The sequence below is a fragment of the Apium graveolens genome, chromosome 10 (genome assembly GCF_009905375.1).
Source record: "Apium graveolens cultivar Ventura chromosome 10, ASM990537v1, whole genome shotgun sequence".
NCBI lineage: Eukaryota > Viridiplantae > Streptophyta > Magnoliopsida > Apiales > Apiaceae > Apium > Apium graveolens.
Genome location: NC_133656.1, coordinates 225,778,978 through 225,851,066, shown reverse-complemented (window position 1 = coordinate 225,851,066; position 72,089 = coordinate 225,778,978). Strand labels below are relative to the sequence as shown.

Here is a 72,089-nt window from a genome sequence, read left to right as displayed (position 1 = left end):
AGAACTTACTGGAGTCAGAACTTATATCAGAACTTAAGGACGTCAGGATTTATATCAGGACTTAAGTGCGGGTACTTCAGATAAGGAATGCAGCTGATTTACAGGAAATGATCTGGACTAAAACAAAAGAAGATATACATGAAGAGTTGGACATCTATAGGACTACAGAAGATAATATCTGATTGATATATTTTAGGAGACATAATTATATTCCATGTCAATTAGAAGATATCTTGTAATTGTGTATTATATAAACACAACTTAGGGTTTATACTATATGTGTTATCAATCGGAGAAATATTATTCATTGTAACCTAGCAGTTCTTAGTGATATTGTTCATCACTGAGAGAGTAGTTTAATCTACTTTGTAACAGAGCTTATTATATTGAATAAACTTGATTACTGTTACATACTTGTGTTCTAAATCGATTTGATTGTATCAACACTATATTCAACCCCCTTCTATAGTGTTGTGTGACCTAACAAGTGGTATCAGAGCCTCTCTGTTGATATATAAACAGTGAGATCCAGTTTACAATCATGTCTGATGAAACACAAACTCCACCTAAGCCCACCAAAACTCAAGATACTCAAAACAATCAAACCCACAATCGATATGAGAGTATTAGGGTTCCCATACTGAGAATATCTGAGTATCCTATATGAAAGGTAAGATGGCTATATTTCTGGAAGCCACTGATCCAGAATACCTTGATAGAATTAATGATGGACCATATAAGCCTGCCAAGCTTTCTGTTGCAGTTGCTGATCAACCAGCAATGATGATACCAAAGGAGAAAGGTGATTACACACCTGAAGATATCTCATCTATTGCCAATGATACAAGGGTAAGGCATTTACTTCATAGTGCAATTGACAATATCATGTCAAACAGGGTAATTGGATGCAAGACTGCAAAGGAAATATATGGGATGCTTTGGAGACAAGATGCTAGGGAACTAAAGCCATCAAAGAGAACATGAAGACTATACTCACACAAGAGTATGAGCACTTTGACTCAAAAAGTGATGAGTCATTAACTGATTTATATGACAGGTTTGCCAAACTCTTGAATGATCTGTCACTGGTGGACAAGGAATATGATCTTGAAGATTCAAATCTAAAATTCCTTTTAGCTCTTCCTGAAAATTGGGATTTGAAGTCTACTACCATAAGAGATAACTATGACCTTGCTGAAACTACTCTTGATGAAATTTATGGTATGCTCAAGACTCATGAACTTGAGATGGATCAAAGGAGCAAAAGGCATGGAAGAAAGTCAAAGACAGTTGCACTTAAAGCTGAGGAGGAATCTCCTAAAGTGGTTGTCTCAAAGAGGTGAAAGGAAAGGCTCTCATCATACAGTCTGATTCAGAGTCATCATATTCTGATGATGATGATTCAGAATCTGAAAATTTATCTGAGGTGGATGTTGATGCAGAGATGATGCAACCGTGTGCTCTTATAGTGAAGGGTATCACAAAGATAGCCTACAAGAAATTCAGAAAGGGTAAGAAGTTTTCCAGGAAATGTGGAAGTTCTGAAAAGAAAGGGTTCAGAAAGTCTGAAGGAAAATGAGAAAAGTCTGACAGAGAAGACAACTCAAATGTCAAATGCTACAATTATGGTGAAAGAGGCCACATCTCTCCTGACTGTAAGAAAGGAAAAAGTGATAAAGGCCAGACACTTATCACAAAGAAGAAAAACTGGGCAGACACTTCAGATTCTGAAGAAGAGGTGAACTATGCCTTGATGGCAAATGCTGATAGTAGTTCTGGAACTGCTGAATTGAAGGTACCTCATTTAACTCTTGCTTTTCATTTTGATGATATTTATGAGCTAAAATTATATCTTAAAACCATGTTCATTAGTTTTAGAGATCAGACTTTAGAAAATGAAAGAATAAAATCTGAAAGTCTTGCTCTTAAAAACAAAAATGACTACTTAGAAAAAGAGTTAGTTATATTCCATCAAACTCAGAAAGAAAGAGATGAGGCTTTGTATGTTAGAGATGAACTGCTAAAATTGAATAAATCTCTCAAATCTGAACTGGAAAAGGAAAAAGGAGATAATCAAAACTTGGACTAACTCAGGAAGAACAACTCAGAAAATCTTAGAAAATGGAAATCGGAAAGAAGGACTAGGTTATCTAGATGATAAAGAACAAAAGGAAACTATGTCATCTAAACCAAACTTTACCAAGAAAGCTGAAAAGCCTAAAGTTAATCCTGTCAAGTTTGTGTCAAAATCTGACAAGTCAAAATATGAAAAGGAAGTTAAGGACAAATTAACATCTGACAAACTAAGACAAGATAAACCAATTATGGTAAATGTTGGCTTAATGACAAAGAAGCAGCTTAAGTATAAGCTGAAAGACATTAAAAATATGAACAAGGTCAAGAAAGCTAGGAAAAATAGGAATGGAAAGGAAGGTGTGAATAAAAGTAATAATTATATGCTTGTTCCTAATGCTCTCAGAAAGAAATGCTATAATTGTGGAAACTTTAACCATCTTGCTTCTTTTTACAAGAAAAATAAAGTTATAAACTCTGTACCTCTTAGATTAGGAGTTAAGAGTCAGTTTGTTAGGTTTAAACCACAAAATCCTTGTTTTCATTGTGGTAGTTTATGGCATTCTATTTATACTTGTAAGGAAAATTATAGTTTGTACTATGATTATTATCAAATAAAACCTTCTTTAAAGAAAGTTAGTGTAATTCCTTATAATGTAAATTCTGATGCAAAGTCTGATATAAAGTCTGATAAAAGTATGTTAACATAAACTCTGAAACTAAATCCGCTGCAAATGCTAACAAACTTAAAAAGGCCACAGGATCCAAGCAAGTCTGGGTCCTTAAAACTAACCAATAGTGGTCTTTGTGATTGCAGGGCAACAGGAAAAACATCCTAGTTCTGGACAGTGGATGTTCAGGACATATGACTGGAAATAAAGCCCTGCTATCAGACTTTGTGGAGAACGCTGGCCCAGGAGTTTCTTATGGAGATGGAAACATGGGAAAGACTATGGGATATGGCAATATCAATCTTGGGAATGTCATAATTGAATCAATAGCTCTTGTCTCAGGACTTAAACACAATCTGCTAAGTGTGAGTCAAATCTGCGACAGAGGTTATCATGTGGATTTCTTTGAAGAACACTGTGAAGTTGTAAGTAATTCTACAGGCAAAGTGGTTCTAAAAGGTTACATACGTGGTAACATATATGAAGCCAGACTTTCAACAAATTTTGATGGTTCGGCAATCTGTCTGTTAAGTAGAGCATCAATTGAAGAAAGCTGGAATTAGCACAAGAGACTCTCTCATTTAAATTTCAACAACATAAATGAGCTAGTAAAGAAAGATCTTGTGAGAGGACTTCCAAAATTAATATTTGCTCCTGATGGCCTTTGTGACTCATGTCAAAAGGAAAAACAAAGAAAATCTTCATTCAAGAGCAAAACTGAATCCTCAATTCTTGAGCCTTATCACTTACTGTATGTTGATCTTTTTGGTTCAGTCAATGTCGTGCCCATTGCAAAAAAGAAATGTGTTATGGTTATAGTGGATGATTTCACAAGATATACTTGGGTGTATTTCTTGCACAAGAAGAATGAAACTGCATATACTCTAACTGATTATGTCAGACAGCTGGATAAGTTGGTCAAAGATTCTGTTCAAAAATTCAATCATGGAAGAATTCTACAAAGAGCATGAAATAAAGCAGGAATTTTCTGCACCTGGAACTCCACAGCAGAATGGAGTTGTAGAAAGAAAGAACATGACTCTTATTGAAGCTGCACAAACTATGCTTGATGAAGCAAATCTACCAACCTATTTTTGGGCTGAAGCTGTGCAGACTGCTTGTTTTACACAGAATGCTACACTCATAAACAAGCATGGAAAAACACCATATGAGATGGTGAAGAAAAAAAAAGCCAAATCTGAAATACTTTCATGTATTTGGATGCAAGTGTTTTATTCTTAAGACTCATCCTGAACAGCTGTCAAAATTTGATCTAAAAGCCGATGAAGGAATTTTTGTTGAATATCCACTTTCCACAAAAGCCTTCAGAGTCTACAATTTAAGAACGAGGGTTTTCATGGAATCTATCAATGTATCTTTGGATGATAAAAAGATTACTGGAATTGAAGATTTCAATGATCATGATCAGCTGAGATTTGAAAATGAAGATGTAAATTCTGATTTTGTAAATTCTGATGACCTAAATCTGATCCTGTAAGTTCTGACGGGTTAAATTCCGATGTCATTGAAATTGTGGTAACTGCTTCAAAGGAAAATGCACTTGTTCTGGGGGAGCAAGCTAATGATCCTACCACATCTCAAGACTCTCAAGAAGCATTGAAACCAGTCACTGGCTCTTCAAGTTCTGATTTATCAAATTCTGATGAGCCAAAATCTGATAATTCTGAAAACTCTAATTCTTCAATTCCTGAAGGATCCAACTCAAATTCTGAAATTTCAGAGAGCATAACTTCAGGGGGAGCATCAGAAAATGCTGATAGAGACAACATAGATCATGGGGGAGGATCCAGTTCTAGAGATCAACTTCCAATTGCAAGGAAGTGGACTAAATCACATACACCTGACTTAATAATTGGAGATCCTGAAGCAGGTGTCAGAACTAGAATAACAACATCAAATGAATGTCTCTATCATTCCTTTTTATCTTAGACTGAACCAAAAAAAGTGGAAGAAGCTCTTCAAGATGCTAATTGGGTGCAAGCAATGCAGGAAGAGTTAAATGAATTTGAAAGAAATAAAGTTTGGACCCTAGTGCCAAGACCAAAGAACATATCAATTGTTGGTACAAAATGGGTGTTCAGAAACAAGACTGACAGTGATGGCATAATTACAAGAAACAAAGCAAGGATGGTTGCTAAAGGTTACTCTCAACAGGAGGGTATTGACTATGATGAAACATTTTCTCTAGTTGCTAGATTGGAAGCCATACGAATCTTTTTGGCTTATGCTGCTCACAAGAAGTTTAAAGTCTTTCAAATGGATGTGAAAAGTGTTTTTCTCAATGGAGAATTGGAAGTAGAGGTATATGTTGAACAACCTCCGGGCTTTGTAGATCCAAAATTTCCAAATCATGTCTACAGGCTTAACATAGTACTTTATGGCCTTAAGCAAGCTCCAAGAGCATGGTATGAGACTTTAGCTCAATTCCTTCTGGAAAGTGGATTTACCAGAGGCACAATTGATAAAACTTTGTTCTACCTCAACCATGGAAATGACTTACTTTTGGTACATATATATGTTGATAATATCATCTTTGGTTCTACAAATGCCAAACTCTGTGAAAGGTTTGCAAAGCTAATGCAGTCAAGATATCAAATGAGATGATGGGAGAACTTAGCTATTTTCTGGGACTCCAAGTCAAGCAAAATGAAGAAGGTACTTTCATAAATCAATCCAAGTACACCAGAAATTTACTCAAGAAATTTGGAATGCAAGACTGTTCAACTGCATCCACTCCCATGACCACTGCAACCAAGTTAGATAAAGATACTGGAGCATCAGTAGATATTACTAACTACAGAGGTATGATTGGCTCTTTACTCTATCTAACTGCAAGTAGACCTGATATCATGTATGCTACCTGTCTTTGTGCAAGATTTCAGGCTGATCCAAGAGAACCTCATCTAATAGCTCTGAAAAGAATTTTCAAGTACCTCAAGGGTACAAATGATCTAGGATTGTGGTATTCTAGGTAATCAGATTTTAAGCTAATAGGTTACTCAGATGCAGATTTTGCAGGATGTAAAATAGACAGGAAAAATACTAGTGGAAGCTGCCAATTTCTTGGAGGAAGATTGGTTTCTTGGTTTAGCAAGAAATATAAATCAATTTCCACATCAACTGCAGAAGCAGAATATATTGTTACAGGAAGCTGTTTTGCACAGATTCTTTAGATGAAGGATCAGTTACTGGACTATGGGTTAGAATTTTCTAAAATACCCATTTAGTGTGATAATCAAAGTGCTATTGCCATGACATGTAATTCAGTTCAACACTCAATGACAAAGCACATCAGCATTAGTTACCATTTCATAAGGGAACATGTGATGGAAGGTACAGTAGAATTGTATTTTGTCCCAACAGATCAACAACTAGCAGATATCTTCACAAAACCACTATGTGAAGCTACTTTTACAAGACTGGTAAATGAACTTGAAATGGTTTCAGGTTTTTTCTCAAAATCTGTTTAGTTTTTGTTCTCATGCATCAGACTTTATGATCAGTGTTTACAGATTGTCTTATCTCAATGTAATCTGTGCTTAAAATGTATCATATTAAATACTAATTGTTATCTGATGTGATTCTATATACTCTGATAGTGTTTTGAATGTTCTGTGACTATTCAATCCAATGAGGATTACTTTGCTAGATGCTGACTTAGTAGTCTTTAACAAACTATGTATCCCATGTTTGAATTAGTTGTTTATGTGGAAATCCATAACACAAGCAAACTCTGATTTTGATCTTAGTCAAGTTTACTTCTTGTATCTTATTACTAAGTCACAAACTAGATTATTGTTTCTTCTCTGTCAAATTCTGATGTTAGTAACTCTTAAGGATGAACTACATTCTTGATAAGCCTCACTTACCTGAAGAAAATAAAAGAAAAGAAAAATTGAAATCAGGTACTCCTTTGAGATCTAGAGTAAGTATGTGAAAGGGAAGACCCAAGTGCATTGATGGTATTAAGTAATATGCATTAGAAAAGTAAATAAATTTTTCTTGGTGACTTTTCACATTCTCTGATTACTGGAGAAATATTCTGATAACAACATAAATTCTGATAGCAGTTGTGACTCATTTACACTGAGAAGCCACTGTAAAAAGAATGTCAAAAGATGCATAAAATGAGCACAAACAGTTGAGGTGGACTCTTGTATAAATTTATTCTATAGTAGACTTCAAAATTAAAGATAGATTTTAAGCATTTTTCTTAGTTTGCCTTATTTCTAAGATATCTGAAGTTTATCAGACTTTAACCTTTATCTGATCATTTGCAAATGCACACACTCTCACTCCATGCGAATGATGAAAATTACTGTGGTGATTAAGTTATTTCTGATAAACAGTTAAGTATTATTTGCATAAATTTTAAGGACAAGTTCTAATTATGTTCTGATGATTAAACTCTGAAGAAAACAGTCAGTATTTGTGTGAAGAAACACAGGAACAGACATTCACTTTTTGAGTACAGAAGTCATGTTCTAATGACCATTAAATTCTGATAATAGTCAAGTTCTGATGCAAATCATGATGGAAACTCTGATGCTTATGTGGCATTATTTAATTACTTGACTTATTTTTGGTATTTACTGTAACGGTCATTTTTATCAGAAAATGATTAAGTGAGATAACAACAGTGATAATCATTTGGTTTATGGGTTGCGTGTTTGTTTTGAAAAACAGCATGTGAGCAATAATTACTGCACATTTCCAGTTCCCACTAACCACTGTTTTGACTATTTACTGCGTGATATGTGTCAAATGTCTGTTTTACTTCCAAAAAGAGCCGTTGAGTGGAAAGAGTATATATATTAGAGTTAAAAGATTTTACAATCTTTTATCTACTCTTACTTTATCTCTTATTTCTTTTACTCTCTCTCTCTCTCTCTCTCTCTTTTTCTCTCTATTTTCTGAAGTACTCTCTTACAAGCATTTTATCAAACACCTTTCGTACACACAACTTTTCACTTAATTTCTTACAGAAATGGCACCAAAGGACATTATCTTTAATGGAGCCAAGTTCGTCCCCAACAATTATATGGTTATTCTCAGCAAGGACGAAGCTCCATCAGATCTTCACTTCTTCCAAGACTTTCTTACTCGCAGTGAGACTGGGTATGCTTTGACCCAACCATAATTACTCTCAGGAACACAGATACTGGAGTTTTGGACGAGTGGAGTTTATGATGATGGTGGTGAAACTGGATCCCCAAGAATTTTTTCACAACAGGGGAAGATGAGCATCTGGTTATTTTGTCTACTGTTCGACAAGCTCTACATCTGCCAGAAAATTGCAATTTTAATGCTCAGATTGAAGATCCACTACTACAGAGTATGATGGCCAATCTTGGCTATGAGAAAAGTTTGTCCAAGCTGGGACCACTGAAGAGACCCTACATAAGAAGGGAGTGGAGCTTTTTCTTTGACTGCATCACCAGAGCTTTTGCCAACAAATGCTCAAATTTTGATGCTATTTCAATTCTGAGTCACCAAATAGGGTATGCACTTCTTAATCAAACTTAGTTTGATTATGCTATTGCTATTTTGGGTTTTATTGGGGATAGGAAGAAGGAGGACCCAAATACTGTTTATTTTGTTAGATTTTGGCAACTCATTTATAGTTTTTGTTGTTCTGATAAGCCCCAAAACTTTAGTGAGTCAATTCAACCTTTTAAACTTGCTAAAAGGGCTTTCACAAACTTGTTATCTACTGATAATAAGAAAGAGATACTAAGACCCCTTCAAATTCCTACATCATTAAAATAGTTCTTAGTAAACTCTGACCTCAACACATATACAACCCAATTTCCTGATATTGCACAATCTTCTCAGCCACAACCATCAACACCTACTACCAAACCAACCTCTGGTACTTCCCAAAAGGTGCCAGTTGTAAAATCTTCAAGAGCAAAATATGTTCCTCAATCTCCACCAAGGAGAAGAAGAAAGATAATTCTGAGGGATGAATCAGATGAAGATAAGCAATTCCAGGTTCATGCATCAAAACCTGTGACAATAACAGCTGAAGAATCACTTCTTCAGAAGGAGATAGTGAAGAGGTAACTCTTCAGAAAAATAATGAAGCTGAGGGTTCTAGTCATCAGAAAAGTAAAAGGTCTTTAAACTCTGATACAGATAATGTATATCCTATATCTAAGAAATCAAGATCAAAGAAGAAGAGAAAAGGCGTGATAATAACACAAGCTCAATATGAAGAAGCTGAGGAAGGGGATCAGGAATCTCTGATCTCATCAGAACCAATAGTGATTGAAGCTCTACCTCAACCTGAAGCACTGTTCCAGACACAGTGATCACACCTACCTCCTATCTCTCCACTCAGAGAAACAACTACAGTTGAAGATTCAGGATTAAGTCCTGAAATTGACATTCATAGGCTGAACATTCCATCTGTCTTGTTTCTGAAAGCACCACAAGGACAAGTGACAACTCCACTTGTTTCTCCATTAAATGCTGAAATACCAACTACTCCAATTCTGGATGTGGAAACATATGAAGTTGTACCAGAATCTCCTACAGCCACACACACTCTTGTGTTGTCAGAAGATGATGAGCTTATAGCAAGTTCTGGAGAGTCAGCTCCAGTAAACACTCCAGCTCCAATTCTTGGAAAGGAGGCACTGCTTAAATTTGTTGAAGAAGATGCTCATGTTCCTTGGGAGGAAACTCACAGAGGAGTTGAATGGACCAAGAAGTGGAATGAATCTGACTTTATTCCAAGCTCAAATGTTCTGAAAGATCATATTTCAAAAGCTGATGAGTTGCTGACAAATTCTGATTTTAAGACACAACTTAAAGTCACTACTCTCAGTGCTAAATCTCTTCAAGGTCTACACTCCACAACTCAAGCAAAGGTTGATAAACTTCAAGAATCAACTGATAAGCTAGACATGGAGATCAAACTAGACAAAAAGAGGTTTATCAGACCAATTCATGAGAAAGTGGAAGCTATTGAGAAAGTTCAAGAAAAGCAGCATGCCCAACTGGATAAGGTCTTGCAAAATCAAGCTGCTCAACAAATTCAATTAACTGAAATCCAATCTTCAGTGGAACTTCCTCTCTCACTACTCCTGACAGATGATGCCAAAAAGGGGGAGAAGGTAGTTAAGTCCAAATGCTCAACTAGCCAAACTCTGAAGAAAAAGAATGATTCTGAAGATGACCAGGGAAACCCTAGCAAGGGCAAAGGTCAAGGCAAGCAAAACAACAAAGTTTCTTCACAAAAACTAATTTCTGATTCTAGTAAATCTTCTACACAGAAAAATTCAACATCTGAAGCTGTAAATGCTCAAACTCTGATAGCAAGTTCTGATAATCAAAATCTAATATCAAGTTCTGATGTTCTCATTCAGTATGGAAGTCAAGACTCTCAGAAGTTTTTATAAACTCTGAAGCTTAAGGGAAGGGAGACTACTGTCTACTATAAGGATCCCAAGATTTAGATACTTGATGAAGAAATTGCTAAAAGATTGTTTCTCAAACATAATCCTGGAATGGATTTAGAGACTTTAAAGGAGGAAGAAGCTAGATTTGCAGCTGAGAAGACAAATCCCAAGTCTAAAGCTTCTAATGCAAAGAAACCTCCTAGGCCTAAGGAAAAAGGCATTGTGATCAAGGAAAAATCAACTTCTGAGGCTTCAAAGCCCAAGATAAGATCACAAGTTGAGATTGATCCCAAAGCAAAAGGGAAAGAAAAGGTTGATGAACCAACAAAGATTCAGAAGAAGAAAATTTCTTCAGTTCTAATAGATCCTGCCTATCAAGCTACAATGCATGATGATGATACTCTGATAGAAGAGGAAGTTGAATCTTTGAAGAGAAGGAAGAAACTAAAAGAAACAGAGTTAACTATTGATAATGCTCAAACTACTCAAACTCTAGAAGCTCAGAGTTTATCAAATTCTGAGAAGCTATCTGCTCAAGAAGATAATGAAACAGCAAATCCTGATCAAGTCATCAAGACATCAACCTCTGACAGAGCTCAAGTTGATTTGAACAAGATGACAATTGCTGATAAGAAGAAGCTGCTATGGAATAAAGCTACTCCAGTGGAACCTAAGTCCAATCTAATGATTAATCAACTTGCAACGTTTGGGTTAAGACCAAGCAACCTAGAGATAGAGCTGGATTAGGTTCTGATGAAGAAAAGATACAAACAGGAGTAGAAGTTACTCTCAGAGATCCTTTCATGTTGACAGACAAACCATATGAACAAATCAAACAAAAGCATCTTGACAAAGTGTTGTCTGCTCAAATTGTGATGGATGCCCATGATAAAGATGATCTAAAAGAGAAATTGATCTTATTTCTCAATGATGGCAGAACTTACAGACTAGCTGATACTGATGTGCTAAAGAAGTCTGTCAAAGAGCTTCAATATATTCACTACCTTCTGGAAGTAAAATCTGATGTTACAAGAAGATGGTCAGAATATATTTTGAAGGCTATAAGAGATCTTCTCAGAATCTCTGGTACAAAGGCTTCTCAGTACATTCCAAAAATAACTGAAGATGATGGAAAATAAATTCCTATGAGGAAGAACTCTGCTAAGGTGGAAGTTATTCTGAAAGGAAAGTTTTTATGATACAATGAAGACTCTTCACATCCTAATGTTATCAGACTTGGAGATGGTCTTGAAAGAACATCTATTCCAGCACTCAGAACAACCATTTATCAGATTGGTGATAATGAAGATGAAGAGCTGATGAAGTCAAAGCACAGTTAGTCGAAGTTCTGAGAAAAGCTGAAGACAAGCTGGTAAAAGTCTTTACAAGGAATCACTTTGGATTCAGATTGATCCAGTGATATTGGTAAAGCTACATGTACTGTAAGTTGTAGTTAGTTGTCTAAATAAACTCTCATTGCATTTGTACTTAAATGTTTTTGACATCATCAAATCTATTAACTTGTATATTTTTCATAATTTACAAGTTGGGGGAGATTGTTAGATATATTTGTGATGTCATGTCTAATCTGTTGTGTTTAGTTTCAGAACTTAATATCAGGACTTACTGGAAATCAGAACTTACTGAAGTCAGAACTTATATCAGAACTTAAGGACGTTAGGATTTATATCAGGACTTAAGTGCGGGTACTTCAGATAAGGAATGCAGCTGATTTACAGGAGAGGATCTGGAATAAAACAAAAGATGACATGCATGAAGAGTTGGACAGCTATAGGACTACAGAAGATAATATCTGATTGATATATTTTAGGAGACAGAGTTATATTCCATATCAATTAGAAAATATCTTGTAACTGTGTACTATATAAACACAGCTTAGGGTTTACACTATATGTGTTATCAATCACGAGAACATTATTCATTGTAACCTAGCAGCTCTTAGTGATATTGTTCATCCCTGAGAGAGTAGTTTAACCTACTTTGTAACGGAGCTTATTATATTGAATACACTTGATTACTGTTACATACTTGTGTTCTAAATCGATTTGATTGTATCAACACTATATTCAACCCCCTTCCATAGTGTTGTGTGACCTAACATAATAGGCTTCAAAAAGAACATTCACATGCATACAATACGAGATAAGCATAGACTAAATCTTGTAATCAAAAGAAATTTCATTAATATACCAGAAGAGTATATTTCATGAAATTTGTAGATTACATGTAAAAAGATTACAAGATAATCCTAGTCTAAGATGATGTCGATTAGTTCCTCCTACTATTGACAACTAGCATAGCAAGACGGATGATCTGTTAGATGCCAAGTTACCAACAAGTTTTTGGGAAGAGGCTGTTAACACTGCATGTTATACTCAAAACATATATCTCATTAACAAGGCATATGACAAATCACCATACTCAATCATGTCTAAGAGAATGCCCATTGTAAAACATCTTCATGCGTTTGGAAGCAAGTGTTATATTTTGAAAGACAACTCTGAATGTGTGGGAAAAATTGACTCAAAAGTCTTTGAAGCAATTTTTCTGGAATATTCATTGGAGAGAACTGCCTACAAAGTCTATGTGATAGATCAAAAGAAGATTATGGAAAGCACATATGTGACTTTTGATGATGACAAGTGTCCAGGCTTGGAATGTCTTGATGAAAATGAAGCTGAAGCCCTTGAATTTGAAAACCTCAACATTGATAGTGATTCTGATGGAGAAGAGGAAGTTGATGCACAACAGATGATAAATGAAGAGACTACTCAACAGGAAAATCATGGGAATGGAAGCTCATCTCAAACACCTGAATTTGATAGCACAAACTCAGGGGGAGAAAAAGAAGAAGGATCTAGCAGTCATACCAATAATGAAGAAAATGATGAAGGCACAATTCAACAAACTCATACAAGGAAGTGAGATAGAAGTCACACTAGAGAAGCAATTATTGGTGATCCTACTGCTGGTGTGAGGACTAAAAGTGTAACTGCTATTGAATGCCTACATGCATGCTTTCTGTCTCAAATAGAACCCAAGAAAACTGAAGAAGCTCTAATGGATCCTGATTGGATATCTGCAATACAAGAGGAGCTTAATCATTTTAAAAGGAACAAAATTTGGGAGTTAGTTCATGCACCAAAGAATAGAAGCATTATTCGAACAAAATGGGTGTTCAAGAACAAGATGGATGAAAATGGTATAGTTACCAGAAACAAGGCAAGGTTGGTGGCAAAAGGCTACTCACAAGAAGAAGAAATTGGTTATGATTAAACCTTTACTCTATTTTCAAGACTTGAAGTAATAAGGATTTTTCTAGCATTGCTGGACATTCAAATTTTAAAGTGTATCAAATGGATGTTAAGAGTCCCTTCCTAAATTGTTAGTTAGAAGAAGAAGTTTATGTGCAACAGCCACCTGGCTTTGAAGATCCAAAATTTCCAAATTTTGTGTACAAATTACTCAAGGCTCTATATGGACTAAAGAAGGCACCTAGAGCTTGGTATGATACATTGTCAAAATTCCTACTAAAACATGGTTTTACTAGAGGTACTATAGATAAGACTCTCTTCCACAAGAAACATGGTGAAGATATGATCCTAATTCAGATCTATGTGGATGATATCATCTTTGGTTCTATAAATGAAAAGTTTTGCCAAAGATTTTCTAAGCTTATGCAGAGTGAATATGAAATGAGTATCATGGGGGAATTAAGTTACTTTCTTGGACTACAAGTAGGGCTGTCAAAAAAATTTGAAAAATCTGATATTCGTCCGAAAAATCCGCATTCGTATCTGAAACAAAGTGGATATTATCCGTATCCAAAACAAAGCAGATATTATCTGTATTCGAATTCGATGATTGTGGATACGGATACATATACAGGCATATTCGTATTCGATAATATCTGTATCCGAATAAATATATTTTATATTTAAATATTTAAATAATTTAAAATATATTATATTATATTTATAGTGTGTTTATGTGTTATATATACAGATCTATTATGTTTATAAAATTTTATAGCCATATAGAAAAAAATCATTTGAGTTCAACAATTTAAAGATAACGATTATATTGCAAAAATAAATAATATTAATTTTTTGAAAAATTAAAATATGATTAAATCACTTTATCTCTTATTTTAATTTTTAAAATGAATTTTTAATTTTTACTATATTTTTTTAATAATTTTTCAATTTTTTTAATTTTTAATATAAAAATTCTGATTAAAAACCGGATTTGTATCCGGATATTATCCTTATCCGGATAGTATCCGTCGAATTCGGATTCAGGTAATATTATTTAAATATTTCTGGATTCGGATACAGATACATATATGGATTTTCGGATTCGGATCCGGATACGGGTATAGGCAGATCCGTATCCGAATTATCCGTTTGACAGCCCTAACTACAAGTCAGTCAAAGAAATGATGGAATCTTCATCAACCAAACTAAGTATGTCAAGGATTTATTAAAAAAGTCTGGCATGGTTGATTGTTCACCTGCTTCCACACCTATGTCTACAGCAACAAAGTTGGATGAAGATAGAAAATGCAAGAGTGTAGATATATCAAGCTATAGAGGAATGATTGGATCATTGTTTTACTTAACTGCAAGTAGACTAAACATCATATTTGCAACATGTCTATGTGCAAGATTTCAATCCAATCCAAAAGAATCACATTTGATGGCTGTAAAGAGGATTTTCAGATATTTGAAGGGGACTCCAAACTTGGGATTATGGTATCCTAATGGAACTGGTTTTGAAGCTGTTGGCTACACAGATGCAGATTTTGCTGGATGCAGAGTTGACAGAAAGAGTACTTGTGAAAGCTTTCAATTTATTGGTCGAAGACTTGTATCCTGGTATAACAAGAAACAACAATATGTATCAACTTCTACAGTAGAGGCTGAATACATAGCTGTAGAAAGTTGTTGTGCTCAAGTGCTTTGGATTAGAAATCAGCTAATAGATTATGGCTTAGTGTTGTACAAAATTGCTATCATGTGTGACAATACAAGTGCTATATCTATAGCGGCTAATCCAGTCAATCACTCTAGAACAAAGCACATTGATATAAGGTACCATTTTATTAGAGAACTTGCTACAAATGGTACCATTGAGCTTATTTTTATTCCAACAGAAAAATAATTAGCCGACATTTTTACTAAACCTTTGGATGAAGCAACTTTCACTAGACTTGTAGGTGAAATTGGAATGCTTAATTCTTCATCCTAAGGCAAGAACTCAGCTAATGTTTTGCAGCAGATTAATTTCTAATAAATCAACCTTTATTTTAATTAATTGGAAATTAACTGAAATATGAATTATAAATATTTCGGAAATCTCTGCATATTTATTTTTCAAAATTCAAAATTTAACTTGGAATTTTTCAAATTCTAAGTAAACTGCTCAGCTGTTAATTTACATCTTTAATATGTAAAATTAACACAAGGCATAATTACACTGATCAAAAGTATATAGAGAACTGAGTTCTCGATAAGTCTAACTGACTTATCGATAAGTCATTCTAAGACATCTCGAGTGAGTTCTCGATAAGTCAATTTACTGACTTCTCGAGTGACTTATCTATAAGCTTAATTATGACTTATCGATAAGTCCTTGTAGAGTTCTCTAGTAGTGTTAATTCACAGAGTTCTCTACGAGTATAATTTCTAGACTTATCAATAATTCAGAACTAAAATAATTTAATTTATAAATTATTTTGGTAAAATACTTTTGGCAAATTTATTCTAATTTTATTTTGAATTTATTCAAATAAAAGTTAGAATTAATTCAGTCCATTTTTGGAGAAACTGGGTATTTATTTGACATCTCGATAAGTCAATTTTTATTTCTCTAGAAGAGTAACTTAAAATGACTTCTCGATATGTATTTCATCTCTTAAAATGACTTCTCGATAGACTAATTCCAGACGTCTATTTTTGAGTTCTCGACAAGTCATTTGCTTTTACTATAAATACCCAGACATCTCGATACATATACATACTTACAACTTTCGAGATCTCAAGTGACCTAGCCTTTCAAGCATAAACTGATTTCTCTCTCGTTTCCACTCCTTTCTCAAAAAAAAATTCTTACCCATTCACTCTCATCAATCAACAATGGCACTCAATGTTGCAAGAGCCTCTATTCCATAGAAAGGAACAAACTACCTCACTTTTACTTATGCTAACCAAGCTCCTGACAGTTTCAAGGGGTTTGTGAAACTTTTGGCTGAATCTTATCTTGCAGGAGCTTTGACTGCAAATCATGTTCTGTATCTGGATGTTCTGCATGAATTCTGGACTACAGCAGTAGTGAGGAATGATATGAATTAAAACCTTCTCTCTATGGTGGTGACATGCACAATTGGAGACCAGCTAATAGAGTTCAATGAACAAGATGTGAATAGAGCTTTGGGGCTGCCAACTAAAAATCTGGTGGAGGTACCAACTCCTGATGAATTGACAGAGTTCATGGACTTCATCAACTATGGTGGAAGAATCAACCTGTCAAGCTTGAACATAACAAATCTAAGGAAGGAGTGGTCCTTTATCTTTGATTCTGTGGTGAGGGCCTTCACATGAAGGAAGACAGGGTATGACAACATTTCAAGTATGGTGCAGAAGTTGGTGTACTCAATAGCCCACAACAGACACTTGAATGTTGGTCTATTGATTCTGGAAGAACTTGCAACTAGGCTAACAATGCCCATGTTAGCTAGAGGTAAGAAAATTTTCTTTCCTAGATTTATTATGTCCACTTTAAATCATAAAGTAGCAGACATACACTTATTAAATGGTATAGATAGTTCAAAAATAGGAAAATTGTAAGCAAGTGTCCAAAATAATATTTGGTTCACTTACTACAAAAAATAAGGTAAATGTAAGTCTGAAAATCACTACATTCATGTTGGAGAGGTTTAGGACTTACCCTTATCCAATGCTTGACATGAGATCAAATGTACAATCTAGCACAACTATGATTCCTGAACCTGTGGAAGTACAAACACAAGAACACCCATATGGATCTTCCCAAGCTGAAACCATTCCTTCAAAACCTGTAGAAGCTAGGAAAACAATCACCTCATCTTCTCAAAAGGATGAGATGAGTAAAAAAAGAGAAATGGGGTAACCTTAGCAGTTATAACTGAGAGTGGTGAGGATCAAACATAATCCGAGTCACCCTTGGTCAAAAGATCAAAGAAGAGTAAGAAATCTGTGCTGACCACTCAAGCCACCTCTATATTCTCCCAACAGGATGCAGTTGTAAAAATGGGGACTAAACAGACTCTAGATACATCCTCTCAAAAGGGTGTCTCTATTGAAATGAGCATTCACCCCAATGCACCTTGTACAGAGTCTTCACAGCCTGCACCTGAAGCAATTCAAGTGTATGGTAGGAGAAATAAGGATGGCACACACAGTGAGAACACATCTTTTGAAGCTCCCTCATCTTTTCAGGGGGAGCTGCCAACACTCACATCTAAGCAACACTCTCTACTTTCTCAAATTTCTTCCCTACCTACAGCACTTGAATCCATTTCTTAAGTGCAAGCTAAATCAAGTAACTTAGTTCAAGAAACCTTGCTCACCACCCAGACACTACATTTAGATGGTGAGAGGCTACTAGTTGGGGTAGACCTTGATGACACCATCAAAACATGGGGGGTTCATCAGTATTTACTAAAGACCCCATAGATGTCTCAAATACACCTTCAAAACCCTAGCAGAAATTGCATTAGCAGTTGATGCTAGGAGTACAATTGCAAATGATACTGTCATAGAGGAGGCAAGTATAACACATTCAGGTGACAGTGTGGTGTAAGACACACTAGGGTTTGAGACTGGTGCACATGACAGTAACCCAGTCAAATCCCCTCCAATTCAATTGGAGGTTCCCACAACTAGTGTGGAACAACTGGTCATAAACACAGAGCAATCTGTGAGTAAAACTATGACTTCAGTCATAGGTGGTTCTGATTCTTCACTGCAACCATCCACCTCACAACCTCAATAACCACACATTCTATCTCATTGGCTACAAGAATCTGGCTCTCAACCCACATCTGTAGATGATCTACTAGTTGAGAAGATTTCTGGACTGGCCAACATTTCACAGCATCTACTAACTTCAAACATGAGCAATCAAGATTATCAAGCTATCATGCTTACATACAATGAAGAAATTGAGAAACAAAAGGAGAAAATTGTAAATGATGCAGAATAAGATGGAAATGTGGATGCATGGCTCTCTCAGGACTTTGTATTAGAGATGGATCAAGTCTTGGCCATATTTAGGGAAGAATACATCACTATTCTGGGAAGCAATACAAAGGTCTTGACTCCACAAGATGTATATGATGCAGTTACAGAAGTGTACAACGCTCAGCTCATAGCTTTTCATCTTTTTGGTAAAGCTCTCGAAGTCAAGATGACTGGTCATGAAGACAAAATCAGGAAGCTGGTGAAGGATAAAATGGATGATATTATACCATCTCAAGTACAGATCACTTCCAAATTCAAGCATTTTGCTATTCAAATGTCAAGGATGGATCTTACTATAATTGAAAAAGAAGTCAAAAATCTCAAACAATCCTTCATCTCTCTTCATACAGTTGTCCAGCAGCAAATCACTCATTACAATGACACAAAAGTCAAGCTGGACCAACTTCACCAAAGTAGATATGAGCCTTCAGCTCTGCTTATGGAAGGCATCAAACAGGCTGTAGAAGAAACTTTTGGCACCTCAACATCTACTAGATCTTATCAGCCTGGCTCCACTTCCACAAATCTGCAAATACAATCTCTTCAAACTCAAGTCTCAGAATTATAGACCTCAAATGCTTCTCTCAGTGCACAAGTCCGATCCTTGACTTTTCTAGTCAAGAATCAACGAACTGACATCCAGACCCTGGTGGACTCTCATAAGCATCTTCAAATGCAAAATTCTGGTGCTTTGGGGGCCATCATGGGGAAGCTCAACATCTCACTACTTTCTTTACCTGAACAAGTTAGACTAGAAATTCCAACTCCCCTACTCATGCCCGTTTCCAAGACTAAGGGGGAGATTGAGGCTAGGATTGCAAAATCTAGGGATGCTAAGACACAATCTAAAGAGCCTGTTCAGGTGGGACAAAGCTCAAGTGCTCAAGTTGATGTTAGCAAAGAAAGACTACTAAGGGCTGCAGAAGGACCTAATCAAGATCAGGAATTCAATGACCTTCTTGCAGCACTAAGAGTATCTCTTCAACACAACTATATGGCTTGCAAGAAAGCTTTGGGCAAGAACATCAATTTTATAAGAGCAGTGGTGGTGAAAGTTGATAATTTCCTAGAGAAAATGATTGTCATGAACATCAATGATGGTGGTGTGGACAGGTGTCTCCAGGTGACTCTTCCATATCTTCAAACTTTAAGAGCATGTGAACTGGATATAATGATTAACAGAGTAAATCCAGTGATTCAAGAAGACACTCAACTACTCTAAGAGCTTAAAAAGGCACATATAGCAGCTTTCCCAGAAGCCTATCTACATCCACGCGAAGGAGTAGTTTATATATGTCCAACAACCAGTCAAGCAAGGCATCTCATTGTTCCCAAACACTGTGTTAGATCAAACATGAGGCTGATGATGACATTGCAGTCTGACTTAAAGCATAAAAAGAACAAGAAGCCTGAGGATGTTAAAATGATAAAAATCCTGGACAAGTATCTCTTGAATCCCGACACCATATTTCCAAACACTCAGTACAATCTAAGAAAAGATGAGGATGATGATGGGCAGAAAGATGATAAGCAAAATCCTTCTGGCTCAAATCCAAGTCAAGCTTCTAAAGCAACTGGCAGTTAGGATGAAAAGAAGAAGGGTGAAGATAAAAAGGATGAGGAGAAGAAGAGAAGAAGTGAGAGCAGGAGTAAAAAGAATCATGATGGCTCAGAAACACACAAAACCCTAAAAATCCAAACACAACCAGCTCAACCTTTAAGATCAACTATCTCAAACATCAAACCACCTCTAACCTCAAAGCCCAAATTTCTATACAAAAAAACTGATAACTCTTTCCTAAAAAATCCAATCACCACAAGCCAAACATCTCTTAAGAAAATCTCAACCTTACCTTCTATCAAACCATCTCACAAAACTCATTTCAAATCCATTGGAAAGAAACCTAAGAAAGCCAAGTCTATTGAGAAAGTTGAAGTTACTGAAAGGGTCATCTGGAACTGCTTTAAGCAAAGTGACTTTCTACCTTTAAATTGGTGCATCTCAGATGAAGATTATTTCCAACATTAGCTGAAGAAATAGTTAGAGTCCGGGTTGTATCTCTAAGGGAAGTTAGAATTTACTATGAAGATGGGTCCTTTACCTTCCTTGACTTTGATTTACTGGATTCTCTTTCTCACACAGAAATTAAAAGGATGTTAAGTTTGCTAAAGGACAAGGACACTGCTACAAAGGCATTGATATCAGTTCTAATTGAATGGTTGATTACAAGGGAGGAAACAAGAAAAAGAAATGAGGCTGAATATGAAGAAAGAGTGAGGAAGTATAATGAAGAAATTCAGATGTTCATAAAAAGATCTAAAGATCTCAAGGCTAAAGAAATGAGCAGAATCTCAAAGGATGGAAAATTTCTGAACATTAAAGCTGGTGGATTCTCAAGATTTAGGATTGATTTATTGGACAGTGGTTATCCAAAGGAAGCAAGACAGAAACTTGTAGAAGCTCTAAGTAGAACACCTATTATAGAAGAACTTGAAATTCTTGATCACTTAAAGGATCTTCTCAGAGAAGAAGCAGATAAAAAAACTGTCTTTACCTGATACTTGTAAACCATTAAACTTTGTAAATCTCCTAATGTATAAAAGTTGTAATTCTATCAAGCATTATGTATTAATTTCATTTTCCATTTTTTTAACTTGGGGTTAGTCTTGTTAACAGACATGAATTTGTGTGAAGCAATCTTCTCACAAATTAGGGGAGATTATTGTGCAAGACATGCCTGTACTTTAACAAGACTAAGTCAAATTGACAACCCTAAGTAAGTTGTATTGTAATCTTAGTTTGTATTTTGTATTTGTAACATTAAAGTCTATAAAAATGTCAAAGAGCATACGGGAGTCTTTTTCCTTTGAACAGTATCAAGCCTAAGAATTCTATCTGGAAGAAGATCAAGAAAATCATGCCTCAGAAGAATTATGAAGAAGCTTAGAGTTGAATAAATCTATTTTGGGAAAAATGTTCTAAGTCAAGATCTCTACAAGTCACAGATTTAGTGTTATAGAGAAGTAACTCGAGAACTCCAAATGATTTATAGAGAACTCAGAGATATCGACAAGCCAAATTAAAGACATGAAGATTGGAGATATCGACAAGTCAATTCTTCACTAGAGAACTCAGAGTTATCGATAAGTCAACATTTATTAGAGAACTCAAAGATATCGATAAGTCAAAATTCACTAGAGAACTCTGAGTTATCGACAAGTCAAATTTGACTAGAGAACTCTGGGTTATCGACAAGTCAATAAGCCACTTGAAAACTCAGAGATATCTATAAGTCACGTGAAGATATGAAGACTAGAGATCTCGAAAAGCCAAATTCTCTTATAGAGAACTTAGAGATCTCTACAAGTCAAATTAACTATGGAGTACTAGAGATCTCGATAAGCCAATATACTTATCGAGATGTCAAGTTCTCTATAGACCAAACCGGAGATCTCAAGATAAAATCTCAAAGTACAAAATTGCAGACCAGTTCAATATTCAAGATTAACAATCAACAAACAATCCAAACAGCTGGATTGACAAGTCTACAAAAAGCAGCTTGAAGAGTGTGCAAGATTAAGGGTGAAGATTAACTGACAAAGGAAGATCAAAGTTAACACAGTATGCAAATATATGCTAAGCCAGAAATGGAAGATATATTTTTCCTTAAAATGGAAATGACAAGTGACAGTTTACTAAAGTTAATAGCATGTCTTATTATACACTGTGTAAACCAGTAGTTAACTAAATTATAAAGTTAACCCTGGTCCTTTGTTAGAAGCAACAACTTAGATCAGGAACTCTTGTATTCTCTCAAGAAAGAAGCTAAGCTCTTTATCAACAAAGAGCCTAGAAATTTTGTAGCAAAACATTCTTAATTTTAATATAAAATTAAGTGAGTTTTGAAAGATCTGTGTTCTTTACTATTGCATATTTAATTTCTGCATGAACACATTTCACTACAATAATTGATTTACTTTGTTCAACCAAATAGATTCAAGAAAAGCATTAAAACACAAAAACACATTCACCCCCCTCTGTGTGTAATTCATTACCTAACATCCACTTAAACATATTCGATTCATCAATATTACTATATGAACTAACATGAAACAACTCGGAATCGAAAAATCAACTAAAATCAGGTAATTCAACTTTATAATATATATATATATATTAAAATCACTATTTCAATTTTTTCACACTAATTCGACATGCATCAACTAATTTAGCCTTAATATAAATTATAGGACTCAGGCATGCATCATAGTCCACCCCGCCTCACCGGAGCTCATCACCGGCGGCGACAAGGTCTCGCAGATGCCCTAATCGGGGTTTTCTTCGATGAAACCTCACCAATTTTTCAAGAATTCAACAAGTAACATGCAAGTATAAACCGAACTATATACTCAAAAATTCGAGTATAAAACTCGATTTAACCAAAGAAACCGAAAGGGGTTTCACCCCAAATCACCGATACACACAACTATATATATATGCATCCATATACTCACGAATAGTAAGCAAAAAGAAGCATGAATCGAAGTTTTAGCCAAGAATCAAGAAAATCTGAGAGAGAGAGTTACCGACGAGAGAGAGAGAGGGAGACGAGAGAGTGAGAGAAAAAAGAAGAGAGGGATGGGAGGAAAAAGAAAAATAGGGGGATGAAGAAATATATATGGTGCAGGGGCACCATTGTCTTTTTATAATTAATCAAAATCTGATTTTCTTTTATTCAAATTTTATAAATAAAATTCAACAATTTAAAAACAGTTTTATGAAATCTAAAAATGACACAAATCTTATTTTTAAAATAAAGATTATGAAATTAGCCCTCCTCCCATATTTTTAGAATAATTTTTGAGCGAATAATTTATTTATATGGATTTTATAAATAAATCTTTAATAAGAGAAATAAACTCGGGAAAAATCATTTAAAATACCAAGATATCCAAATAAATCCAATTATCATTTTTAGAAGTCTCTAGGACTATTACAGAGGTAATAAAACAAATCTCACACTCTGTTCATATTCAGATAATTTTATAAATATATATAAGGACCAAATAATCCTTATTTTACCCAAATAAAATCTTTTAAAAATATTTTAAACTCCCGAATCACAATTAGAAAAAATATATATTCATCACAATGACACCAATCAAAACTTATGATCATGCACTTTCACACATAATTCTATTTTATAAATATCTGGATATGAATAATAAATACCAGACTCTTTTAAAATAACGATACAATTTGCAGTTCGAATACAAACCATCATAAATACACGAAATACTCAATATTTCCACATCTTAACATAACCCACACTTAATCTCGTTCTTAATCATTTTTCATTTAATCCATATTTCGCATAACGGGTCCTGTTCTACCTGACGGCCCGACAAAAACTTAGCTTAATCCTTTTTTTTACCCATCAAATTGGAACGAGACATTTTCAGCTTTCATTTACTATTTCACAGAAATTACACATAAGCCACAAAATTATATAACTTTATTATTTATATTCATAAATTCACATAATACACAACTAGATCACAAAACTATATTTTGTTCATATATTTACATTGTGAAAATCCCAGTCGTTACTGATAGAATCTAATAATTCTATAAACATATAATTCTCTAAAATAGAGACAAGGACCGTAATCATCATATCTAATTATCGAGATTAAACTAAAGGCGGAAGCTTACCTGAATCCATAAGGAGATAATTGTAACGGTATCTGAATCTGTATATCGTTCTTGATTATTGTCTTTCTCAACCAAGTACCCCTTAGGGTTTCTCAATAGCTCTCTTTGATGGGTGGAAGAAAAGCCGTTACGTGTACTTGATATATTGGGGACTATAACCCTTTTATATACCATCTAATTAAATCTCCCATTATAATTTAATTGGGTTTGGTATTAGGTATCCACTTATTAGGTCCATATAATAAATTAAAATCTAATTGAGTTTCTTATTTGATCACTTAAGTTAACCCAATATAATAAATAGCAAATATAATTGATATATTTATATATAGCCCATAAAATAAATATTATTTTTAAAATAATAATAACAATCTCCCACTTGGACTTCATATGAATCAAGAATCAATTATACAAAACTTTAGTGCGCAACTTTATGCTATTTATCGTCCTTAGATTTTACCAAAACAATTAGGTCCGTCTACTATATATGCATGAGATTCTGGCGGCATTCGTCACAAAATTTATGTGACTAAACCTTCCATGGTCACCACACAAATATATTCAACGACATGAATCAATGCATGGATAAGTGGCACGAAAATAACATATAATGTGATCTATATAATGTCTATTTCCAACTAGTCCTTAGTCAATCTCTAACGGGTTGGTTCCAATTTTCTCAACTTAATGTTAAACCACAATAAAAAAAATTGAACAAAAGTAGAGTGACATTTAATAAAATTGCATCAACTATATTCTGCTGAACATAAACAACTCAATATTTATTACATAAAATACCAAAATACAAACTCCCACTAAACCAAAGTATCACATAAGGTAACACTCATATGAGCAGTATGCTCATGAAAAACCTTAAGTGTTAACGCCTTAGTGAGCGGATCCATAATCATGGAGTTAGTGCCAATGTGTTCTATCAAAATTTGTCCACTCCGAATTTTTTCTTTAATAACTAGGAACTAAAGATCTTTATGTTTTACATATATAGTACTCCCATTGTTGTTTGAATACTCCATTGCTGATTTACTATCACAAAATATCTTTAATGGTCTTTCAACACCATCAAGGAGACGCAAACCAGTGACAAAGTTTCGCAGCCATAATGCTTGATTGGATGCCACAAAACATGCTATATATTCTGCAGCCATGATGGATGAAGCTATGAGCTTCTATTTGGCATACCTCCATGAAATCACTCCACCAGCCAGTAGATAAACATATCCCGAAGTAGATTTTCTTTCATCTTTGCATCCTCCAAAGTCAGAATCTGAATATCCAATGATTTTTAGATGATCTGATTTCCTGTATATGAGCATATAGTCTTTTGTTTTCTTCAAATACCGTAAGACTCGTTTCACTGCTTTTCATTGCTCCATTCCCGGATTACTCAAATATCTTCCCAATATTCCAGCAATGAATGCTATGTCAGGACGAGTACAAACTTGAGCATACATTAGGCTTCCCACTGCCGATGCATATGGTATCCTTTGCATTTCCCTTATCCCAAGTTCATTCTTGGGACACTGTTTGGGAGTAAATTTGTCTCCCTTAGACACGGGTGTATCCATTGGTGCACAATCTTTCACGCCATACATTTCCAGGATCTTTTCGATATAGCTCTTTTGTGATAATCCAAGAATACCTCGAAAGCGATCTCGATGTATCTGAATTCCTAATACAAAAGTGGCGTTACCAAGTACCTTCATCTCAAATTGACTAGTGAGAAATTTCTTAGTATCGTGCAATAAGCCTATATCATTAGTAGCAAGTAAGATGTCATCAACGTATAAGAGAAAAAAGATAAATTTGCTTCCACTGAACTTGTGATATACACAATGTTCCACCAAGTTCACTTTGAAACCATATGATGTGATTATATGATGAAATTTGTGATACCACTCACGAGAAGCCTGCCTGAGACCATAGATGGACTTCTTTAATTTGCAAAACATAGTCTTTGAATCTCCAATGACAAAGTTTTCTGGTTGCACCATATAAATTGTCTCGCCAATGTTTCCATTGAGAAACTCCGTCTTTACATCCATCTGATGTAGCTCTAGATCATAATGAGCCACAAGTGCCATAAAAATTTTAAATGAGTCTTTCGTGGAAACCAGACAGAAAGTCTCATTGTAGTCGATACCTTTCTTTTTGAGTGAATCCTTTAGCGACTAGACGAGCCTTATATCTTTCGATGTTACCACTCGAATACCTTTTGGTTTTAAATATCCATTTGCAACCAATAGGTTTTGAGCCTTGAGGAAACTCGACAAGATCCCAAACATCATTGTCTTTCATAGATTGCATCTCTTCATTCATGGCATCAATCCACTTTTGAGAGTTAGGACTCTGCATGGCTTGTTGAAGATTTACAGGATCACATTTCCTAATGCCAACTCCATCTTCATGTTCTTGTAGAAAAACAACATAATCATCTGGAATTGCGCTCTTTCGCTCTCTAGTGGATCTTCTTAGTGGCACTTCTTGTGATTCATGAGGTTGTTGAGTTTGCTCAATTGGTTTCTCATGGGAAATTTCAGTATTTTCTTGAACCAGAGGGATTTGAACAATGATAGGTATCATAATCTGATCATTGCTCTCGGCAGAGTCATAAATAGGATCATGACTATCTTCTTCAAAGACAATACTTTTACCTATATCTTCCCTCCCAAAATCAACATCCTCAAAAAATCTTGCATTATCAGTCTCAAAGAAGGATCTAGTAGTGGGATCATAAAATTTAAATCCGCGAGTACGTTCCAGATACCCAACAAAATAGCAACTGACTTTCCTAGAGTCCAGTTTCTTTTCATTTGGCCTTGCCTCAGCTGGACAACCCCAAACATGTAAGTGTTTAATACTAAGTGTTTTCTTAGTCCAAAGTTTGTAAGGAGTTTCGGCCACTGTTTTAGTTGGAACCCGATTAAGGATATAAATTGCAGTCTTTAGTGCATCTCCCCAAATTGACTCAGGTATGGAAAAATGACTTATCATACTTCTCACCATATCTTTAAGAGTGCGGTTTCGCCTTTCAGCAACACCATTCATATTTGGTTTTCCTGGCATAGTGTACTGAGGGACAATTCCATACTCCTTTAGGAAGTTAGCAAAGGGTCATGGACATTGCTCACCTGATCCATCATATCTCCCGTAGTATTCACCATCTCGATCAGATCTGACAGCTTTAATACTATTGTTTAACTAAAGTTCAACTTCAGCTTTATACTCTTTTAATACATCCAGAGCTTGTGACTTCTCATGTATCAAGTATAGGTAACCATACCTAGAGTAATAATCTATGAACATGATAAAATATCGTTGACCGTTCCAAGAGGCCGTAGGGAATGGTCCACATATATCGGTATGAATCAGTTCCAAGATACGTGTAGCTCTATTGGCACCTAACTTTCTCGAGTTTGTTTATTTTCCCTTAATGCATTCAACACAGACTTGAAAGTCACTTAAATATAAGGGATCAAGAATTCTATCATTCACAAGCCTTTGAATTCTCTATTTAGAGATATGACCTAATCGCTTGTGCCACAACAGAGCAGAATTTTCAGTTAATTTACGCTTTGTAACTCTTGCACTTGAGTGCAAAATTTCATTATTAAAAGCAACACTATCAAGCATATAAAGATTATCAATCAAAGAACCAGTGGCAACCATATTTGAATTTAAAGAGAAACATACTTTATTATTTCTAAAAGAACAAGGGTAGCCATATTTGTCCAAACAAGAAATAGAAATAAGATTCTGTCTAAAAGACGGTGCAACAAATGTCTCAAATAAATCCAAATAAACATCGATTTTTAATAATAATCTAAATGTTCCAACAGCTTCAACTGAAACTTTATTACTGTCGCCCACATAAATGAATCTTTCGCCATCAATTGGAGGTCGGCTCCACAGGCAACCCTGCATAGATACACTTATGTGAGTAGTAGCAGCATAATCTACCCACCAAGTATCCTTAGGTACAGAAGCCAAATTAACTTCAGAACAAACAAAGACAGAAGTCTTACCCTTCTTCACACGCCAAGCAGCATATTTGGAACACTCTTTCTTCATATGTCCAGCCTTCTTACAAAAGTAGCAGGTTGTTTCCTTATCCTGCTTCTCTTGCAACTAATGCTTGGGTTTTTTCACTTGTAATATCCTTACCTCTCTTTCTTTTCTTATCATGAGAGCTTGATGCCAAGTGAGCACTCTCAGTCTTCTCTCACAAAACCCTCTCTTACTCTTGCACACAGTGTGAAATGAGCTCATTAAGAGTACATTTTTCCTTTTGAGTATTATAACTCACCACAAATTGTCCAAACTGAGGAGGCAGAGAAATAAGAATCAAGTGAACAAGTAATTCATCCGAAAGTTCTAACTTGAGTTCCTTGAGTTTTCCAGCAAGATTAGACATCCCAATGATGTACTCCCTTATGTTCCCCTTTCCTTTATAATTCATGGTCACGAGTTTTGACAGAAGATTACTCGTTTCTGCTTTCTCATTCTTAGCAAAATATTGCTCAATCTCGGAGATGAACTTCTTGGCACTTGTGCTCTCAGCAATAGAGCCACGAAAGCCAGTTGGAATCGTTCACTTCATGATCGCCAGACATATATGATTAGAGCGTTCCCATTTCTCAATTTGATCCATTTTGGGATCATCCATAGTGGGAACTGGTTGCTCTTTCCTTAGCGCAAGGTCAAGATCCATACACCCAAGAACGATTTCAACATTCTCTTTCCACGTGACATAGTTTATCCCGTTCAACATTGGAATCATGCTCAATTGAGCGGAAGCAGAATTAACAGAAGCAGTAACTGTAATAGAAAACAAATATACAACATAATGCTCAAAACTAGTATATACAATAGTGTGATAAATTTTAAATACTGGCAACACCATCACAAGATACCTAGCGCAACATTAAATTTTAGTCTTTGGACGGAAAATTTAATTTCCAGTTGGTACTCTCCATGCAATAATCAAGTATTAACAATTAATTTATGTCAAATAATATGCCTTTCTTTGGACCGACTTATTATTCACATGAAAAACTTAATATTGTTACATACTTATTATCACAAAAATATATTAATTTTGGCCAAACGTTACCTTCCTTTGGGCCGCTAAAATTTGCAAAAAATAAAATATTCTATCATCGTAATAACAATTTTAATTAATCAATCTACACAAAAGAGGTCGCTTTGGCGACATATTGTTTCAATCAATTAACTTAAAAATATATGACCACCTAAATTAATAGGTTAATAAAAATAATTTTCCAATAAAAAAAATAACTCACAAATATAATATATTTTTATATGCAGTTTACTAACTATAGTATGTAAAAGCTTGGTTATCCAGTACATTGTACATCTAAATTGCCACAACTAATCAGAGAATAATAATAATATGTCCTTATTATAAATTAAGCTCGGCAATAATATGTACAATCATGAAATAGGCTATTAATATTACATAAAGTAAAACCAAGTAATACACACAAATTAGCTTACATAAAATTGTTGGCCACCCACAATAATAAACTAAATTAGTGAACTATATCTCCATTAACTAGCGTGCGAGCATAAATAGAGCATAACCCCAAGAAACAATCCCACATTCAATATTATACAATTAGTCTTGTTTGCGTCAAGTCACAGGTGCATGATTGAGGCATTAAAAGAACATTAAAAAAAATTGATTATGGCATCAAGATAAATTATACATGTGAGTATCCTTAGTGGATACTAACTAAACCCAACTGCACGTTGTATCCATTATTACATACATCAATTATGAATCAACGGTTACATATTGATTTCTCAATGATCAGAAGAAGTTCAGGATCTGGCTGTTCGAGTGTCATCAGTATCCGATGTGTCGTCAGGATTTGACACATCATCGACATTTGGATGTCATCAATATTTGAAGACAGTCAGCTTAGAAGATTTGTTTTGTTCCTTATATTGAGCAGATATCTTTTACGTCTGAGTTATAGGACTTTATCTATTCAGTTGAAGATATGTATCAGTTTCAGTTAGCTTTTGATAATGCATATCTTAGATTGATTTGTTGTAACTGTGTAGTATATAAACACAATTTAGGTCATCACTTAGATTGAGATCTCGAGTATCATTCGACCTAGCAGCTCTCAAGAACATCAGTATTTCTTGAGAGAGTTTTGTAACAGTTTTTATCAGATATATAAAAAGTTGTTATATTTTATTACTTGTTCGAAATATTTATACAATTGTATCCAACCCCCCTTAAACAATTATATCTTCACCGGGCAACAATTGGTATCAGAGCCCACTGATAAACTTACAATCAGAAACAATCTAAACATGTCTCTGAACAAGTATGAAAGTATTAAAATTCCCATTCTGAAAAAGACTGAATATCCTACATGGAAGGTAAAGATGCTCATGCACCTCGAAGCTACAGATCCAGATTATCTCGATGTGATTAATGATGGACCATACATGCCAACAAAACTGGTGTCTGCAACTCCTACTGTTGTTGAACACTATCAGCTAAAGGAGAAGAGTGAGTGGACACCAGAAGAAAAAGTAGCTGTGCTGAAAGATGTGAAGGTAAGAAATATTTTGCATAATAGTCTTGATTCTGTGATGTCAAACAGGGTGATAGCCTACAAGACTGCCAAAGAGATCTGGGATGCTCTTGAAACTCAATGTCAAGGGACAATGGCCATCAAGAAGAACAGAAGGGCTATTCTGATTCAAGAATATGAACACTTTGAGGCCAAGCCTGACGAAAGTCTCATTGACATCTATGACAGATTTTTGACCTTGCTCAACAATCTGTCTTTGATGGGAAAGGTGTATGATCGAGAGGATTCGAACACCAAGTTTCTGAGAGCCTTAAGTGAAGAATGGGAGACTCAGACTTCAATCATATGACATCAGTATGATTTGGAAATAATTACTCTGGATGAAGTCTATGCCATGCTGAGAACTCATGATTTGGAAGTCCAGCAATGGAAAGAGAGGAAAAGCAACAAAGGGAAATTTGTTGCTTTGAAAGTAAATGATAAAACTTCAAAAGAAAAGTCTGTTGGAGTTAAAAGAAAGAAGAAAAAATTGCCAGAATCAGATACTGATGACTCATCATCAAATCCTGATGATGATACTGATTCTGAAGTTGATGAGAACATGACAGATTCTGATGTCATGCAAATGGCCACATTGCTAGTTAAGGGCTTCAGGAGGATGCAATTCAGGAAGTCTAAGAACAACAGAAGCTTCAGGAAGAAGTTTACTGGAGGTGAAAGGAAGTCAACTGGAAGAAAAGATGGAAAGGACTCTAAAGCTGGAAAGGTAGACATGACAAAGATCAAGTGCTACAACTATGATGAACTTGGTCACTTTGCCACAGAGTGCAAGAAAACAAAGCATGATAAAGGGAATAACAAAGCCCTGATCACATCAAGAAAGAATTGGATGGACTCCTCTGATTCTAAAAATGTCTTGATGATCCTACCTCCTCTGATTCTAAAGTAACTTCCTTCTTCTCTTTTAATACTGAAGATATTTTTGAATTGAAATCTATTCTTAAATCTCTGCATGGTAATTTTAAGAATAAGACTCTAGAAAATGATAGACTCATAACTGAAATTGAGATCCTGAAATCTAGGAATGATCAGTTAGAGTCTGACTTAATAAATCAGATAGATTTGAAGAAAGAATGTGAGAGAGCTAAACATACAGTAAAAATTCTTGAGGCTAGATATAGTATGTTGGAAATAGATTTAGAAAATGAAAGAAAAACCCTTAAGGCCTGGACTGATTTAGGTAAAAAGTTTCATGAGATGATCTCAAAAAAACTGGAAAGAATGCCTAGGCTATAAGGATGGAGTTAAGGATGGAGTTAAGGATGTGGACACTGAAAATAAAATTTCCCTTAAAACTCCTGTTAAGTTTAATTCTTCAGAAGCTGATGAACCCAAATCCATCTTTGAAAATAGTTTAACATCAGTATCACAAGAAAAACCGGTAAGTAATAAATCTCAAAGAAAGGAAAGCAAGGAAACCATTAAGTCTGTTAAGAAAGAAAAAAATATAGGACTTTTGTCAGCAAGACAATTGAAAAAGAAAATATCTGAGGTTACTGACAAACCTCAAATAAAAAGTCCTAAAAGAAACAGGAATGGTAAGCAAGGTATTTTTAAGGATTCAAATTACAAGGTTGTTCCCAATGCTCCTAGAAAAACTTGTTTTAACTGTGGAAATACTAATCATCTTGCTATTGATTGCATGAGGAGTAAGAAAATGAAAACTGCTATTCCTGATTCTGATGTTAGGGGTAGATCAGTATTTTATAAACCACAAAATCCTTGTTTTCATTATGGTAGTAGTTGGCATTCGATTTATACACAATTATTATGAACCTTTGCCTAAGTTTAATAAAGTTGCTTGTGTGCTTAATTCTGTTGGTTTTACTAAATCTGCTTCTGACAAGACAAATCCTGACAAAGAAAAAACTGTCAAAAGTACTCCTGACACACAAAGGCTTAAGTTGTCCAAAAAGAGGGCCCAGCAAGTGTGGGTCCTTAAAAATCCTTCTAATTAATTATTCTTCTGATTGCAGGGTAACAAGAAAAATACACTTGTCTTGGATAGTGAATGTTCAGGACACATGACTGTAAATAAATCTCTGCTGTCAGAATTTAAGAAGAAGGTTGACCCAGATGTATCTTATGGAGATGGAAATGTAGGACACACTCTGGAATATGGCAACTTGATAATTGGAAAGGTAACAATAGAGAATGTAGCTATGGTGGATGGACTGACGCATAATCTTCTGAGCATCAGTCAAATCACTGATAGAGGTTATCATGTGGTATTCTATGACTCACACTGTGAAGTTGTTCATTATAAGTCAAAGAAAATTATCTTGATAGAATACAGACATGGTAACATATATGAGGCAAGGCTACATAAAAGTCTTGAAAAGGAAGCTACTTGCCTTATCTCTAAGGCATCAGTAGATGAAAGCTGGAACTAGCATAAGAAGCTCTCACATCTCAACTTCAATTCAATCAATAAACTTGCCAAGAAGGAGCTTGTAAGAGGATTACCAAACATGTTATACTCAAGTGATGGTCTTTGTGATGCTTGCCAAAAGTCTAAACAAAGAAGAGTATCTTTCAAAAGAAAAACATAATTCTCTATTTCTGAGCCATATCACATGCTATACCTGGACCTTTTTGGACCAGTGAACATAATATCCATTAACAAGAAAAGGTACAAACTCGTAATTGTTGATGATTTCACTAGATATACTTGGGTTTATTTTTTACACAGGAAGGATGAAACTCCAGAAATTCTTCTGGACCACATAAGGCAAATTGAAAATGGATCTACTCATAAAGTGAAAATTCTGAGAAGTGATAATGGCACTGAATTCAAGAACTCAAAAATGGAGAAATTCTGCAAGTACAAAGGTATAGAACAACAATTCTCAGCTCCTGGTACACCTCAGCAAAATGGTATTGTTGTGAGGAAGAACAAAACCTTTTTGAAGCTGGCAGAACTCTGCTAGAGGAAGCAAAACTACCTGTTAGGTCCTGAATTATCGTAAAGGGGGGGGGTTGAATTCGATAATCACTAAATTAAAAATTCTTTCGAATCTTTAGCGGATAAAATATTTAGTGCTCGGTTAGTGGTTTCGTGTTCTTGAGAGGAATAATGTTTGGAACGATAAAAACAAGGAACACAAGATATTCGGGGAAATATATATTCGTATATAAATCCTCGAGGGGTGTTGCTCCAATAAATTTTCTGTTACTCCGGTGAGAAGTTAAACGGATAAACAAAAAGCTTGAGCTTCTTTGTAAATCAATGCTGCCATTTTCACTTCTCTTTTGGGAGAGAAGATGAACAGAAAATGATCCAAAAATGAATGGCTCTCTTTTCTTCTGCTGCAAAGTGTAATCTTTTATCCAATAAAATGTGTGGATGAGGATTATGTGGTGACAACAGGTACAACTTCTCTGTGGCGACCAAGTAAAATTATTTACCTGTGAATTTGTGTGGCGACTCCAATTAGCTCTGCTCTGTGACGACATGTTACTACCAGTACAAATAAAATTTAATTACTATTATACTAACTCCCCTGTGGCGACCACAGGGGCTACTAGTACTAAAAACAAAACTAAGTAAAACTTTTGTGGCTACAGGGGGTGTTTAATATGCCTGTGGCGACCAACTTAACCAAGTACATATATTTGTACTTAACTTCCTTTTTGTTTTTTCTTTTCCTTTTTTTTGTTTTCTTTTGTTTTTGTTTTCTCTTTTTCTTTTGTTTTCTTTTTCCTTTTTTTTGTTTTCTTTTTTTCTTTCTTTTTCTTTTTCCTTTCTTTTTTTTTCTTTTTATTTAAGTTTAAATTGTAACTAAATTAATTTATAAAATAAACTTAAATATAACTTATATAAATAAACTAATTTAGATTTATAAAATAAACTTATTTAAAGTTTATAAAATAAATCATTTTAAGTTTATTAAATAAATTATATTAAAGTCCATTAAATAAATTTATTTAATTTACCAATTAAACTTTGAGCTTCGCCAATCCCCTGAGTTGTTTAGCTGTATACCCCGCGCACCTCTTCTCGTACTTCAACAGATAAACGTTCAATCCAAGCACATTCCTCAACTTAACAATTCTTCTATAAATAATACTCAGATTCCTTTTACGAGTTGTTGATGCCTAGTGCAACTGGTCTGGTTCACAGATGACTAACCCCGATTCAGGTCTTCGTATTATGGCCTTGATCAAATTGTTAAGTTTGCCTCAACTTTATCGCTTCGAACACTGACTGTCAATAAACAATTGTACTTTCACTGGAATCCTTTTTGGTACTTTAGATAACGTCTTCATTAACCTCTGTCTATACCCTGTCTTTAATTCTTCAGATTCCTATACTTCGAACACTGTCTATCTTCAATCAATGCCAATACACTAAAATCTTCTGGTAGCACTTGTATACTGAATCTTCAACATTTCTGAAACCCTGAAAGTCTTTAACCTTTATTCTTCACTGAGACATGATCATATTAATGAACTTCTTTCAGTGACCTGTAGACAGACTTCAGGCCTTATTCTAATCTTCTGATTTCTTTATATTTGCCTTGTCTTCATTCTTCCTGATTTCTTGTGTAGACGTAGTATTATTAATCTGTCATGTTCTAGTATTGTTATCGTAGTGAGTTATCGCGTAACTGTTCATACAGCTACGCAATCTCACCAACATTATCCACTTACTTTTGGGCTGAAGCAGTAAACACAACATGTTATACTCAGAATATCACTTAGATAAACAGACATGGTGTTACTCCTTTACAAATGCTAAAAGAGAAGAAGCCCAGTCTCAAACATCTTCATGTATTTAGATGTAAGTGCTTTGTTTTGAGAACTCATACTGATCAGCTTGGAAAGTTTGAATCAAAAGCTGATGAAGGGATCTTTGTTGGATACTCACCATCAAGAGCATACAGAGTTTTCAATCTGAGAACAAGCACTGTAATTGTCTCCATCAATGTACCTTTTGATGATAAGAAGATTCCTGGATTTGCAGAAGATACTCATGAAAGTCTAATATTTGCAAATGAAAATACATTGTTGTAATCTGGATCAAACTCTAATGAACTGACAAATCCTGGTGATCCAAATCCTGACACTCCTTCAGATCCTGAAGATAATCATTGTACTAATGAATATGAACATGTTGAGGGGGAGCAACTGCAAGGGTCAGGTGATGGCACTAAAACTGAAGAATCATCTCAAGGTTCTTCTCAATCTAATCTCTCAGAATCCAATGCTGATTCAACATCAGATGAACATGAGTCAAGGCCCAATATCTCATAAGGAGATAACACAACAGATTCAAGAGGAGCCTCAAATGCATTTGATGAGGCATAAAATTCAGGGGGCGCATCTAGCTCCAGAAGGACACTTCCCATTGCCAAAAAATGGACTAAAGATCATACTCTTGATCTGATCATTGGAAATCCTGATGATAGTGTAAATACAAGAAGTGTAACTCAGAATGAATGTTTATATCATAATCTACTTTCAAAAGAAGAACCAAAGAAAGTAGAAGATGATTTAAGGATGCAGATTGGGTCATGGCTATGCAAGAAGAATTGAATGAATTTGAAAGAAATGAAGTATGGAAGCTGGTGCCTAGACCTAAGAACAAGTCAATTGTAGGCACAAAGTGGGTCTTTAGAAACAAGACTGATTTTGATGGAACGATCATCAGAAACAAGGCAAAATTGGTGGCTAAAGGTTATTACCAACAGGAAGGTATTGACTATGATGAGACATTTGCTCCTGTTGCTAGTGCTGGAAGCAATCAGAATCTTCTTGGCATATGCTGCTCACAAGAAGTTCAAGGTCTTCCAGATGGATATCAAGAGTGTATTTCTCAATGGAGAACTTGAAGAGGAAGTCTATGTTGAATAACCACCAGGATTTGTGGATCCTAAACATCCTGAATATGTTTACAGACTTGATAAAGCACTCTATGAACTGAAGCAAGCACCTAGAGTATGGTATGAAACCCTTGATCAGTTTCTACTTGAAAGTGGATTCAAAAGAGGTATAATAGATAAAACCTTATTTTATCTGAATAAAGGAAAAATTTGCTTTTAATTCAAATTTATGTGGATGATATCATTTTTGGATCAACTAATCAAACACTGTGTGATAAGTTTTCAAAGTTAACGCAATTAAGATATCAGATGAGTATGATGGGAGAGATGAGCTATTTCCTAGGCTTGCAAATTAAATAGACTGACAATGGCATCTATATTAATCAGTCCAAGTACACAAGAAATCTACTGAAGAGGTTTAATATGCAAGAAAGTGCAATTGCAGGTACTCCTGTGGCAACTGCTACAAAACTTGATCCTCATGAAGGTAGAGCGGTTGATGTCACAAGCTACAGAGGTATGATTGGTTCTCTTTTATACCTAACTGCTAGTAGGCCAGACATTATGTTTGCCACTTGTTTGTGTGCAAGATTTCAGGCAAATCCAAGGGAGCCACATCTAATTGCAGTAAAGAGAATTTTCAGATACCTCAAGGGTACTATTTTACTTGGACTTTGGTATGCAAGGGAAGCTGATTTTGCACTATGTGGTTATTCAAATGCTGATTTTGTTGGATGCAAAATAGACAGGAAGAGTACATCAGGAAGCTGTCAGTTTTTGGGAGGCAGATTAGTCTCATGGTTTAGCAAGAAGCAGAAATCTATTTCTACTTCAACTGCCGAGGCTGAATATATTGCAGCTGGAAGTTGTTGTGCTCAGTTGTTATAGATGCGGAATCAGCTCATGGACTATGGATTATCATTTTCAAAAATTCCTATTTATTGTGATAATCAAAGTGCTATTGCTATGACAGGAAATCCGGTGCAACACTTTCTTACAAAACATATCAGTATCAGATATCACTTCATAAGAGAGCATGTCATGGAAGGAACCATAGAACTTCATTTTGTTCCTACTGATCAGCAGCTGGCTGATATCTTCACAAAGCCATTACCTGAAGCAACATTTACAAAGCTTGTGAATGAACTTGGTATGGTTAATTGGGACAAATAAATTTATTTCAATTTATATTTGATCAAATCCTGATGTATACTGATCAAATCCCGATATGTCCTAAATGCTGTGTTTTTAGATATTAAGCCAAAAATGTTTGATGTATTTCATTTTTATATGCATGATAAATTAATTGAATTTATTTGCTAAGTGTGCATGTATGAATAAATATATCATTGTCATCATTACACATCAGTCTAGGGAGACGTGCCTTCAAAAGATATCTTTTGGTTAATTCATTAAGTTAACTCTTCACTTAATAATTGCTCAGTCTCTTAGTCCCTTGATATTTCTTTGGCTATTTAACCGTCATTTCAGCTCAGTCATATCATCTCATATTCTCACACAAAACGATTCTCTCTCTCTTATTTCTCACTATTTTCTCCTTTCATAAAAATGGTTCTTGTAAACATGTTCATGAACTATGAGAACTTCAACGTCGAGTTCAGTTGTGATGATTGGGAGCAGGAATGGCACATCACTGCCATTCCCGATGAGATATGGAACTTGGTTCTACAAGAGATTCAGACAAATCTCTTGTTCTTTGAGATGGACTATCAACTCCATCTTGATCGCTTGGAAGAAGCACGGAGAGAGAGGCTCTTCTCCAGCAACATTGTTCTAGAAGCTTCAACTAATATTTTGTTCTTTCTTTCAACTACTTCATTTTGTTGAGGTGTTCTAGCAGCTGAGAATTCTTGAACAATGTCTTTGCTTTTATAGAATTCACTCAATGTTGCATTTCTGAATTCTGTTCCATTATCACTTCTCAATTGTTTTACACAATTATGATCTTCGGCCTGTTTTTCTATCTTTTTGATGTGCTCAATTATGATGTGTGGAGTTTCATCTTTAGAGTGCATGAACTCTACCCAAGTGTATCTTAAGAAATCATCCACCATCACAAGTGCATATTTATTTCTTGAAATAGATAAGACATTTACTGGTCCAAACAAGTCCACGTGAATAAGTTGCAATGGTGCACTTATAGAATTCACAGTTTTTGACTTGTGACTTGATCTTTTCATTTTTCCTTTCTGACAAGCTTCAAAAACTTCAATTTGAGCAAACTTTAGTTTAGGCATGTCTCTTGCTAACTCCTTTTTGACTAAGGTGTTAATTGTCTTGAAATTCAAGTGAGACAACTTCTTTTGCCATAACTTGCTTTGTTCTTCTGATGCCTTGGTATAGAAGCAACAAATTCCATCCTTATTTATTGAGTCTAAGACTGCAACAAACAAGCTTCCTTTCCTTGCTCCTTTCAGAGCAACTTCATCAGTTTTCTTGATGATAAAAGTGCATTCTTCTTTGTTGAATAAAACTTCAAAACCTTTATCTGCAAATTGACTAACACTGAGAAGATTCACTTTAAGGCCAGCTGTCAGTGCTGCATCATCAATGACAACATTTCCAGAAATAATTTTGCCATATCCCATTATGAATCCTTTGTTGTTGTCTTCAAAGGTTTTCTCCTCAAATTGTGATAACAGGATCTTATCACCTGTCATATGTCTGGAACATCCACTGTCAATTATCCATATGACCTTTGCACACAATGAATTTTAAGTGTGTTTAGAAACCTAGTGTTGGGTACTTTCTTCTTGTTAACTGATTTAACAGAAGTAAAATGAATTGTTTCAGATAAAATAGAATTCAATGACTGTTGTGCATTTTTCCTATCTGCTGTAGACCCAATTTTTGTTTCCTTGAGGTCTACTCTTAGTTTGTGATAACTTTTCATCACTTTCAAGTTGCAAGGGATATAGTCAAACTTGTCACAGAATGAGTAGGGATCATTTGCATCTGCTTCATTGTATTTGCAGACTCCTTAACTGGCTTGCTAACTGCCTTTTTACAAAGGTGAGTTAGGTATTTTACGGAGCCACATTTTTCACATCTCTTTCTTGGAGCATCTGCAACATAAGCAAAATTATTGATTTTGTTTATCCCTATTTTTCCATTTCTATTTTTCTTTTTCTTTCTTGCATCTTGAGTTTTGGTTCCTTTGACAGGTGTCTTGGGACTTTGATTATTCATAAGCTTCTCTTCAGTTTTGGAAGATTGAGTTGCTTCTGCATTTTTCTTCTCTTTATCCTCATCAGCAATGTCTTGCTTGATGATCAACTCTTCTTCACTGAAGTTAACTTCACATGCCTTGAACATAGGTGATACAACCTTTTTCAGCATAGCTGGAACATTTTCACTTTCAGTTGCTTTTTCCTTGTCACCTATATCTTTCTTTTCTTGTTCAAGGCATCATAGTCAATATCAATAGTAATGTTTACACATGGCTTGTTTTTCTCATGATACTGTCCAATCAACTCAGATGCATTCTTGAAGGATTTCAATTTAACTTCATTCTTTTCTAGATTCTCCCTTAGCACTGCTTCAATTTCACTTGCACACTTGAGCTTGTTCTTCAGATATGCATTTTCTTGTCTTACAGTTTCAAGCTCCACCAACAACAATTCAGCTTCTTGTTTCTCACTTTCAAGCTTCTCATTTATCTTTGTAAGTCTGCTAACTTCTTCATTAGTAGTAACCATACTTGTATATATGTGAAACATTTATGTGCTCATCTTTTCTACAGTTTCCTTATATTAACTCACATTTAAATCAGTGGTAGTGAGAGTTGGTACATGTGATTTTGATGAGGATGATTCTCCTTGCTCCAAGGCCAATAAAGCATAATTTCCAACTTCCTCATCTTCATCATTATCAAAATCATCCCAACTTTTTATCTCTGCAATATAAGCTTTGCTTTGCTGTTTCTTCAGAAGAGCTTCATACTTTGCTTCCAGTTCAAGATAAGCTTTGTCTTTCTTTGCTTTCTGGGGTTTCCTACATTCTGTAGCAAAATGGCCTAGTTCATCACAGTTGAAGAACCTTATCTTTGATCTGCCAACAGATCCAGTTTTGTAACCATTTTTGCTATCAGATGTGTACTTCCCTTTTCCTTTCCAGCCGTTGTCTTTGTTGAAAGATTGTCCTTTACTCTTGAAGTATCTTGGCTTATTTACTCTAATATTAGAGAATTTTCTTTCCAAATAGGCCATTGACTGATCTAGCTCATCCAGTTCATCAAGAGTGTAGAACTCATCTTCTTCCAATTCCAGAATGACTTGTTCTTGTGAATCATTTGTTCTTTCCTCACTTGTTGAGACAACTGAAGTTTGAGGTCTTAGGTCATCATTAGAGGTTTGGCTTTCACTGACAATTAAAGTACTTGAACCATCTACAATATTTCCTTGACCAGATCTCAATGATTTCCTTTGAATCATTTCAAGTTCATATATTTTAAGAATTCCATATAGAATTTCCAGTGTTATTCTGCTCAAGTCTCTCCCTTCTCTGATTGCTGAGATTTTCTGCTCCAAATGATCAGGGAGTATAAGCAAGAACTTCAAGTTTACTTCTTCAGCTTCATAATATTCGTCATGAAGCTGCAAGTCATTTATCAGCTTATTAAAACTTTCAAACACATTAGTAATACTTTCTTTTGGCTTAACCATGAAACCCTCATACTGTGAAATCAATATCCTTCTTTGGTTTGACCTAACTTTCTCAGTTCCTTCACAGAGTGTCTCAATCTTTTCCCAGATCTATTTGGCAGTGTCACAGTTGACAATGTTGTTGAACATTACATTGTCAAATGACTCTATCAATATCAACTACAAGTAACTATCCAGGGAAACTTTTTCTTTCTCGGGCTCAGAATACTCAGAAGGATATTTTGGAGCATAATGAGATGGGATAACCATATCACCATTTGTTGATTCTTCAACTCTAACCATAGGAGTGAAGGATGTGACGGCCTCAACCCCGGGGGTCAGGAGTTGACGTCATCCACAACACAACAACCATCATAATAAAATTCATTTCAATGATAAAACATAATCACGACCCCTCTTACCAAGATCTTTACCAGGTTTAAGTATGATTTAGGTTATAATTTGCCACAAAACTAATTCATTACAACCACCATGACAATACTATCCTAATATAGCAACTCAACATACCATTTCTGGTCCGTCACAACCATCTTAGGGGCGCCTGACACGGAAGGAACTGGAACTCTGCCCCGACTGCCACTGAAGAATATTATGGGTATCTGCAATACATATATAAAACATTTTTAAAGGGTGAGCAATCAATTGCTCAGCAGTACCACTATATGAATAATAATCAAAACAATTTATGCTAAACATTTATAGGAACAGAAATCATAACTCGTTTATAAAACAAGAAAACATGTGAGAACCGATGAAACTGATGAACTGTTGAAAACTGGATCACAATAGCTAGCATGCTCTCTAAAACATTTCATTAACTGTGATGTGTAAATACCAGAGTTAAATTTTAGCATGCTACTTTCATTTTCAAATCTTCTATCCCATCGTAGGACCCATAAAACCATTTGTCCCGTTACGGGGACCCAAAATCATTTGTTCCGTTACGGGAACCATAAAACTTGTCCCATCACAGGACCTATAAAATCACTTGTTCCTCCCGGGGAACCTCAAAATCACTTGCTCATATATAAAAGTATTGGATGATCCCTCATCAGACAGCTGATCATGCTATCTCTATAGGATAACTCTATCTTGGTTATCCTATGAAAACTTGTTCCGAAACTCAGAGACTAGCTAGGTCCCTGCCACGCTGGGCTGGTGGTTATAATAGGGTGCGCAACCACTTCGCCTCTTACGCTATCTTCCAGGACGTTACGGGCCCCCTGTGCACACTCATCCAATTATCTGATGATTTTTATCCAGTTTTCCAAATCACTTACCTATCTCTTGTCAAAATAACTATATCACAGCACGCTTTCCAAAACATTTTCATTTTATTCAATTTTTAGAGATAGGCATTTTCAGAAGTTACTTTTCCCCCAAAACACAGGTTAACAAAACCATTTAAACACAGGGGATACGTAAATTAAAATGTTATATTCCACTACGAGAATAAAGCAACAGTATATTCATATATGTTGAACCATAAGGATATGGTCAGGGGTACTTGTCTTGCAGAGCTTTACCAATATTATCGATTGACCTTGAGCCGACACGGACGCTCAGGCTTTAACGTCTAACCACTAGATTACCCTGGATTTAACTTCAACACTCAGGTCCTTCGATTGGAACCTTACTGAGCTCGTCGACTGTCCAATAGGCTATCATTAGACCAACGCCAACTCTTGGGCCTTCTGACTAGAACCTCGAAGCTACCACCGAGTGGGCAGCTCTTCGGAAAGCCACCGGAGAAGATGAACGCGGTGGTGATCGGAAACAGAGGGGAAAAAGACAGGAACGAAGATATGAAAGAAAGAGAAGTTAATCGAGTGGGGGAAGAGAGAGAGAGAGAGAGAGCGGGAGGGAGGGAGGGAGGGAGAGAGAGAGAGAGAGAGAGAGAGAGAGAGATGGCAGAGAGAGAGAGAGATGACAGAGAGAGATGAGAAAGAAAGAGCAGGGCTGAGATTTGGGAACAAAAGTATTGATTTTCTTTTTGTGCAGGAGATAAGAACAATTGCAATTATATTATTTTATCGCTATATTTCTAATTTTTGACACCGTAATTAAAGAATTAATCGAGCATTTAGCGTGTAAAACAATCCGAAAACTCACAAAAATAATTTTAAAAATCCCAAAATAATTAGGAGTTAATAAAATAAAATTTCTAGAATTTTTAAATCATTTTGAAGCGCAACTCGGACCAACATTTGACGATTAACCGAAACAATGTGTTTGTCATTTAATCCCAAAATTTTCCAAAATAATATTAAATTCTTGAAATATTTCAAACTTAATAAAATATGAATTTTGTGATTTTTTAAAGATTTCTGGAATTAAATACTAACTTTACAATTAAATATAATCAGAAAGTCATTTAAAGTTAAATAAATACTGGAATAATGATTTCTAAATTTTATAAACTCCTAAAGATAATAAATAAAATTGTGGAGCAATAAAAATAATTTTAGAGATAATCCAAGTATTTGTAAAACACAAATCTTTAATAAAAATCACTTTTAAATATAAAACAACACAAAACAACTTCACAACTAATTACACAAATTATCCTCGAACATCAATAATCACACATAATTAATAAAAAAATAACATCCAACTGATAGTTACCATACACATATTTTAAATATTTAATTATTCAATAATTGCACATTTAAATAATAAAAAATATATGAGTCATTATATCCTTCCCCCCTTAAAAAGATTTTATCCTCAGAATCTGACTTAACTAAACAAGTGAGGATATTTGTCAAGCATATCTTACTCTAATTCCCAAGTAGACTCTTCTACTTGAGGATTTATTCAAAGCATGCTCACTATAGACATGAACTCAATCCTAAGGACTCGCTCTTAACGATCTAGGATTTGGATCGATCATCCTCCACAGAACAATTTGGATGAGAGCCCATTGGCTCCTAATCAACGACTTGGTTCGAATCAGAAACATATTGCTTTAACATTAACACGTGAAACACACTATAAATTTGCTGCAACTGCTGCAGCAACACTAACTCATGAGCAACTTTATCTATCTTCCCCGATACCTCAAACAGTTTCATATATTTAGGACTCAACTCGCCTATTCTAATCAAACTCAACCAATCTCTTCCAAGGTGAAGATTTTATCAATACCAACGATTCTACTTCTATATCTATATTCTTTCGATGCAAATCCGTCTTCTTTCACCATCCCAAGCTGCTTTAACTCTTTTCTGAATCAACACCACTACGTCCTTGGTGTGCTGAATTGACTCAGGACCTAACAACATTTCTACTCCCACTTTCTCTCAATAGAGGGGAACTCACACTTATGCTCACACATGGCTTTGCAAGGTAGCATTCCCTTACTAGCATGATAACTATTAACATAACAAACTCAATCAATGGTAGGTGATTACCCCAGTTTCCTTTTAGATCCAAATATATATATACTCTCAACATATCTTATATTGTTTAAATCGTCGTTTCACTTTGACCCTTCGTCTACGGATGATAGGCGGTGCTTATTTTTAACTTAGTTTCCAAACATTCGAACACCTCCTACTCATTTCCATCAGTTAAGGCTGGAAAGTAATCTCATATCTTCACTTCTTCTCACCTTCAGATATTTGAACTTCACATTCTACTTTTTCCAATTCTTTTATTAACTCGTCAGCAATTTTAATCATATACATTCCTCTCCTTCTGCACAGGGCATCTGTTACTACACCGGAATAATCAGAATCATTTGTTATTCTCAGCCAAAATTCATACTTGAAACTTAATATATAGTTGCTTCCCTTCTAATCTTCGTAGGGAAATCCTTGGGCGTTCCACATGGGCATCATTGGTCCTTGAATAGCTGAGGATGTTATCAAGAAATACAATCATGATTATCCAAGCACTCCTTATACACCATGTTCACTAACTGATACACTTGTTAATCCAAATAAAATTACCAAATATTGTGATGCCCATATTTTATTTTAACTGCAGTCTTTGATACGTCCTCAGGCTGGATCTTAAGTCAATCCCCGAGAAATAACACATTCCTTGAATTAGGTTACATAAATAATCAATTCTTAATAGGGTTACTTATTCTTATTCGTCGTTTTATTAAACTCCCGATAATCATTACACATTCTCATAATTTCATCCTTCTTTTCAGCAACATTTCTGGTGCAACCCAATAGACTATATCTAGTATGCTCACCTTCCTTACTAATATCTTTTACAATTATCGAGCTAATTATTTCGTCCCACTAACCTTCAAAGAAACTCCAGGGCAATCATATACTACTCAACTTCCTCCAGCTTAAGTATTTTCTTCTTCGTATCTTTACACATGGTGGATCTACTTTATATCCTTAGCTCATTACCCCTTTTTTCGCATGATTGGAAGAACTTCTTATATTACTTATGCACTTAGAAACTTACCCTACCATTGACTTCTGCACACTTTACACTTCGCTTCTTCTGAGATTCAACTTTTTCCTTATGACATGACAACCGATCTATTACTAAAATCACATCAAACTCCTCTAACTCGACGGGTGTCAGATTAGATGAAAAGAATATTCATGAATTCTAATTGATAGTTAAAATAGAGGTGACTCACTGAAAGTCTATCTTGATTGACCACTCATATGATTAAAGGCTCGGCTAAGTCTTCCAATATTGAATTCGCTTTACTCACACATTTCTTTGGTATAAAAGCTTAGATGCTTCCGAATCAAAAAAAACTTTAACATGTATGGAGTTGAGAGAGAATGTACTTACAACTACGCCCGAATCCTAGGCGTTCGATCTCTTGATTACTGTGAAAGTTCTGCCTCTAGCTGTGCTGGATGTTAGCCCTTGGGATATAGTACCTGGAATAACCGTTCCACAACTCCTTGCAATATGCCCAACCTTCCCATGATGGTAACAAGTAACCCCTGGATTTCCTGGATTGCATTCCGGTGCATGATGACCCTCATGACCACATTTGAAACATTGAACATTCTTTGTTTCCGGATCTGAAAATCACATCAGAATTTAACTTAATCTAATTGGGACCAACTTCTATCTAACTGACCATTAGTTGGTAAAATTAACTAACTCTCTGTTTTAATTGATCAACTGGAGTATCAACGGAAACATCAATAACACACAAAAGTATACGTTGCATCTTTAAAAGTAGGGTATTTTTCCAAAAATTTGGGCAGCATTTTCTCTGTATTATTGACTACCAGACGGACTCAAGCCGATACCAACAATCAACCAACAACCATATAAATCCATCACCATCAACCAAACCACCAACAAGTATACTAACCAACTGCCACCAATCAACTCCACGATTCACAATACTGTGACACATAACGTACTAATAACCATATATATCACCAACCAACATAACAAAACAGGGTTGTCTATATCAGCCACAACTAACAAAAAGCAACCTCGCAACCCAAGTCAGGCTTAAGGAACTCTGAATCCTGCCGGGTATACTAGTCCAAGTTTCAACCAACCACTCTTCTAAAGGTGGTTTCCTATCATTTGCCATAGACTCGCGCACCACTTAATTAACTTTTCTAAGACAAAAACCTTCTCCATTGGATCGCCAATCCTTTCTGCTTTCGTTATTCCAAAATAGCAACCGGATACAGAACTTTTACTTCTCCAGACGGTCAACTCTTCGTTTACTTTCCATAACTAGGACGGTCTGACCACAGAGGTTACCGAAGGAAATTCATTGCCACAAAATGCCAAATAAAATTTCGAAATCAAGATAATCCATTCTAAAAGAAAAGTGAAGAAGATGCGAATATGATTGAGAGCAACCATTCAAGTACGTAAGATGACCAGTCTTAGTACCATACAGTTTACAATACATAATACAGTGGCGGCCCACCAGACCCTTTGTCACATAGACAAATAGTCAAATCATATGTATTGTTTGCCCCAATCAACCTATAAAACCTCGAGAAGGGAAATAGAAACCTCTACCAGACATTGCCAGTGATACCTATATGCAAGGAAGACTTACTACAAGCTAGGGAAGTTCCAGCCAATCCTTAATAGACATCAGGGTTACATCTCCGAAACCCTTGACTGAACTCATAGACTCGCTCCTCTAGTTGAGTTGTTGACTCACACATATATATATATATATATATACCTTCTTGCACTCTTTTGACTCTATTCCTAACCTAAATCAGGGACTCAAACCTGTAGCTCTGATACCAACTGTGACGGCCTCAACCCCGGGGTCAGGAGTTAACGTCATCCACAACACAACAACCCGTCACAACCACCTCAGGGGAGCCTGACACGGAAGGAACTGGAACTCTGCCCCAACTGCCACTGAAGAATCTCCAAGGTATTTGCAATACATATATAAAACATTTTTCAAGGGTGAGCAATCAATTACTCAGCAGTACCACTATATGAATAATAATCAAAACAATTTATGCTAAACATTTATAGGAACAGAAATCATAACTCGTTTATAAAATAAGAAAATATGTGAAAACCGATGAAACTGATGAATTGTTGAAAAATGGATCTCAATAGCTAGCATGCTCTCTAAAACATTTCATTAACTGTGCTATGTAAATACCAGAGTTAAATTTTAGCATGCTATTTTCATTTTCAAATCTTCCGTCCCATCGCAGGACCCATAAAACCATTTATCCCGTTACGGGGACCCAAAATCATTTATTCCGTTACGGGAACCATAAAGCTTGTCCCATCACAGGACCTATAAAATCACCTGTTCCTCCCCGGGAACCTCAAAATCACTTGCTCAGATATAAAAGTATTGGATGATCCCGGGTGAGACAGCTGGTCATGCTATCTCCATAGGATAACTCTATCTTGGTTATCCTATGAAAACTTGTTCCGAAACTCAGAGACTAGCTAGGTCCCTGCCACGCTGGGCTGGTGGTTATAGTAGGGTGCGCAACCACTTCGCCTCTTACGCTATCTTCCAGGCCGTTACGGGCCCCCTGCGCACACTCATCCAATTATCTGATCATTTTTATCAAGTTTTCCAAATCACTTACCTATCTCTTGTCAAAATAACTATATCACAGCACGCTTTCCAAAACATTTTCATTTTATTCAATTTTTAGAGATAGGCATTTTCAGAAGTTACTTTTCCCCCAAAACACAGGTTAACAAAACCATTTGAACACAGGGGATACGTAAATTAAAATGTTATATTCCACTACGAGAATAAAGCAACAGTATATTCATATATGCTGAACCATAAGGATATGGCCAGGGGTACTTGCCTTGCAGAGCTTTACCAATATTATCGATTGACCTTGAGCCGACACGGACGCTCAGGCTTTAACGTCTAACCACTAGATTACCCTGGATTCAACTTCAACACTCATGTCCTTCGATTGGAACCTTACTGAGCTCGTCGACTGTCCACTAGGCTATCATTAGACCAACGCCAACTCTTGGGCCTTCTGACTAGAACCTCGAAGCTACCACCGAGCGGGCAGCTCACCGGAAAGCCACCGGAGAAGATGAACGCGGTGGTGATCGGAAACAGAGGGGAAAAAGATAGGAACGAAGATATGAAGGAAAGAGAAGTTAATCGAGTGGGGGGGAGGAGAGAGAGAGAGAGAGAGAGAGAGAGAGAGAGAGAGAGAGAGAGAGAGAGAGAGAGAGAGAGAGAGAGAGAGAGAGCAGGGCTGAGATTTGGGAACAAAAGGATTGATTTTTTTTTGTGCAAGAGATGAGAACAATTGCAATTATATGATTTTATCGCTATATTTCTAATTTCTGACACCGTAATTAAAGAATTAATCGAGCGTTTAGCGGGTAAAACAATCTGAAAACCCACGAAAATAATTTTAAAAATCCTGAAATAATTAGGAGTTAATAAAATAAAATTTCTAGAATTTTTAAATCATTTTTGAAGTGTAACTCGGACCCGCATTTGATGATTAACCGAAACAATGCGCGTGTCATTTAATCCCAAAATTTTCCAAAATAATATTAAAATTCTTGAAATATTTCAGACTTAATAAAATATGAATTTCGTGATTTTTAAAGATTTCTGGAATTAAATACTGACTTTACAATTAAATATAATCAGAAAGTCATTTAAATTTAAATTATAACTGGAATAATGATTTCTAAATTTTATAAACTCCTAAAAATTATAAATAAAATTATGGAGCAATAAAAATAATTTTATAAATAATCCAAGTATTTTTAAAAACAAATCTTTAATGAAAATCACTTTTAAATATAAAACAACACAACACAACTTCACAACTAATTACACAAATTATCCTCGAACACCAATAATCACACATAATTAATAACAAAATAACATCCAACTGACAGAACCCATACACATATTTTAAATATTTAATTATTCAATAATTGCACATTTAAATAATAAAAATAAAATATACGAGTCGTTATAAAGGGCCCATTTTTGAGAATCTGAATATAGAGTGGATTCGATCACAGAGAATTGATATGATTACATTGATAGAATAGATGATCTTATTGATACAGTTGATGAATATGAATTGATAAACTTGTTGTTGACCTATTTCATTTCAAACACCTTACCCTACTTTCATTATACCCTGTGTTCTACAAAGATCCTTGATCTTTAATATTTCGTTAAGTCTTGTTGTTTAATACCTTGTTTACCTGGACCTTTATAACAGTAAACCTGACGCTTATCAACGTATTGTTTCTTGAGAACCATCTTGTTAATGACTTTGATAATACCTATGTTTAAATACCTATGTTTAGTGATTGCTCATTTCCTAAACTTACGGTTCCTCGTTTCAATTGCTTATTTCCGCTTGAATCCCGAAATTGAACCTAAGAATGATTTTCGACTTGAAAGAGTCCAAATAATATTAATTACTGGTAATGTTAAAAAAAGGATTTAGTTAACACTTCTGTGTTTTCCAATATAAAGGTTTTTCTAATGAATTCCTAAAGATTGGATAGAGACGTAAGAGGCTAGTGGGACTAGTGCGGTCACTTAGGAGGCTAGCGGGGCTAGTCCAGTATATAGGCCGAAATAATATCATAGGTACCTTGATGACCGGATGGAGGTCATCACATGTATTATATTTAAAAGATGGATCATTCCAATAAAAAAGGGTTCTATGTTGTTTAAAATGATGAAAAAGGTTTTTATTGTGCAATAAACATTATCTCTTGAATTGTAATTTGAATTTGACTTATCTTGGAATTGTTGAAATATATTGTGAACCTTATTATTTGACTCTGAAACTGGATAATCATCACTTGAACCTCAAATCCCTTGAATTCTTATCCTGAGATCCTTTCTTGGATATATTGTAATACTGCCACCTAGTTTATTGAGATTGCGAATGTCGTTATTGTTTTGATATTAGAACTGTATAATAGTTACTTGTTTAGCCGTTTAGCTCATTTATTTGTATTGATCTAACCTTGACACTTAAGTAAGAAGATGGTCAGACTTAGGCGCACCGCTCGCAAAAGCATTCCTGGCGGTCCTTTTCGTATCGTCGAATTTCAGGTGCCAGATGAGGAAGATGTTGTGTGAGGAAGTGTCGTTAGTTGGTGAAAATTGTAATAGCTGGATCAGATACTTTTGGGTTATCTGTCGATTCCAATTCGGAATCAAATAATTTGGATTTATTTATAATAAGGATCGTAATTATAATATTCTGGTTGGTAGTTGTAATCTTGTCTCATATTTTATCTTGTTTGGATACTAATAATTTTCGGGGTTTATTATGTTTCTGCTGCAGTATTATATCTGAATATTAGTATTGTGTGTCCTCATTTCTCACCCCGAGATTGAGGACGTCACAATGGATTTACTAGTATATTCTTATCTTTTGAAATCTCTCTAAATTACATAAGATTTTGATGAATATGGTAGAAAACTCGAATAGATCATCAGCAAATTTTTTCATGAACTCCTTTAAAAGCATCTTAAATTAAAATTAACAACAATCTTCCAAAATTTATGAGTTATTATCAACTTTTAAAATTCAGATAGAACCCAACCCATAAATAAGTGTTTAATTAATTTTCATGATTTATATTAAAATCATAATAGTATAAGAATGAAAAACCTTGTCATTTTTTTTTCTTTGAAAAATCTGCTTAAATCACGGAGAACCTAGATAAATACTCGGGCCTCAAAATCGTATATAAACCCACCCCATTCAAAACTTAAGCGCCCAAAAAATACAAATGTTAGACACACTCGAACTCCAACAGTTCAGATTCGAACAAAACTTTCGAAACGCTTGCACTGATCTTCTCTCTCTAACACGCTCTCGCTCTCTCTCTAAAGGCCTTAAACTCCACGCCCACATTCTCAAATCAGGCCTTCAAACAATTCCTCTCATTTCACATCACTTAATCAATTTCTACTCAAAAACTCAACTTCCTCTTAACTCAGCCAAGGTTTTTCAAGAATCACCCATTAAATCATCCACTACTTGGAGCTCAGTCATTTCCTCTTGTGCCCAGAATGATCTTCCTCTCCTAGCCCTCGATTTCTTTCGAAAAATGGTTGCGTTTGGGTGTCGTGGTGATGATCATATTTTTCCAAGTGTAACTAAGGCGTGTGGGATGATTGGGAGATTTGATGTTGGTGGGTCTGTGCATTGTGTTGCTTTGAGAACTGGGTATGTTTGGGATGTGTTTGTGGGGAGTTCTGTGGTTGATATGTATGCGAAATGTGGGGTTATTAGGGATGCACGGAAGATGTTTGATGAAATGCCGCTGAGAAATGTGGTTTCGTGGAGTGGGATGATTTATGGGTATGTTCAGATGGGTGAAGCTGAGGAGGCTTTGGGGTTGTTTAAGATGGCGTTGGTTGAGGATTTGGATGTTAATGATTTTACGTTTTCGAGTGTTGTTAGGGTTTGTGGGAATTCTACGTGTCTTGAGTTGGGGAAAGAGATTCATGGGTTGTGTTTGAAGATGAGTTATGATTCGTCGAGTTTTGTGGGGAGTTCGTTGGTTTCTATGTATTCTAAGTGTGGGTTGATTGCGGAAGCTTATCAGGTATTTGATGAGGTACGTGATAAGAATTTAGGTATGTGGAATGCAATGCTGATTGCTTGTGCGCAGCATGCACACACTGAAAAAGCATTTCAGTTGTTTGAAGATATGGAACGAGGAGGAATGAAACCGAATTTTATCACTTTCTTGTGTATGGTTTATGCGTGCAGCCATAAGGGGCTTGTCAAAGAAGGGAATTATTATTTTAGTCTTATGAAGCAATATGGGATTGAGCCAGGGGACCAGCATTATAGTTCCATGGTCGATTTACTTGGGCGTGCTGGAAAACTGCAGGATGCCCTTGCAATGATCAGGGCAATGCCCATGCAGCCAACAGAATCAGTATGGGGAGCTTTTTTGACAGGATGCCGAATTCATGGAAACACGGATTTGGCAGCTTACGCAGCCGATAAGGTGTTTGAATTAGGTGCTGTTAGCCCTGGGTTGCATGTCCTGTTATCTAATGCGTATGCAGCTGCTGGAAGATTTGAGGAGGCAGCTAAAGCCCGCAAAATGTTGAGGGACAGAGGGATGAAAAAGGAGACGGGACTGAGTTGGGTTGAGGAGGGAAATAGGGTACATACATTCACAGCAGGCGATAAATCTCACTCAAAATCACGTGAGATCTATCAAAAACTAGACGACTTGGGGGATGAAATGGAACAAGCAGGTTATATTGCCGATACTAGTTTTGTGCTTCAAGAAGTAGATGGCTCCGAGAAGAAACTTGCAATTAGGTATCATAGTGAACGACTTGCCATTGCATATGCACTGATAACATTTCCACCTGGAAGGGTAATCAGAATTATGAAAAACTTGCGTGTGTGTGGTGATTGTCACACTGCAATTAAGTTTATGTCCAAATGCTCCGGAAGAGTAATTATTGTTAGGGATAATAACAGGTTTCATCGGTTTGAAGATGGGAAATGTTCGTGTGGCGACTATTGGTGAAAATACCAATACAAGCTAAAAGGCCAGTTAGATATGCGAAAATAATGGAAGTTACCTGTAATGACATTGACATTGAAACCTTACTTAGGATTGACCAATTTTCAGTTGAAGGAATAGAATAGCAACAAACAAGAGTTAAATACTTGTACTCAATGAACATTCAAAATATAATCAGAAAGATTTGATGAGTTTGGTTGACTTCAAGGTGTTTATGATACGGAGGCTTGATGCTACAACTTATCATAGTCACGTTCTTATTATATTTCTGGCTAGTTCTTTACTTGATGAAGTTGCTACTGACGATTCCCTGTTATAAGTTATCACACAAATGATTAATTTATCTCTGATGGCAATGTCTCTAGTCTGATGAGTTTGGTGAAGGCTCCAGGTGTTTGTAGTGAGATTGGCTCAAGACTCAAGAGCATTTTGTGGCTTGTCGGCGCAGCTCTGTTTCACCCTGCAACCAGGTATGCTCTATTCACTATTCAGATATACAATATTTGTTCATCTAAAAGTTTTGGTTTAGATATTGGAGTGGTGATAGTTTTAGTTTGTTAACCAAACTATAATATTATCGTGCCTCAAATTAAGTGCAAAGATGAGTTCGTTTCAGAAATATTCCTGGTGTGGTTCTAGGGAACTCATTTAGTAATTAGTAGTTATAGCAAGAAAAACCAGAGGAAGGTACCAGAAACGAAAAGCATATATATCTTTCATAAACTATTTATATTTTTTCGCGATCAATCACAAAGTGAATGAAACTTAATCAACAACTATATGATCTAAAATTTAGACGAGGTTAAAAAGCTTAAAATATATTACCATAAGATTAGTACATTAACTTAATTATTACTTTAATAGCACATCAAAATAATTGCCTTAACATTATAACATTATTAGGCTAATAAACTAACACATATGAATTGTCTCATTATTTTTAAATTATTATATTTAAGTACATGGAAATTTCGAGGATTTATAAGCTCCCATAACCATATGTAAGAGATATTATAAGATTAAATAAACAAGTTTTAAATCCAAAATGTTTGACAAAACTTAATACTATGAATTTCATATAAATATTATCATACAAGTAAACTTGTGCATAATTATTTTTCTAAACAGAAATTATTATTAAAAAGAATACATTCTCCAAACAGTTTTAAGTTTTAACATTGCATTTGGCTTATTTATTGCATTAAGCATCGACAAATTTTGATACTGAAAGTATGATTCAGATTTGACAAAAAAATTCTAAGAATAGAAAGAATTATATGTTAGACCCTTGAATTTCTTCCTCCACTGTTTTTTTTTGCTTGTCATTATACAGTGACGAAGATTATACATGCATAAAAGAGAATCTCACTATTTGCATTACTCACAAACCCCTGCCATATTTGGTGTTGTTAAAATGACACAACAGATGGAAAATAAGTGTAAATGGTGAGATTGAATAGAAGTTCTATGACATTTATAACTTAGTTTAGCATAGTTTGTTAGACTTTGGGAGGAAAAGTAGTCTAATCTAGTATTAAACTGAAGGAGATAGCAAGTTAGTCGGACCATTTAAGGGTTAAATGATTTATAATGTGATTAAGAAACTCAAAACTTTTTGACTAATATTGTCATGTCAGTACTTGTGTGCCTTTATTATCTTAGCTATGACAACAGAAACTTTTTACATCAAGAGTTCAAGATTAAAGAGTAGAGAACTAGAGATTAATAGAGAGGTTGTAACAAGGTCAGACTAATTGCTGTTTCTTATCTCACTCCCTGTCCCCACCACCGAAAGGTGAGAGATGCTAAAACATCTAGATTAAGTTATACTCCCAGGTTAGGCTTTAATAGGTCAGAAAAAGCATTTCCAATCAATTAAGACAAGTGCTCCAGAAAACTTTTCCTCAATAAATTTGTTGCGAGTATGTGTATTATTATTTTCTAAATAATATTTTGGTACTTATTCTTCTTTCAAGAAATAAAAATTTAAATTTTGGTAGATACATGAATCATTGATTATATAAATATAAAGTATTTTAATACAATATCGTAATCGCTTTGGCATTCGGTAAAATGGTGGGACAAAAAGCCACAATAGACCATTGTGCAATGTCTCCAGTCATTCAATCCACTTGTTTCTTCTGCCAATAAATAAAGAAACTAAACGAGTTATTATGATTTAAAATTCAAGCTACATAATCCTAATAAATCTTACTTCACAAACATGTCTCACTGATACTCGATCTTAAATATCAGTAAAATTTTGGTCAGTTGAGTATGATCACAAAAGTTGATATCCTCCGGGCTATGAATTACTTCCTCTTATAATTTTCTTTATAAGACCAACATAAGATAAATAAACAGTCACATATGTATTCTTAGGTTTTCGCTAAGAGTCGAATAGATAAATATCTCTACCAGATCTCTTAATCTCATCTGCTGTAGCTGTTTTATTTCATATCTATATCAGATCTAAATGTCATATAGGATGTTTTATTCATATCTATATCAGATCTTCATAGGTTATACCCTATAGATGTTTTTTTTCAAGTTTTACAAATTCCAATGCTTTTCCTGGTATGGTCATTTCTGGCTCCACCGAGTTAACTTTCTGTAATACCATCACCATGACCTTTTTATGGATAGAAGAGAGAAATGTTTAGGTATGCTATTTAAAAATAATGAAGGAGGTATAATCCCTCTTGTAGTTGCATGATGAAACGTGACAAAATCAGAATAGAAGATTCAGACTTTTTTCATTATTATCTCTTCTAAAGCAAGTTTCATAAATTCATTATATCAGTAATATATAAAAGATCTCTGTCAGAGTTTTAAATTAGTATATTGAGCAAACCATCTTTTCCCTCGTTATTCATGATCTATACACATTCCATATCCTGCTTTGGGGATATGGAATCCACCACAGCACATATTCCAATGAACCAATGCTTTAATAACAATCCACTAATCACCACAAATATCAAGATGATATGCCTTACTAAAGAGTTTTAAAGATAACATGATAGATCTCTTGGGGATTTATTAACACCGTCTCCTCTCTTATCTAGGACTAGTAGGTTATGCTGTGCAGCATCCCAAATGCCAGATCTGCCTAACAACATGAGGTATGAAATAAAGAATCATTAAAAAGAATAGTGAATATCAAGTTTAATTTGCTACAACTTGAACGTGAATATAACACTTTTCTTAGCACAAAGATTATATTGCACTGGTGCATTTCCAACTGAGATCCATGATAGGCGACGTTGTCTACAATACCATTGTGTCTGTGTCATCTTTATGGGTGTCAATGTCTAACACGACCTGCAAACTCAGACATAACCACCACCACCACGATCACAGAAATAATCCAAAAATGACACCACGATTTAATAAAATCCTATAGAACCCAAAATAGTTTGATAAAAATGTTGCACAAAGTTGACATGTTAACAAACCTGAAACAAAGATACTAGTCATCTTTATATTTAGGCAACAACAAAAAGAGCCTGAGTAGTTACCACAAAGACGGTAGTTATTTTCATTCAATGAATAGTCTTGCTTAATCAGAACATATGATGTTACAGACACCAGAATTATAATATTGGTACCTGAGAAAAATCGCCTAAACTGGGTTTATCCAATTTTGAAAACAACCCAGAAATACCTTTTCATCGATTCTAAAATTATATTATGAATAATAAATAACAAAAATAATTTCCCTGGAGCACTTGTGACCTTTCTTTCCTTGATGTTGTGATCCCCCCCTACTCTAAACACTTTTGGTTCTTTACACATTGACCGCAGGCAATGCCGAACTCAAAACAATATGTTATTTACCAGGATGTCATGTGTTTTATTCATGACCATACTCACTGAGTCAGCATTTGATCAAGTTGCATTTGTTCAATCCATGCATCCAGAACAGATTGATCAGTTGGTTCGATTCTGGGATTTAAATTTGATATGTCGCTGAACGAAGCATCAGCATTACCTGCAGCACCAGAAACATGACTTCCTGAATCTTGGTTAGCCTCGTGGTGAGATTCTTTGACAAGTGATTGAACCCATGATAAATCGGGCTCTTCCCCATTAGTGTCAACCTCAAATGACGCCGATCTTTTGAGCTGACCAAAGTCTTTGTTACTAACATTCCACTCTGCATTCCCATTGGAAGAACCCCATTTAGGCCAAGAATCACCCGGGGAACCAACGTTGAAAGATGAACTAGACCCAAGTTCTCTGGAGCTAAGGCTCCGGAACTGATGTTGTTGCTCACGCTGCGCAAACATTGAAATACGTGAACTCAATGGCGAGATAGGTTCCATATTCCTCGGAGACCTTCGCCCCAGTGGGGCTGCATAAGAGTTCTGCAGAGGACTGTCTACCTTATTTGGTGAGAAGTTTGTGTTAATTGGTGATAACATGCTCTGCTGTTGATGGAAATGATTGAGAATTGATGAATTCTGCCTAGGGGAAAAAACAGACGAAGCCAATGGTTGATCAGAATATCGAGGAGACAAGTTCTCCGAGGAGAAAAGATCCTCAAGGTTCGAAGGGGTTAGGGTTCTTGAACGAACAGAACGGTTCAAAGAATTAGCACTAACATTAGCTTGAGAGAGGCGCGAGAATTCATGGAGGAGCTGCTGTTGTTGAACGTCAAAATCTTGCAACAAATTTATCTCCTCAGCATGAATATCTCTGGCATTAAGTGATGAACGCAAGCGACTGGACTGAAGATTGCTACCAGGAAGCTGCAAAGTAGGGACATTTGCTTGGTGCCATCCCAGATTTGGAAGGCCGTTTGCAGATGGAGACATTGGTGGAGTAAATGGTGAAGAGGACATAGCACAAACTGATGAAGGTGAGCTCGGAAGGAGACTCATTGCTGCAGCAAAGTCCATTCCATTAGCAGCAGTTGTGCTTGAGCGAGGAGATGGTACAGCAGAACCTGTAGAGACATACAGTGGCCGAAGTTCCTCATGTTTGTGAGCAAAGAAGCAAACCCTGCGGTTGCAACTTATACCATCCTTGCAAAGCCGGGTCCTGTATTGAGCTGGGTGTAACCAGCATTCAAAAACACCATGAGCATATTCACACATATCCCCTCTTCGACAAGCCCCCTTACGAAAATCAGGACAAGGAACACAGCTGTAATGATATTTCCTTGGGTCTCTTCTCCGAGCATTTTCACCAGGATGAACAAATGGGCATTCTGTCCAATCATGCGAGTAGGCGCGAGAACAAGGTCGGACCTTGAATGAAAACATTCGGAACTCATCTGTTGAATATATACCATTCTTGATGTCTGGCAAAGAGGGATCAACAGGGTATTCTTTCTTCTCTGCAGCAAAAGTAGAGTTAAGATCATCAAAATTTGTGATTTTTGGAGAAGATGTTGAATCTGAAGCAGATGATGGAGATCTATTTTCTGGAGATGGAGAAAGTAAAGAGGGATTGGAATTAGAGTTGGCACATGACACCCTCAAGTCATTTATACCATCAAGACCGTTGTTTGCAAGGAGTTGTCCCAGTGCCAGTTTCATGTCTTGGAACTTGGGGGAGACAAGAATCACATCAGCAGGGCGATGACCATTAGCATCAATCAAATTTGGATCAGCTCCTGCTAACAGAAGCATTTTGACAATATCAACAGATTTCAAAGATCCACTTGAAGCGGCACAATGCAGAGCAGTGGTTTTATCAAGTCCGCAGGATTGATTGACATCGGCCTCAGATAGAGAAAGGATTAGACTCAAAACATCAACACTCCCATAAGTAGCTGCAACCATTAGAGGGGTTCTATCCTCAAGAACCATTTGTTTAGAACCCTTCTGGCGTCCATACCAGAGTCCAACCTCATCAATAGCAGAAGGGTCTCGCTTAATCCATCTCTTAAACCCCTCAATATCATCATTGGCAGCCAGTTCAAGCAAACTAGTAATAGTATCTTCCGTTTCAATAGTCAAGCAATTCATGTCTATTTCAGAAAGTCGACTACTGTCTGTTTTGAAAGGAGACAACGGAACTGGAACTGGAGGTGGTATTTCCTTTATCCGCTCTGATGCACAGCACATGCTTCCATTAAACAAAAGTCCAGCTGAAAAAGTAAGGTAAATATTGGATCAACCTAAATGTATATTCAGAGCATATATTAATAGATACACATGTATATATGCATATAATACTAACCAAAACTAGATAATAATCTCCATGAATGACTGACCAGTATACAAAGAAACCCAAATAGTAGAACAAGTGGTGAAAGATCCATCTTAAAGCTCTAATAGTCAGTCCTGAGTTATGACCCTATATAAGATACATATAACCAGTCTATATACAGATCATGTAATAACAGGATTTTTGTGTTTTTATAATTACTGGTTTGCTGGAGCAAGAGGGAGGAAATAAAGTTTCACCATTGCAGTTCTCTTCTTTAAATAGATTTTCACAAATTATTGAAGGACCTAGTTTGGACCATAACCTGAAAAATTATAAAAAAGACAGCATCTTTAAAATAGTTATAATTCAAACCGAAAGTTTTAGATCGGATAATAATAATTCCCTCCATCAGAAAAATATAAAATCAGGGAATCAGAATAATTAGAAGATAAGGTATATCATTCCAAAACTCTTATCTATACCATAAGCATGGTATACACACACAAAACAAAAGAACACTGTCTAGCTTAAAGAACTTGATTAGATGGTTAATTAAAACCGAGTAGCCTTATTATTTTTGAAAAAGAATAAGAAATTAGAAGTAGAAGTATATGCAGTTTCTTCAACTTGGGAAGATTAAAAACAGAGTGACCTTATTTCTTGAAAAAGAAGATCTTGCACACCCCCCTGTTTTCATTTTTCTTGGAAAGCCAAATGGAGCTTCAACATGAATATTAAAACAATGATAATAGCTCTTGTTATGCACACACAAACACACACATGTAATAAGGAGTATATATACAACACACACACACACATATATATATATATATATGTGAATTGAAGAGAAGAAATAGTGAGGATACTTACAGATGAGTTTGCAGCAACAAAAAAGAAGAAATCAAGAAAGCAACTTAGTTGAGGATGTAGAGAGAGAAAGAGTGAGAGTGAGTTGCAAGTGATGGAGCTACTTGTTCTACCTTGCCCATTTCTTTAATGATGTTCTTCAACTCTCTTTCTAGGCCCTCTCTTTCAAGAACAATCACAAAAAGCAGACTGCTTCTGCTGACATATTTTAATATACATAATATCTACTACTATATCCCAGCAAGTCAATAGAGGACTAGACACAACAACTCAAAGTAGTACTACTACTGAGCTGATTAACTCAACTCCGTTTCTCTTTTTTTCTTTTATACTACATTTCATTCATATAGTGAAATAAAAGGAGAATAATAATAATAACTATAATAATAATAATAATAATAATTGTTTAAAGATATAATAAAGATATGTTACAATATTTACTTGATAAATTATTGGATTCATGTACGTTTTTGGAGAAATATGTTATAATTATGTGCGTTATATCAGTTACTTAAAAAAATACGGTTAGAGAATGTATAACATCTGTTACTTATATACAGTCCAAAAAAACATCTTTTATATGAAGAAAATGTGTGACCCCCAGCATGAAAACGTTACATATAATATACCAGTTTTTGCAAACTGGCCACTTTAATAATTTTCTTCCAAACTATATCGAAACATATTTTTTTACAAAATAAATTTATCTTTTTATAAAAAGCAGCCACCAATATAACACATTGCCCAGTCACGTACAAGTCCATAAGCCTTCCTCCACTTAATAAAGATACCACCTTTATAACTACTCCCATTATATAATCTTTTTCCAATTATTTGTTATTTTGCGGGAAATATATGTTTTTTTACATTGTAGGTCCTTTGTTAGGTTTTATTTGGTTATGGTATGCATCTTGATTTCTTCTTAAAGCATTATTACTATCAAGTACTATATTCAGAAGATATTTTTTTTATAAACAAATTACTATAGAGTTAAAATAACTCTAGGTTTATATCATCATCTTTAAAAAAGTAATGATTGTGGAATACAAGTATTCTAAAATACGTTTTAAGATTACCGGTTAACTTTTTATGAATTGAATTAAATTAATACAATAGTTACAATATTGTCTTGTAAGGCTGCTTATGGGTTAACAAATCTGTTCAAATCAACTCAACCCAACCCTTAATTGGGTAGATCAAATTGAACCATCCAAACTCATGGATTAGTTGGGTTAAATTTCCGTTAGGCCGATTATATTGGGTTGGTTCTGATTTTAGTTTTTTAAAACCGTAACCCAACCCAATCTGGTCTAATTGTTAAGACTCAATTTCATTATACATTACTTACTCCCAGCCTGATTTCGGACACGGCCCGAGACATTTGTTTTTGTCCATAGCTGATTATGCACTAGGCATTAAATAAAATGAAGTAATAACAATAATATATTTTAAATTTTGATCGTAATTTTGGACTAAATTTTTAATATTAAATTGAACCCGGGTAATATGAAGTGAACAATGAGTTGCACCACAACAAGGTGCTTTCACAAACTATTATATTAAACCAATTTGATTGGTTATAGTATTTATACTTATCATATATTTATACAGAGCAAAAGTAAATTTTGATATGTTGTGAAATTAAGAATTTATGTTTCTTGAATCAAGACTGTGGGCCCGTTTGGGATTTCTTAAAAACGTAACTTATGACTTAAAGTTGAAAAGTGTTATATAAGTGATATGAATATTGTAACTTATAAATTATTTAGGTTTTGGATAAATTTATATATAAATATCTTAAAAGTTCATAATGTGTTTGATAAATAATAACTTATAATTTATAATCTTTTTGAAACAAAATTAAAATGTAAATTATAAATTACCTTATTTAATAATTTTAATACATGAATATAAAATAAGAAAGAGAAAATTTAAAATTAAGTATAATGACTTTGAGATAAAATTAATAAATATACATAATTAAATATAACTATAAATATACACAATTAAATTATATTATTAATCCGGGGCTAAAAAGCAAAACTACATATTTAGTTTGGCAAGTATAATTGTGGGAGGTTAAAAAAAATAATACATACAAATAATATATACAAATAATATATAATTTTTTAATAAAAAGAATTTAAATGTATTATTGATTAAATTTAAACACACTACATCTTCAAACAAAACACAACATCTAAAAGAAGGCTTAATTTCAGACAGTATGTAACTACGTATACAAATATTACGCAGCAGCAAGCTAACAAGAAAGGGTCATGTTCCCTGACAATCATGTGTCAGGGAACTCTTAACCAACACATTATGTCCTGACCCCGTACGCATTTTTTTTTGCAGAAAGGAGGGCTTCCGCGCTTAATAACCGCGGAAGGCAAAGTCGATCCGCGCTTTTTTATAGAGGATGGTCTGGGAAACATATTTAACGGGTTGAAATGACCCGTTTAGCAGTTTAAACCTAAATATATACGGAAGGACGATTAAGGGGCGATTTATGGGTGATTATCGGGCGATTAACATTGATTCTTGTTCTTCCTCACTTTTTCTTCGATTTCCCAGCGATTTCTCCCGATTACAGGTTCGATTTCTCCGTTTTTTCATAATCCAGGGTTCGCCTTTTATATATATGATTTTCCAGTGTTCGAGTTTAATTGTATGTATGATTATGTGTATATATACGACTGTGTTATGTGTCTATATTGATTGACTGTGTTATGTATATATAATGATTGATCTTTGAATTTCGAGCATGGATTTTGTTGAATTTCCGGCGATTACGTGTATATATCGACTGTGTTATGATTGTATATGTGATCGTGTATTCAAAATATGTACACAATCATATTCTAGGGTTCGACTTTTATATCTATGATTTCCCAGCGTTCGAGTTTAATTGTATTTATGATTGTGTGTATATATACGACTGTGTTATGTGTATATATTGATTGATTGTGTTATGTGTATATAATGACTAATCTTTGAATTTCGAGCGTGGATTTTGTTGAATTTTCAGCGATTATGTGTATATATCGACTGTGTTATGATTGTATATGTGATTGTGTATGTATGACACTGTTCTAGTTTATGTACTTATGTTGAACGTGTACATATTTTGAATGTATATGTACTTATGTTGATCGTGCGTATATTTTGAATGTTGCGAGTGGATGTTGTGGTATGAATAAGGAAAATTTATTTCCTTATGTCCGTGTATACGTTTTGTTCGTGGATTATATTACGAGTTTGATAAAAAAAAGTGTCTTGATGTTCGTAGTTTGATATTTGTGAGTGGATGTTGCGACTATAGAGTTTTTGTATTGCAGTATTGAATTTGTGGAATTGGTGTATGATATTGTTTGAGATTTCTAGAATTAGAGTTTTTACTTATGTATTGATTGTGAATTTGAATTTATATTCATACTTGTGCTTATATGATTGAAATAGCTTATACAAATATGAAATGTTTTCATGTTTATTGAACTGTTTTCATGTTTATTGTTTTAGGATGGATAACATATTGCCGGGTCCAGTTAGTCATACCGTTATCTTTGATAACGAGTATCATGTGAGTTTGGAGGTTTGGAAGGGGAATGAGCGTTGTCCTTTGGAGTGTTATTGTGGGAACAGAAACATGCGTCGTTGGGTTTTGTCTGATGCTCATAAGGACTTGTCGCATAGCCTTGATTTTGGTGTATTTTCAAATCCGAGTGTGGTGTTGCAGAATGATGCTAGGCTAGTCACGACACTTGTGGAGAGGTGGCGCCCGGAGACCAACACCTTCTTCATTAGAGAGGAGGAAATGACAGTGACCTTGGCGGATGTTGGCTATATCTTGGGTTTACCGATTGCTGGACGTCCGATAGTTGGTGACGTTCTTGATAGTGGTGTGGGGTACTTTACGAACAATTGGTTTGAGGAGTTGGATGAAGAGGAGGTGAAGTTGGCATATGGCAGAGGCGACATAAAGTCCATATGGTTGTATCAGAGATATGGGAGGGTTGATCCGGGTCCTGATTAGAGGATGATTGTTATCCACACACAGGCATACTTACTCATGGTTGTTGGTTATGTTCTGTTTCCTACCAGTAGTAGGAATGTGGTGCACCCAAGGTACATGGGACACCTACGCTTGATTAGGGGTTTGCATACATCGTCATGGGGTTTTGCGGTTCTTTTATATTTATACAGGGGCTGGAGCAGGCAGCACAGAAGGGGGCGAAGAGGATTTCTTGTTGTACATGGTTGTTGCAGTTGTGGGCATATGAGCGGTTCTTGATTGGGAGACCTCTTCTCGATCCTACCAGGGATTCATATCCAGTTGCTGAGTTCTGGGCTATGCCGGATGATGAGGTGCTTGCTGATGAGGAGGAGGCGGAGGAGGAGCCTAAAGGAAAGAAGGGGAAAATACTTAAACAGAGGGATTTCTCATATGAGCTACCCTAACTAACTAAATATCTCTAAAAGGTTAGAGAAGTCGCCCGATAGTCGGTGCATTGAGACCCCGGGGGTGTCGGCCCTCAAAATGTATGTAACCCAGTAGAGCACAACAACACAACCTTCGCGGGGCACACCTTCAGTGACTTCGACATCGGTCTCGTGATTATTCCATATTGTGACGAGAATGGTGCTTGGCCCGTCGTAGAGAGTGAATTTGCACCATGTTTCACGCCTCCAAGCCCATGCAGTGGTATCGTCACCACGTGGGTGGGACACCCAACACTTAACGTGATCAATGCGTACTTGGTCCCGGGCGGCACCCTCACGAGACTTCAACTTACGTATGTCTGCGATCCTATCACATTTCACAATTTTACCGCCATCCCATTCAGATAGTCTCCATTGGCCATCGGGAGACTCCTTACCCAAGTTCAAAAAGGGGAGAAAGTAAGGTGGCACATTGCTACACACTCTTACAAACCTGCAAGGAAGGGTTAACCAATTGCATGCTTAGGCCCAAATCCTTGAACGGTATGCCTCTTCTTCGGGAGGGTGCAACTCCCGGTCTTCTTCCTCCACTTAGGGAGGTGCTTCTTTAAACCGTGCTAGTTCCTCGCTCCATTCACGAGCGATTACATCCAACTCGCTAAATATTGGTGACATACAATCCTCCAATTCGGAGTCCGAGTCCGAGAATGTGTTGCTAACGTGAGACACCGACTCGTCATCCGAAGTATTGGCCATTTCACCTATATATAACAAGAAATGCATGTTAGTAAAATGAGGTATAACTACTAAAATCAATATAAGTGTAAAGCACGAAAAAACAATATATAAGAGACATGGTATGAAATCTTTTAAACATCTCTTTGGTATAAAAGCGACATGGTGCTCCAAGGCGGTCTTCATTCGCATGCAATGAATTTTGTGACGTGTATTATAATCCTCTTCATTCTCACACATGAATTGTCTTTCTAAAGATTTTTGTGCACCATCAACAAATTCTTTCAACCCCGTGCAAGACCCTACATAAGCATAAAAAAGGCATTCATTCTGTCGCTTCTCGATGTTATTTTTTGACTCGCGAAAAAATGTTACGTGTTTAAGCATCGATCCACTTATGCTTCAAATTATACAAGCTTTACAACCATGTATTATCTTCCAACTTATATTTCAAGATCAATGTTTTTAACCTATCCTCAAAAAAAAAATCGGTAAACGAGTGATATATGCAATTGTTGAAGTCACGTTTAAATTCATCCTTTGCATAGTAGGTTGAGAGCTTCTCCGGAAATTTGTTAGTAATGTGCCACGAACACAACAAATGTGTCGTGTTTGGTAGTTGAGATTGAATTGCCTCCGTCATGGCTTGATCTTGATCAGTGATGATAGTCAAATGTTCTTTTCCTTCAACGACTTCTAACCAAGTACCCGAAATCCACTCAAATGTAGTCTTCAATTCATCACGCATTAGTGCAAATTCAAAGAGAACCGATGGATACTGATGATTCACCCCGGTAAAAGGCACAAACGGAATAACATACCTATTTGTTCGATATGTTGTATCAAATGTAACCACATCACCAAAATTTTTGTAGGCCAAAAATGACAGGGGTCAACCCATAAAAGGCACTTCAATCTTCCTTCTTCATCAATTTGAGTTCGAATAAAAAAAATTACTCCACTTTCCTCTTCTAACCGATGTAACAAATCCAATCCCCCCTGAGCATCATTCACACCCAAATTATCTTTTCTAAAATCACGCACGGCATTTCTCAAGTGTTGGGCATGAAACCCTACATGCTTTTCTCCTCCGTGCATTTTTCCAAATATATTCATTTGTTGTCTAGGTGCAATACCCGAAACATGGAAACTCTTAATTAAATTCTTTTGAGCGGCGGTTACATGTCGCTCCCTTTTAATCAAACTCATATTAGATGGCGACACAACTTCGTGATTGTGATTTAACTCCAACGATGTTATCTCCCAATGCCTTGTATTTCGCCTATTAATCACATAAATCCTAAATTTACATCTACTTCTAGGAAGTTTATGTCTACGTTTTTTCTTCTTCGCACTACCGACACTTCCTATCAAAACTTCTTCATCCTCTACGGGTTCTTTATCGCGGTTTTCTCCCGCTAAATTACAAATATAAGTACGGGCATATATTGTTTTGTTCACACGCCTTTGTGTATTTTGAATCTTAATTGCAAAACCCATTTTTCAAAGCTTAAGCCCTAATTACATTTTTGGCGGCTACTAAATTAGGGAAATTTTGACTCAAAAAAGGAATTACAATATCTTCTTCTCCAACAACACTCTTATCCCTTGTCTCATTACTATCAGGCATAAACTCACTATTTTTATGCAAATCTTCATTTTCAAATCTATGTTCATTAACAAAAACATCTTCATCACAATCATCATCAAGGTTAACATAATCTACATTATCATTATGTAAGCAACTACTACTAACATCAACAACTTCACTATTTACAACATTATGGATCACTTTATCACTCATTTTCAAAACTTTTCTACCTTCAAACCTAGCAAACAACTTATCCATATTTAAAACAAGAAAAAGCAAGAAATTTAGCTTACCAGATGAAAATTAGTGAGGAAGGATGAACAAAACCAATAAATCCCCAAAATTTGCTCTCCAATTTGACAAAAGTTGCATAAAAAGCAAAGTGTGATCGTTTTAGGGTTATAAACTGCAAGTTTAGTGCTTCCGCTATAAAAAAGCGCGGATCGACTTTGCCTTCCGCGGTTATTAAGCGTAGAAGCCCTCCTTTTCGCAGAAAAAAAGCGCGAACTGGGTTAATTTTTTTAAAAATCCTGGCCGTTGGATCCACATTCAACTGCCATGATATAATGTGTTGGTTAAGAGTTCACTGACACATGATTGACAGGGAACATGACCCTACAAGAAATAAGTTGGATGGAGATAAAAAAATGTTAAGGCTAACGTACTTTCTGCATGTGCACATATGTTATTCCTAGTGGACTAACAATGAGATTTACAGAAGGGGGGTTGAATGTAAATCTCAAAACTTTTTCAAGTTTTGAGCAGTTTATGAAAGTTGTGTGTTCAAGAAGAACAAGTGTGTGAATTGCTTTAAGCTAATACAGACAGATATATATTCAAGCACAAATGTAAAGAACACAACAGACCTTAAAAACTTTTCTGGTGGATTTGTTGTTCCACCAGAGATGGTATTTTAGAAAATCTGTGATTAAACAATGTTGATCACAGCTGCATCCTAGTACAAACTAGATGAATTTTCTCTCAATATTTTTCTAAACAGCTCTGGAAAATCTCTCCTCTAATTACTAGCTTCTACTTGGTTTATATATTACCAAGTGTACAAGTGAAGAACAATAAAATACAGTAATAAAATAAGATCTTCACTTGCTTCTTTTCCTGTTCACTCCAGTACTTTGTTGACTATTGCATCTTTGTACTAAAGAAGAACGGCTGCTTTTTCTGTTGTTCCTGAAATTCGGCTACCACATCTCAGTTGTCTCTATCAACCCATGTGCCTCTGTTTGTAGGTACAACTACCCCTTATCAACGGCTAATCATCAGAACATCCGTTGAAGCTTTCATCCGTTGATGCACTCATCCGTTGAAGGATGTTATCCGTTGAAGCTTTCATCCGTTGATGCACTCATCCGTTGAAGGATGTTATCCGTTGATGACTTTATCCGTTGAAGCTTTAGAGACATCCGTTGAAGCTTAGCTTCTCATCCGTTGAAGGTCTTTAAGTCATCCGTTGATACCACTTCACTTATACAAAATTACAAGGCATGAAGTATTTACAATTGGCCTTCCTATCTGCATATCATCTAGTAGTCAACATGACTCATAGTTTCTCTCAACTTCCAAGAATTACATTTTAAATACAGAGACTGAAATATGCTACAACACTAGACTTATTTCTAAGTAAAGCTACACCATCAACGGATAGCCAAAGTGGTCTTATCCGTTGAGGCTACAGACACTAAATTTCTACTTAAGTATTTTGTTAAACATATCATCAAACTAATGCACATACATCCCTAACAATCTCCCCCTATTTATGTCTATAAGAATTGTAGGCATAAATTCAGGGTTAACTTGATGATAACAAAACACTTAACAGATATATGAATTGAAACTAAGTAGAAATTTAAAAATGCTGCAAAAGTGTATGTACTAGGAGGTAATTGAAGATTTACAGTGTTTCCAAGGACACTCCTTTAGTCTGAGCAAATCATCTTTTTCTTCTTTGTTCCCTGGTTTTCTTTCCTAGCCTTTTGTCATTTTCCTCAATTTGGAGTTGGAGTTGTCTGAAGAATTCAGCTTCATCTTCAACACTGACATCCAACTTAGATTGCATTTCTTTGAGAGTTTCATTGCTGGCAATCTTGAGTTGGTCTTCAAGTCTGAAAAATCTTCTGACTCCTTTATCATCTCTAAGTTCCATCAACCAATGAGGTGATTTGTGAATTTTCATTTCCCTTTCTTGAATGAGTAAAGTCCTGGGTAAAGCATTGGGCTCCCTCCAAGTTTTCCTTATATTGGCTATCTTGTTGAGAATTTCAGTCTTGGCAGTTCAGGTAAAGCCAGAATCCTTTTGTATAGCTGAAAAGACTCTAATCAAGGTAGAGTAGCCTTCATCCAGAATCCTGTGGAGAGGCCATGTTCTTTCCCCAGCTCCTTTATATCTGAACACTAATCTCTCTGGTAGCTGTCTGTAGGCAGCTATTCCCCTTACATCCTCCAGCTCATCCAGATAGAGTTCAATGTCTGAAATTTCTTTTATGTCACAGATGTGAACATAATCATCTTTAGAAATGGGTGACTTAGGCTTAGGTTTTTGTTTTTGAGTGAATTTCTTAGAGGTTATGGGAGGTGTAGATTTTGGTTTTCTTTTCTGTTTCTTTGGTAGTGGAAGAGTGGTTAGAAAGGTAGGCAATTTGATAGTGTCCCAATCAATAGGTTCCTCTTTTGGAATGATTGGTTCACCATGGATGTTTATTGTGGGATCAGCAACAAGGGGTTCAGGTATGGAAGGTAGTGGTTTAGATATAGATTTGGTTACTTCAGTGTTATCTCCACTCCTTCTATGTGCCTTGGCCTTTCTTCTGTTTCCCTCCTGCCATTCCTCTCTTTCTTCCACACTCTCACCAAATATACTCCCTAAAACCTCATCTAGGTTTGTAGTCTTGTCTTCACCCCTGACTTCAATCCCTTTTTCTTTTTCAACTAGACCTGACTTTAGCTGTTGTTCAAACTTTGCTTGTGCTCTTTTGTCAGCCTTTAATTGCTTGGCTTCTTCCTTCTTGGCTATTGAGAATTTGGGATGTCCTTGCATCACACATATGCTCTTTCCCTCTCTAATGATAATAGCTCTATTTCTCCTTACAGCCTCATCCATGGTCTCTTTGAGATAAGCAATACTCCTGCCTAAAATCTTGTTCTCATCAGCTTTTGGAGGAGGAAAGTCCACTTCTTATAAAGGATTCTTTGTTGAGTCCTTATTGGATCTTTCATTGGGCTTGAGAATTATAGCTTGTAGTTCTTTGGAAGAAGCTTCTCCATCCTTATGACTCCCTACTGGCATGAGCTCCATGTTGATTGGTTCAATTTTTGTGCTGTATTTCACAGATGTTGATTTGTCTTGTGTAGAACCAAACAACAGTTGCAACCTTTCATCAATTCTCCTCCTTTGCTCTTTCACTTGAATTTCAGCTGCTGCTAGCTGAATCAAATCAATTCCATCAGGCTTGCCCTTGATTTGAATGATTGGAGAAGTAGTGATGGCAGAAACTAGCACTTTAGATATGTTGACTTTTGTAGATGGCTCTCCTTCTCCTTCCCTTTTACTCTCCCCCTTTTTGTTATCATCAAGGAGAGGGGTCAAGCCTTGTGCTTTTGCCAGCTGCATTAGGAGACTGGTTTGAGATTGTTGATTGTGAAGAATGGTGGCCACAGAATCTTCAATAACTTGAACTCTGTCTTCTAACTTGGCCAACCGTTTTTCAGTAACAGATTCTTTCTTCAATCTCAAAACCAAGTCTTGCAATGTACCATAGGGCATGACTGAATCCAATTTGTCCGAAGTATAGGTTTTCAAGTCAGCAATATCCTTCCTGAGATCATCTATACTCAGATTCTGCTTCACTTGCTGCAGCTTCATGAGATGCAGTGAGTCCAGGTGAGCTTGAAGGATAGCCTTGATACTTGCATGTGAAGTATTCTGAATGGCCTGTTGAATAGTGTTGATTTGTTTGACTAAAGAGACATTGAATTCCCCTGATCTATACTCCTTAGTCAAGGCCCATTCAGGTAGATTTGGAATTGAACTAGGGCCTTCATCTCCCCCTAAGTTCATGCTTCCATCAAAAGAAATAGAGTCATCATCATCAGAATTTGCTCCAAATTCCTCAGATGGCTCACCAGCTGTAGAAGGCATTTTGTTAATGGCAGCTTTATCCCTTTGAAGAGATTCTGTTGTGTGCACTAGATGTAGTGACCTTTGTGCCTCCTCATTGCCCTGAGTAGCCAACATTTGATAGGCTGTCACAGGATGAGTAAAAGTGTCAGCATCCAAGGAAATGTTATCAATTACAGCTTTGTAATGTTGCTGAAATTGTCTTTCCTTTTCAACATCATCCACAATCATTGACTCATTAGCAATGGCTGGTTCCACCCTTGTATCTACTGTACCTGCTTTTCTCTCTTTTTCTCTATGTTCTTGCATCAGGGGCTCCCCCTGGCTCACACAACTCACTCCCTCACCTTCACCTACTAAGGTGGTACTCCACTCACTTACTTTTGCCATGCTGGAAGAAATAGCATGCATTTTTGAGCTCTCAATCTCTCCTTTTGCCTGGGAGCAACCCAGCCTCTCACTCAAATTGTCACTCCCTTCCCTCAATCCTAAGAGTGATTGCACAGTATTCATGTCTTCTACACTTGGAATTAATTCAGTTATTTGTGTAGAGACTGTCAACGGATGTGGAATATCCGTTGAAGGTGAAACTGATGTTATCAACGGATAACTGCTGTTAAGCTTATCCGTTGAAGAACAACCACTTGTCAACGGATGAGTGATATCCGTTGAAGAAGGAAAAGAAGTTGAAATTGAAAGTGATATAACTGTTGAATCTGTGTAGATTGATTTGAGATGTGGTGACACAGATCCTTCAATTATATCTGAAAGAATTTGCGGGTGATCCAACAAATCATCTAAGAGATGATGATCACCTGTAT

At 35.7% G+C, this 72,089-nt stretch overlaps 2 protein-coding genes across 5 annotated transcripts; one reads left to right on the top strand and one right to left on the bottom strand.

Annotated features, from left to right (window-relative positions):
• The first annotated feature begins 51,545 nt into the window (after positions 1-51,545).
• Positions 51,546-56,517, top strand: LOC141689603 (putative pentatricopeptide repeat-containing protein At5g52630). The gene is made up of 2 exons (XM_074493951.1): positions 51,546-53,808; positions 56,407-56,517. The coding sequence occupies exon 1, from the start codon at positions 51,572-51,574 to the stop codon at positions 53,339-53,341; it is 1,770 nt and encodes a 589-aa protein (XP_074350052.1). The 5' UTR covers positions 51,546-51,571; the 3' UTR covers positions 53,342-53,808; positions 56,407-56,517.
• Positions 56,518-56,855: 338 nt separating this feature from the next.
• On the bottom strand, positions 56,856-60,662 carry LOC141689602 (zinc finger CCCH domain-containing protein 30-like). 4 transcript variants are annotated; one of them, XM_074493948.1, is made up of 4 exons: positions 60,371-60,662; positions 59,720-59,822; positions 59,531-59,634; positions 56,856-59,438 (listed from the first exon to the last, which is right to left on the bottom strand). In XM_074493948.1, exons 3-4 carry the CDS (start codon positions 59,610-59,612, stop codon positions 57,211-57,213), a joined length of 2,310 nt encoding a protein of 769 aa, XP_074350049.1. In that variant the 5' UTR covers positions 59,613-59,634; positions 59,720-59,822; positions 60,371-60,662; the 3' UTR covers positions 56,856-57,210. The 4 variants fall into 4 exon arrangements, with proteins under 4 accessions (XP_074350049.1, XP_074350048.1, XP_074350051.1 ...); XM_074493947.1 differs by having other exon boundaries at positions 59,531-59,822; XM_074493950.1 differs by having other exon boundaries at positions 59,565-59,822.
• Between the last annotated feature and the right edge of the window lie 11,427 nt (positions 60,663-72,089).

What these genes read in the sequence shown, in the direction of transcription:
- LOC141689603 (XM_074493951.1), top strand. Translation starts at nt 51,572, where the DNA reads ATGTTAGACACACTCGAACTCCAACAGTTCAGATTCGAACAAAACTTT.
- LOC141689602 (XM_074493947.1), bottom strand. Translation starts at nt 59,612, where the DNA reads ATGGATCTTTCACCACTTGTTCTACTATTTGGGTTTCTTTGTATACTG. An exon ending in GAGATTATTATCTAGTTTTG is followed by an intron (nt 59,439 to 59,530) that starts GTTAGTATTATA and finishes TTACTTTTTCAG; the next exon opens with CTGGACTTTTGTTTAATGGA.